Source organism: Telmatherina bonti, assembly GCF_933228915.1.
Source record: "Telmatherina bonti genome assembly, chromosome: 11".
Taxonomy (NCBI): Eukaryota; Metazoa; Chordata; class Actinopteri; order Atheriniformes; family Telmatherinidae; genus Telmatherina; species Telmatherina bonti.
This window is the reverse complement of record NC_136629.1, coordinates 26381230-26452205: the sequence shown is the minus strand read 5'-3', so window position 1 is coordinate 26452205 and position 70976 is coordinate 26381230. Positions and strand designations below refer to the sequence as shown.

The following is a 70976-nucleotide window of genomic DNA, read 5'->3' as shown; positions in this document are numbered from 1 at the left end:
CTGACCGTTTGGTTAACCCTCAGAGCTGTTGTGTTGTTTACATTTGTCATCCAACTAAAAGGCTATTATGATTAATTTTGAATAATTTAGAGTTTTAATTCATTCTAATGGGTTTCAAGAGAATCAAAATCAATGTTATATTAAAGAAATCTTTTCCCATTACAGAGAAAATGAGTACTCAAACAACACATTCTTGCATGGGAGAGGAATGTTTGTCCAATTTTAACCTGAAAGGATAAAAACACGATCAATGCATACTCAAGCTGAAACACAATATGAGGACAATAAACTGTTTACTTCTGTGTATCTGTGATGCCACAACACGGGAAGGGAAGGTAAACAGAGTGTGGATACTACAAGCAGGATGAGTACTGAGATTTAAGTGGAAGAGCAGAATTTAAAATCTGGAGAGCAAATAGAGGTAGAAAAATGCAAACACAATTTTATGCATTTCTTAGAAAGGAACTGAAATTGTTTGACAGTCACTCACTTTCAAGATATGCACCACACACACACACACACACACACACACACACACACACACACACACACACACACACACACACACACACACACACACACACACACACACACACAGAGTATGCAGCTTTTCTAATCCAGCTTTAACAGTAAAAGCTGTTAAAGCTGTAAAAGGGAAGCAGAATAGACCAAACCAGGGCTATGACTGCCTCAGATCTTTTTTTCCCCCCCTATTTGTAGGTGGAACATGTCCACATTATGGCAACATTGAATCTCAATGCTATGAATTAAATGTATGCCATCAAAGACAACTTAATGCTGAGTTCTTATTATGTGTTCAGTAACCAAGCGGTTTGCACCAATGCATACAGGTACACAAGCAACCCTGAAACGGCAGGCAGAGATTCACATTTACATTTTGGGAATTGAGCCAAAACTGATATCCAGATTGAGTTATAGAGAGCAGGTGCAGCTTCTATGTGTCAACCATATGACACTGGGATATGGAGCAAGGTTTTCATGCGGTCTTGATAAAAAAATAGTGTTAATTGTTTAAAAGCCAAGATGCCACTTAACCAAAATAAAAAAAGGGAGGGGAAAAAAAACATCAAATTATGGGGTTTAATTTCTAATACACACTCACTTCAGCATTAAGGTCTGGGTGCGCCTCTTCTCTCCCGATGTGGAGAGTTGCCTGAGTTAAGTGGACGCCTGCTGTTCATTTTAATGAGATGCTGCCAAAAGTGAAAGAGCACATGGATGTGAAAAAAGACTACAGAGCTTAAGTAGTGAAAGTCAGTGTGTGAAAATAGAAGACTACATTTATTGGAATTTAAACAGAAACAAATTTTGGGAATTTTGTGTCAAAAATGAAACCTGAACAGCTAAAGTATTATTAGATTACAGCAGTGAAAATGAAAAAGGGAGGTGTGGTCCTGCTTAAAGCTAAGGCAGGGGATCATGAAAACAAGATTTGAACAAGCTACAATTTGAGAATACACAGTTCAAAAGTTCAAACCATTTTCTTCAGGCTTCCTCCTGAAGCCGTGCCTCCAGAGTGTGAGTCGTATTTTATTGCACAATGTTAACTAATGTAGCTAGCCAAGCTCTGGCTCTCGCTTTGTTGCCTTTACAAGTGCTGCAGGTCTCAGAGCACACAATTCACGCAGAGGGGTTTAGGCACAGACTGCATAGAAAAGATGGAGGGCGTCTTCTGAAAAGCTGAATTTAAGCTCAATGGGAGGTTCCCATCATCACCATCTTGGCAGCATAACATGTCATCACTACGGGAAAATACCAAAATGAGCAAAGAGGTAGATGTAAGAGGGGGGTTTTAGTGTAGGGACTAAGGATTGACCATCTATCTAACTCTGAGCTGCGTATAGCTAAGAGCAAACCAGGCTAACCCAGATCTAACCGTAGCTAACTGGTTAACGAAGGTAGACAGTCTAAAGCTAACGCCCACCGTTAGCATGCTAAAATCCATGCTACGCTCTGTCATCCTCTTGCTGGACATTGGACACCTTCGCCAAAGCGAATAAGTTCTATTATAATATTATATAAATAAAAAATACATACATCACCCTCCTCACAGTTGTCATGGAGGTAAACTTGCCCTATTTAACCTGAAATGGTTTAATGAACTAGGCTATAAACATGTTTACTTGCACTGTAAAGTTGGACTTTTTAACATGGCAGTTTATGGGGATCGACTCCCTTTTGCAGCCAGCTTCTAGCGGCTGAGGGTGGGAACTTAAGTTTTTGTCACTTCCACATCGACTTCACATTTCTTATCTATAAAGGCCTTAATGCATAAGCTTCCTCAAAAAAACTCAACTCTGTCAAATGTCAGTCTCCAGTTATCACATGTTTGCACTGAGCACAGTCAACTGGTTTTAGACCCCACATTCACTGAAAATGTGTGCGGAAAAAACTGCATGAAGAGGAAAACATTTAACATTTTTTTTACAAAAATATCATTTACTTGCATTTGCAAGTATTTTTGCTGACTAAATGTTTATTCTTGAACATTTATCTCACAGATCACAACAAAATCCGTTTCTGTTTATGATTTTGATTGCATTGCAACAATTTCAAGAGTTGCTTATTGAATTTTAACACAGATTTTCTTCCTTGTTTTGTTTTCATAGCAGAATCCCTTCAGTCTCAGTCTAAAAGGAGATGCTCATGAATAACAGATGACATGACAACACACACAACAGCCACATATACAGAATAATAAACTAGGAAAAAGTCTAAGAGATGAGAAAACCCTTTAGTTTGATGCTTATGATTATTGGCAAACAGATAACACACAACTTCTCAGTAGACTTTGCAGTTGTTTCTTTTCCTTGCAATACAACTTTATTTAGAATGCACTTTAAAAACTAAGTCGACCAAAGTGCCACGATGTGCAGATTTAAAACTAAATAGAATGAACATCATAAGAAGGCATTAAAATATAAAATACTAGAAGAGTAAAATAATTAAATCAGATTTAAAATGTCAACTTGTCATTATGGACATAAAGCCAGCATAAACAGATGGGTCTAGATTTCAAAGCAGATACAGAGCAGGCCTGTCTAATGTATAAAGGCAGATCATTCTAGTTTTCCAAATTTTTTCCTCTTCTGACAGAAGCTAAACAGGTGGCTTAGTCATGGCAAGTTTCCACATGTTCTTGTCCAACTTCTTGTATCACATGGTGTTCATGACTAAAAGTTTTCTCTTGAGAAATGTTCAAACATTGCTGAAGAATAATGACGCACTACTTTCCAGTCATCAGCATCAATAAGCAGAGTTCCACTAAAAATTACACAATACTGGCAGCTGGGCTGGTGAGCAGAACATGAGGCAGTCATTTCTCAAAAAAGCTGAAGTTGGGTATCTATTTATTTAATCCAGTATCTATTTATTGCGTATCTAGATGTTGTAGGCATATACTGAGCTACTACTCGCTGATATTCTGCGAAGTGGCTTTCTTATGCAGCAATGTTCAGGGAGAACGAGTCCACTTCATTGTCTGAATGAGGAAATGAAAAACAAAGAATCTGCATGAGAAACTGAAAGCATTTTCATTCTAACCACTGCCTTGACATTACCAGTAAACACATGCCTCCAACCGCTGAGTGTGTGTTTCTCTATTCACAGACCACCACCCCATTGAAGCTGCTCTTCAGGCCTGGTAAAATAACCCAGCTCTGTGTGGAGGGGTTTCACACCAGCAGGCAGCTACAGCCAACCATGCTGCTCCATGAACCAGCAGATGTGCAAGTATGCATGCATCTTCGCATGCTGAGAGTAAAGAAACCAGACACTGAGAGACAGCTTGAGAGGCTGCTCGTTTGGCTGCTGGTCAAGCCAGCAAGAAGTAGCCAAATGACAGCAGAGCATTTGGAGAGCTGGCCTCCAGCAATCAGTTATAGCACAGTTAATAATAAAAAAATAAATAAATAAAAAACAAACTGTGCAATTTGACAGACTGTTCTAGAAACTAACACAGTTTACAACGAAAAATTTTTTCCACTAAATTTTTTCTTGTAAAAGGGCCTTTTCTCTGTTACAAAACAGGTTTAGGACATCTTCATCGCCTGGAGGTTCAAAAGCTGACTGTGTGTGTGATGTTTCTATAATTCTGGCTGAGAACAATCTCCTTTCATAAACTCAATGCCAAATAATCTTCCTGATTCAATAAAAGGAGTACACGGCATGCCCTCAAAGGATATCTTAAAAAAAAACAAAAAAAAAAAACATCTTTGAACCCTGTAGTATATGGATTATCCAACTTAGTTCATGTTTACATTGCAAGGGTGGCTAAAACTAAACCTTTCTTCCCCATATCTGACCCATATCTGTGGGTCACATATAAAACAAATAAAACACTTGTTTTATTTGCCCATTTTCTCATAGCTGGGTGTCATCTTAGGGGGGGGGGGGGGGGGGGGGGAGGCATCTTTACACCTCAGGGGCTTATGTTTGTGACCATAAGGTGTTTCAGCTACTGACATCATTTGCTCCTCATTTTAATTCATCTTCACAGAGCAATCAGATGAAAAACATGGAAAGAAAGGAGGTCATGCTGCTCTGACAAGGCAACCTAGCATCTTCCAACTAGCATCCAATGTCTTATAACTGGAGTTAATTCAACTATTATTCTTAAAAATAACCAACCTTTGAATTTATGCTGACAAATTCAAAGTCTGTGTCAAGCTAAAATGCTGTGCAAGTTCAACCAGCAAAAATCTACTTAAAAGGTCAGAAAGGCTCTAGCTTAGCAGCCATGATCACCACATTTGCCCGGGTAAGCCGCCACATACACCAGGCGATGTCATGTCAGCTTACAACCAGACACCTGACAGAAAAGATGTGAAAATCCCTCGCACAAAAGCACAGGTGACGCTGAAGGTTGTGGGAAAAAAAGCAGGCCTCTCATCGTACTGAATATAAGATTTAAATGTTACCACAAAGGTCACAGCAAATTAAACAGCTACAGAGAGAAATCCACCTTTTTTCAGCTTAATTCACTTTTGAAAAAATAAGCAATAATCAAACCTGCTGCATTATACCATGTTAAAGAAACCAATTTATTAAAACAATTGGGGTGTCTGTTATCTAAATCACCATTAATAACAAGTGCAACACACTCAGGATTGAATTAAACACTGATCAAAGAAATGTGGGTTCTGCTGAAAAGCAGAGCAGGGATTTAAGATTTATTTTTGTCACCCTATCTGGAGAATGTCTCATTCAGCTTAGATATTTTATAAGAAGATTTAAAACATGAATATGCTTAAATAAAAATTACAAGCAGCAAAGCTGCCTCTGGTTATGCACAACACCAGCAGCAACAGTAAACAGATGAAAAGTCATTACTAATAAAACGCATTTGCTGTTCATAATGAAATGCCATTTGGGCCTTATTCTGTCGTTACTGTTCCCCCGTTGGTCGGTGCTGCATTATATCTGTTCTGTTTACAAAACTATCAACTGAATTATACAGTCAGTGTTGGACTGATAATGTTTCAGAGGAAAAAGAAACTAAAAATTCCACAAGTTGCAGGACTTCCATTAAAATGCAGCCAGATGGAAACATCTCTTTTCTGGCCACAACTTCACTGAAACTTGCTGCTGTTGCTGAGCTCAGTTTTTTCTCCATTTTGTCCAAACAAAAAAAACTCGACATGCCAATTTGTCATCCTTACTGCTGCATAATCTTAGTAAGACTGATATTGGCAAAAAGTTCTCTTCTGGAGGTAACATATAATCAGTTTATCATATCAAACACAGTTTTCTCACAACAAGGTCGGCTTTAGTTTCCATATATTTCTGTAACCCATTAAAGTCTAATGTGTGTAATTATGGTAATTTGTATTTAATGTTTAAGACACAAACTATAAAATTGTTTTATATCATTTTATGAAATATGAAAATATACATTTTTTGTTGACAATTTTCATTTTTACCATAAAATAAAAAGCTGAAATAAGCTAATACAAATTGCTGTGGAATAGAGCTAGGATCAAAGAGGCTGGCATATATGTGGATGTTACTTTATCATGCATCAATTACTTAAATATATCCACAGGTCAGTCACATTCACATGGCAGTCGACATAACTTTTGGCAGTTGCCCCAATATACAAACATTGTTCAACTTCAGCAATGAAGCAGCGTGACAACAGAACGTTAAACATTGTGAAACAGCAACATGCTCCTCATCTTTAGACAACACGTATGACATAACATGATTTTCTAAGGTGTTTGCATATAACATGACAGAACCTGGATGGTAAAATTTATATTTTGTGAAAACTGGGAAGAATTGTAAACTTGGCGAGCCAATACCTCCACCACTACTTCCATGGAAGTGTTTATCATATGGCCAATGTCAGCATTGTGATGTAAGCAGCAGGATATTTTCCGCCAACATACAGTATGAATCTAGGAACACGAGTGTGAAAATGTCAGTATCCTCTGTTTTTTTTTTTTTTTTTAAGCATTTCCTGAACAAATGCAGTGTTTTAAGAGTAATGCAAATTGATGATTGCTTGGCTTCCCAATAATTATTTAAAAAGGACATGTTGATTACAGGGTAATCACAAGTAGGATGCATTTCATTTTGAGCATGCTGAAAACAGACATTATATATGAATTAAGATATCCAGATATTTAACAGAAACATTCCTGATTTATATAACAAGAATAGAAATATAGGTTGATATAATGATATCTGTATAATGACACTATGTCTTAGTCATCCAACCATGTGGCCACACTTCAGATAAACCATAAACAGAAGTTATAACCCTGATTCCAATTCAACTGGGACATTGTGTAAAACACAAGCAAAAACAGAACGAAATTATATGTATATCTTTTTGAAGCTATATCCAGTTGGATACACTGCAAACAAGCAGCTACAAGTGCAAATTAAAAAACTTTACCACACAAAGCAAAGGCAAAATCTCACCAACACCCAGAAACACCTGCTGGCTTCTCTGGTTCTAAGCTCATTAAAAACAAGCAGATGCAAAGTGGAAAAGTGTGCTGTAGTCTGACCAGCCCATATTTCAAACGGTTTTTGGAAATCAAAGATTTTGTGTCCTCTGGGCCAAAGAAGAAAAGGACCATATGGATTGTTATCAGTGCGGAGCCCAAAATCCAGTATCAGTGATGGCATGTTAGTGCCCATGGCATGGGTAACTTGCACATCTATCACATCTATGGAAGCTCCATTAATGCTGAAAGGTACAAACAGGTTTTAGAACAACATATGCTGCTATTCAAGCCGTGTCTTTGCCAGGGACATCCCTGATTATTTCACTAAAACAAAGCCAAGACACATTCTGCATGTGGTAAAACAACGTGGCTTTGTAGTGAATGACTGCAGGGACTACACTGACCTCCCTGCAGTCCAGACCTGCCTCCCTATGAGAATGTGGTGCACATTATGAAGCACAAAATACGACAGATCTCAAGACTGTTGAGGAACTGACGTGGTACATGAAGAATGGAAAATAATTCCACCTACAAAGCTTTGATAATTATAGTCCTCAGTTCCCAAATGCTTCTTGACTGATAAAAGGAAAGATGATGTAAGACATTGGTAAACACGCTCATCTCAGGTTTTTCCAATGCGTTGCAGACATCATATTGAAAATAAGTGAATATTTGCAAAAAATGAATAAATACAATAAAGTTTATCTATTAGAACTATAAAATGTCTTGTTTTTACAATATATTCAATTGAATACAGGTTAAAAAGAATGTGCAAATAACTGTACTCTGTTTTTATTTATGTCCCAACAGAAAACTGCATGTTCTTAATGAAGGATGTAGAACACAATATGCATTTCAACACCTATTCACTCACACACTCATTCATTCACCAACTGATCATACTGCAGAGACGGTCAGACATGCAGTGAATTATGATGAAAACTGAACTCATATTGAGGTCAGATGGAAAAAGCACACCGATGTCACACAGGAATGGAAATTTATTATTTTGTAGGACTAAAAGAAACTGCACATTTTTATATTTCACCACTACCCCAGTCAACTTCCAGCCAATTCTGACCAGACAGCAAAAGAAAAAAATCTATAGATCTACATGCGACATCTGTAAAAAAAAGAAAGAAAAAAAAAAAAAAAACTTTACATAATCAACCTCATTTCTGCTTTCTTTGCACATGCTTAAATGAAACAAGCTCTCTCTGTCTTACAGTTTTGTTTTAAAATTGGTTCCTGACCCTAAGGACAGGAACTGAATCATTTGATATCAAAAGATGAGAAACCTTAAGATCTTTATATTCTTGATAATAACATTTATTCAAACTGAAGACTGTTTGAGGCCATTTGAAAAGCGTTTGTCAAACTGTCACACTGCAAATTTAAGAGAGCGTTAGACCTTCACCACATTTTGAGGTTCTTCCAGAAACCTTCTAAACACGCATCTGTAAGTATTCGCATACAGCCGAAGCAAGGTGTGCTGTAGCCACTACTAAACTTTAACATACTGATTTACACAATAAATTGAAGAACTGATGCTGAACAAACTTACAATTATTTATTCCTAAATTTTCAGATAGAAATGATGCACACAGTTGCACAGTAGAGCAGCAGCCCATCTTGCTGTGCAAACTGTTTTAAGACCAGACAACAGTCTAGTCTGGTTGCAGGAATCAGGTCCACATTGGTACAGTGATGCTCTGTTGTGGCTACGGAAATACCCTGCTCTTAGTCAGGCCCTACTACCTGTGTACCCACTGACGAATCCGCAATATCTTACAATTAGACCAATCAAAAGCCCTGAGAGTGTAAATGCTGACTAAGCAAAAACATTGGCCACAATTTTATGCACAGTAATTTTACGACTATGACCTTGTTATAGAAGACTATATTAGGATTGTGGTTGCATCTCTCCCCATCCCCAAAAGATTCTTTCTTCTTATGCTGCAATAATCCTGTTTCTACATAGCCTGAAAAGGCCCAGATCTCGCTGTCTGTCTGTCTGTGTGTGTGTGTGTGTGTGTGTGTGTGTGTGTGTGTGTGTGTGTGTGTGTGTGTGTGTGTGTGTGTGTGTGTGTGTGTGTGTGTGTGTGTCTCGTAAAATGCTGTGAACAATAGCAATACAAATAACATCAGTACAATGCTGTCAAAACTAGGATCCACTAACTCTTTATTGGAATACTGCCGACTATGAACAAGACAATTTTCAGGTTGTTTATCTGAGAATGGTACAACATTATTTTTCAGACAATTATTTAAATCATATCAATATTGCTCTTCTTGTAGACACAAAGGAGATGCATGAAACAGCAGCAAAGGTTTAAAAAGACGTTGCTGTGGGGAAAAAGGGAAAGCTGGCTTCCTACCCTGAGCATGTCATGTGCAAGATCACAAGTTCTAGGATTTTACTAGCACTGATGATAGCTGTTGAAAACTTTATATCGCCAAATTTTATTAAATTAAAGCTCCTAATAATGTTATTTTGACTACATACACTGACTTAAAGCCAAGCAGCTCCAAGCTTCTGCAGTCCAGGTGTCAAACCAAGCAAATAAGCATGACAAACATGTTTGGCAGACCTGCATTATACAGGGAGAAAAAATCTCACAGGTTTATGCATTCAGACAAATGTTTCTGGGTCTGGTAACACAAACATTGTGTGTAACTGAAGCCTCATTTTGGTTCAGTGCCATTAAAAGACAGAAACCTTGGGAGACAATGAAAGCCCTAATGACATCATCAACCAAAGTCCTCTACCTGCAGCAGCCAGCCGACAGTTCATTCAGCTGAGCCAGCGCCTCTCCTCGGCTGATGTATGGCAGCTCAACATTCCCCTGCTTTCATCACATACGTTATCATTTTATTGCACGCACACACACAACCACACATACAAACATGCTGAAATCAAACTGAAAAAAAAGCTACTCAACCTCAGAAAAAAAAAGAAGAAAAAAAATCTATATAAAACATTGACTTTAATGGCTTTCTCCACATTTCTTAACTACTTCCACCGGCATTACTGCAAGGTTTAATTCACAACCCATATGACATCATCCATCGGAGGAAGTCATTAGGCCAAATCAATACTCTTATTCCCTACACAGCTGCAACCAAACAGTAGTAAGGCAAACCAGGATGTTCAAGAGCGATGCCACCTTTATCAGGTTATTACATTACAGCCCAACAAGGCAAACAGAGGACATGGGCTGATTATTACAGTCACGGAGCAGAAAAGCGACATGGCTTTAAAAAAGCCAGTTTCCAAAGACCTTGCAGTATGATTTAAACTGCTATATGGTAGAAATATGCCTAATTTACCATTAATTAGTTCAGCAGAGGATCAATTTAAAAAACAAAAAAAGTAACACTTGTAAAACACGGTGTCTAACAATGAGAGTTAATCACCGACACCATCGTCACTTCCTAACAATAACTGGAGTCCAGGAAAATCCCACATCCTGACAAACATGCACAAACACATTCTTCTGCAAAAGGGAAAGTCAAGAACATGGAGTTTTGTTGGCTGGATCCATTTCCTGCCTTCTAGCTGAATGTAATCGTGATTATTTTACAGACGAATCACGAGTGTGAGGAGACTGAGGGGAAGCAGGAAAACTCAGAAAGGCAGTGTGAGGCCGCAGGTGTCAGTGTTAATAACATGGGCTTAAATACAGCAAAACCAAAGGAACTTGCTGTTGACTGGTTTTACTGTATACATCCACAATATGTGGAAGGGCTACTCAGAAAATTATCATATCCTCAGTTCGAGCAAAGTCAAGATAGAGGAAATAAAGGCAAAAAGGAAGTGTCCGTCCACTGTACCAGAACTGTGTTGTTAAAGAGCTTCAAATAAAAAAGCTTTTTTCTTTAAAAAAAAATCTCCAAAAAAAGCTGCAAGATTACAACAAGTCGAACAAGCTTCCATTTCTAATGGACAAAATATGACATCTGGTAGAAAAGACAGCCATGGAGGATCCTATTGTATTCTTGAAGATTGTTGCAGAGGGGAAAAAAATGCACTTAACTGCACAATTTGATGCAGAAACTACAAAAAAAAAAAAAAAAAAAAAAAAAAAAAATATATATATATATATATATATATATATATATATATATATATATATATATATATATATATATATAATATTACATATAATATTACATTTGCTGACAAATAGCTGAAAAAAAAACTCTCGCAAATTTAAGTGTTTTTCCTCCTTTAAAAAATAATATATATACACACACATATATATATATATATATATATATATATATATATATAATATGCATTTATATATTTGAATCATGACAGAGGTGCACAATGTCACCTGTCAGATTCATTATCTGTCCCTTACTGTAAAATACAGTGGGCGCCACATTCAACACTCACAACCAGTTGTTTCGAGCAATGACAGCACAGAAGGCAACCATCAGCCTTCAGATATTTCTGATTAGGTTCTTTTTGCCCTTCAATTACTTCCTCTAAACTTGGAAGACAGAAAGTATGAGTTCATTTGCCAGCTTCATGGTGACACAGTCCATTAAGACTGTAGCTTCCTCCCTCGGAGTTTTTAAGAGCTTTACAGACACAGTCTCCCTCTTCCTCCTGCTTGGAATCATAATTACAGCTGTACATTCTCATTTCTCCCTGCAGTTGGTTGTGTCTAGATGGTCAATAACTTCAGTCTGATAACAGTTTAAGATTCTCTGAAACAGATAAGATTTCACATCACAAAAGAATATTGATTGACATGGACAAAATCTATTCCCTACACTACAGATCAGGCCAAGAAGAGACAGGAAGCAGTGAGGGGGTAGATGGTCAATATAATGTGGACAAATGAACAACATTTTATGCAGAAATGAAGCGCAGAAAGTGTTCTATCAAACTTTTGGAGAATTCAATAAGAACCAAATTGCCTTGGAGCAAGAAAAGTCTACTTCTAACAGAGAAAGAGAAAACAGCCTTAAACTATTAATATCCCGGCAGTAAATCAACTAACAACACTGAACTGCACACTTATCAAGCTCAAAGTAGCTCATGAATAAAATTTATTTTCTTTGCACAGAAAAAGCCATCACTATTGTTCAAATAATCACCCGTGTCAAAATCTTAGTGTTCTTGAGAAGAAGAAAAAGAACCAATTTACATTTTACAATTAAGTATTTTGAGGCAGGATTACAGAAGAAATTAGTCTATTGTCATCTGACGTTTAATCACAAACACTGCAAATATCAATGGAATAATGAGCCTTCTGACACTCTGTATTTCCCAAACACCGGCAAAGACATGATCAAAACTTAGTGATGTAACGCCCATACACAAAAACACCCAGACATGCGCAGTCAGTCTTTCGCATGCCCCAATGCCACAGCTTGACATGAAATCATGCATGAAGACACGCTTCGCATCTTAAAAATCTGTTTGACAAGAAGCCAAAACTTCTTGTTTATCTCAAGATAAAAGGTTTGAGATCCGAGCAACAAAGCAAAAACCATGCAGGGATCCACAAAAGGAAGTGAGAACAGTCCACTTCAGAAGCAAGTTGCTTCATCTTTAGAGGATTTTTAAAACAAACTGCAACACAAAAACATAAACTGCGCGCGGTAAGCACCAAACTGAGCACAGCTGGTCCTGCAGCCGGCAACAGGACTGAATGTAATATTTGAGCCATTTAACAAATAACTTCTTGTGGGTTCATCCTAAAAAACTTATTAAACTAAGACTTTTTTGCAGCGAGAACAATACATCTAGCATAATGTTGTTGCCATTGACGTTAAACAGCAGATAAAGCGGAATCGATATCTTATTGTTTTCGACATGGAAACAGCGCAGCTATGCAGGGCACTCCTCTGGCTTTATTGTGATTCATAATAAGGCAACACCCGGCATGCCTGTATGCCTTTCAGACCTACAATAACTAGGAAAACCCATTTGGGACAACTCACGCTTCTGACAGCAAATTTAAATTATTTTCAACACTGGCCCAAACAGCGACCCTTTCATAAACTGACATTAAATATATACATTTAAAAATAAAAAACATACAATGGCAGTAAGATTAGTGTAGAATCGTGAACATGTCATTACAGTCCCACAATAGATCGTGTCGAAACGCAACATTTCCACGACAGTGTCCCATCTCATTCCGATGCAAAGTGGCACAGCGTCATGACGGATAAACTAACAAAAGGCTTGCTTACAGTCTTTTCTCGGTCAAAATTACGCCTTCTGTTGGGTTACAAACATATCCTGAACGGACAAAGAGATGCAGTCGTTAACAGCAGGCATGTGAGGAGACTAACGCGTTTTGTTGCTGCAGAGCGCGCGCACACATTAAACTGTGTTCATTTCTACCTTGATGACAGCAGGCTGAGGGACCGAGTGTTGGGGTTCTCCTTAACGAGCTATAAAGAAAACAAATGAAATGTCACACTATCAAATCCCAGTGCAGCCCAGACACACGTCCGCCAGTCCGACCCCCAGCTGTCTCCGGTTGGGTTAATAAAGCGCAGTGGAGACAGAAGCCTCAGTGTGGACGGACACACAAACAACCTGCGACGGACGTAATGTGGCTTCGTTTGCCCGATGACAAAAGAGAAAAAGACTCACCACTGCTTCTGGTATGAAATGACGACGATTTGTTTATTTCATTGTCTTCTCCGAGCAGCTGTGTGTGTGATGCGTCACCCACTTCCGTGTACGGATGGAGTGGAAGAGAGAAAAAAAACGCAAGAAGCAGGCTGTGATGAATTTAAAGGACAGGCGGCGCACTCGGGCGCACCGGGGTATGTGCACGTTGTGAAGCTCATGGTGATGAAGAAGACGGGGAATTTAAGACGATGGGAATGATGATAAAGAGCTTAGTGTAGCCTGTTTTGCTAAATTCAGCTTTTAAGTGGTGTATTGTGGCACTGCGGGGTAAAAGAGAGAGCATTTTGTCTAGCTCAATCATTTCAAAAAATTATTTTTCTTTAAACAAACAGTGAAGAGTTACTTTCCAGAGCAGCACTTTGTTTTGTGCTGGAGATGCTTTTGGTTGGACAATCTTTTTAGTTTTCAAGGTCCAGCTATTATGAATACGGGAATTCGTTTATTGCTGCCTTTTGTGGAAGATTAATACTGAAAGTTAAGGTTGTCTCAGCTTCAAAGGACCAACTTGACACGTGAAAAAAGAAAAACCATTAGCAACTTCAGTCAAGAATGTAGCCTGGTTCCCTTTCAGGCTCACGTTCACATTGGCAACCAGCTCCATAGCAACTGTTGATGATGTTAACATTTGGTTTGTTTTAAGTTCAAAGCAGAAACAACATAATCGGTATCACTGATGGCATGTAAGGCCTCTAAGCCAAGCACATGCTGACAATGGTCAGTATGTCTCACCGTTCTGCCACTGCAGGAAACTGACAATGAAAAACATCGATGATAATTTCAGGCTTGGTCGATAAACTGGTCTTGGAAACTTTCTGCCGTTGACCTTGTGACCTTCAATCTGGGCAAATTAATACCTATGTTGCCTCTACTGGTCACTTTGACATTCTGAAATAATTACAGCATTTGAAGCTATGAGGAAAGCTTACAAAGAGCGACCTGAGATTAAAAATTAAATAGATTGAAATAGCCACTTTAGAGAAAACCCAACATAAAAAATAAATAATAATCATATATATATATATATATGATTATTATTTATTATATATATATATTTTTATGTTTATTTTATATATATATATATATATATATATATATATATATATATATATATATATATATATATATATATACTACTCACAAAAAGTTAGGGATATTCAGCTTTTGGGTGAAATTTCACAACAAGCCTGAAATGCATTCAAACCTGTACAGGTGAACTTAATGTGATCTTCTCTAAGCTTTTAAATGCACATGTCCAACTGTTAAATGTTTCAATAAATTTTGCACAAGTTGCTGTTCTCTAACAAGGAGCTTAACGGCAAAAATTACGGCAGGTGTGTGATCCTTGAATTGACCAGTAAATGTCCTGGTTCAATTAGAGCTGGTGTTTAAACAGTTGTCCTCATCATGCTGTTCACATTTTGACATCATGAGACCAAGACGACACCTAACAATGGAACAACAGTCCCTTGCCATTGCGATGCTTCAAACAGGACGTTCTCAGACAGAAGTGGCCACTGAGCTTGGAGTGTCACAGAGTGTCATCAGCAGGTTGCAACAGAGATATGGAGAGACTGGAAGAGTCACAGAAAGGCCTAGAAGTGGACGTCCTTTGGCCACATCCCGTGCTGATGACCGCTACATTGTGAACACTGCCCTGAGAAACCGGATGACGAATGCCACTCAACTCCAGGCACGTTTAAGAGAGGTGAGAGGCACCCAAGTGTCACGTCAGACCATTCAAAACCGTTTCCATCAGCGTGGTCTGCGTGCTAGACGACCTGCACGGGTACCTGACCACACCACCAGGCACAGGCATCATCGTCTTGCATGGGCCAGGGAGCATTTACGCTGGACGAGGAACCAGTGGGCCTCAGTGCTGTTCTCTGATGAAAGTCGATTCACACTGAGCAGAAATGATGGCCGGCAACGATGTTGGAGACGTCAGGGAGAACGCTATGCATCAGCCACTGTTGTCACCAGGCGAGCTTTTGGTGGTGGCGGTGTTACAGTGTGGGCAGGGGTGTCCACTTGGTACAGAACTGCCCTACACTTTGTGAATGGTACAGTGACAAGCCCATACTACCTGAATAACATCATTAATCCAGTGATTGTGCCCCTACATGAACAACACAGGCCTAATTTCATCTTCATGGACGACAATGCTCCTGCTCATTGAGGCCGCATCATCAGGGAACGGCTGTTGGAGACTGGTGTACCTCAAATGGAATGGCCTGCACTCTCTCCAGACCTGAATACCATTGAAAACCTGTGGGATCAGCTGAGCCGTCGTGTAGAGGCTCGAGACCCTGCACCCCAGAACCTCAATGACCTGAGGGCTGCCCTTCAAGAAGAGTGGGATGCCATGCCTCAGCAGGCAATAAGTTGCCTTGTGAACAGCATGAGACGTCGTTGTCAAGCTGTAATTGATGCTCAAGGGCACATGACGAGATATTGAGACGTTCAAATTTTTTGTTGTGGTGTAACTACCATTGTTGTTACCTTTTGTGTTGAATGAATTTTTTGAGATGAGGAAATCAGTAGTGCATCCTTCTACTTAAATGTCTTACTTTTATGATATTATATCACTGTAGCATGAACATGTCGCATTTTCCATAAATTTCACCTGAAAGCCAAATATCCCTAACTTTTTGTGAGTAGTGTATATATATGTGTATATATGTGTATATATGTGTGTGTGTGTGTGTGTGTGTGTAATAAATAAATAAAAAATACAAAGAAAACCCACAAAATTGACCAAAACATGGCATTTAAAGAGCCTAGCATTTCCAAAAGTAATTTTTCAGAGTACACAGAATTAAAAACACAAAAAACAGCTAAGAGGGCATGATATTTAGAAAAACGATTTTGAAAAATGACAATTTTCAGAGCGCATCAAATAATAATAAAAAAATAAAAAAAAGAACCATCTCAGAAAGTACAACTTTTTCAGAAAACTACTTGAAATGGCAACTTTTCAGAGATCTCTGTGTATTTAGAAAAACAACACTTGAAAGAATGTAATGTTAAAACTGTCATGGTCTCTGGCACACATTAACGAAAACACCACAACTTAGAGAGGTCGTCAGTGCTTCGAAAGACACAAACATTTTCAAAGAATAGGGGAAATTTTAAAAGAGAGATCAAAGGTTTAAACTCAAAAAGCAGATTGTAAGACCACTGGACAAAAGCAGTGATGACAGAAGTAAAAATGAGGTGAAGCAGACAGGAAGAGTAGCAGGATGAGCAGGTTCAGTTCAGGGAGAACAGAGTTATAGAAAAATGGCATTTCATTAGACACATTCAGAAACACTTTTAAAAGCAATCAAGAACCTTTCAGCAGACACAGAGATGACTTAATTAGAAAAACTGAACATAACATGACACGTGAAGGCTGGTGGTGGCTTTCTGAACTGTCACTGTTCACCAGCCTTTTTTTTTTATTTTTTAATAATGTCTTCTCACTAACAGAAAACGTGATTCAGTCACAGCCTCTTATATTTCACATTATCATTCCATGTATGCAATATATCATAGTAAACCCTTGCTTCTGTGTTACTCTCATGACAAATATTGCATTTAAAAAAAATCAGTTAAAATAGTTGACATGACTGCAAGTGCAGATCATGACCTGGAGTTGTTTGTCGATCAGACATTAAACATTTAAACTAACATTTTATTTGTCATGATTATTTGACATTTTTCATTGTGAAATAAGATGTAGAGTTGTTTCTGGCTTATGCTGAACGTAGATATAGAAATAAACAGACATTTCCAATGTGGCAGACTGTTTTAACGCTTAATTGTTCCAGATCATGAATGGCCTACAGTGTATTGTGTAATTATTCTAACTCCAGTGAATCAAGTCCTCAAGTCCTGTAATTCAACACCAAGAGAGCCCCTTACTCAGTGTGCTCTGCTGGGAGAGGCTCACTTATCCTCTGTTGACTCAAAGCCTCGGCTCTATCTCTGTGAAACCTGTCATTGTGTTTGGGCTTATTACTGATGCACAGTCCGCCACGCTGTCCTTGGAGGCTGGACAACAGAGCCTCTGTGCTCTGTCTGGACAAAATGGGCACCTCAGACGTGAGTCTACCAAATTGTCATGCATGTGTGTCTGTGTCAGAAAGATACAGCAGGCTGTCGCGCTGTGTGGCTTGGATGGATAAGGTTTGTGGGTTAAATTTTAAAGTGGCAAGCAAGTAAAGCACAGCAGTACCCTTGATACGAAGAGCCTTTTTCCGCATTGGCAAAGCTTTAGATTCTGCTGTATACAACAAGAGGAAAACCCACAGAAAAGACATGTACTTTCTCCATACAGATTTTTTTTTTTTTTTGCTTAACTGATACCCAACCATAACCAAACATGCCAACAGATCTCTGGAATTTTTCTTAAACAGATTACAACAGGGTGTGTGTTTAGCTGGGAGGAACAGATTGCACAAGAGCAGGAGGCTGACAAGTCCCATAATATCAACAGGCCTTACTAGAGACCACAAAGACACAGGTGGAGAGTAAATGCATAAAGAAGTAGTGAGCCAACAGGTAAGTGGAGATGAGTTTAGCCCAGGAGGTCAGGCAAGAACTGAGATCAGAAAAGATAGTGGTAACACAAAGAAATCATAGATACCTACTGAATTTCTTGTTTTGTTTTCTGCTTTCTTACTTGGTAAATTGAAGTTGTCAGACTGGCTTGGCTCGTCCCTTGTTTTGATTCTCCAAACCTTCTGCATATTTGTCATGACTCAGCAGTGCTCACCTGTTTACTTCATGCAGGTTCACAAACGTTTACAGGGTAACAAATAAAAACCTGTTTATGTGGGGAAAAATGAAACTTAGTCATATTAGATTGTCCAAAATTTCTGCTTTACATAATGCAATCGGTGTGTTTTGCTGTTTTTAACTTTAGGCAACCAGTCCTAATTCTGCAAACACACAAACTAAGCTTTCAAAACCTCGATAGTTAAACAATCCCAATTAAACCTCTGCATGTGTTTTTTTTTTTTTTTTTTTTTTGTTCTGAGTAACAACACACCCAGCCTCACTGAGAAACATCTCTTCTTTTAAAGGGCATATCAAGTAAAAGAACAAAACCACAGTTTTCATTCTGTGCAAAATATAGACTTGCAGAGCTACAAAAAGCAGGCTGCGAAATGCTGAAACAGAAAACTGACATTTGGGTGGTGCGTTTGCATGCAACACAAAAACTGAAAACCAACTGAAATACTCAGATCAAGCCTGTACATAACACTGTGATGGAAATAATAATAAAAAAAAACTTCAAAAAGAATATTTGAGATGTTTGGGCAAATGGAACGGGTATGCCAGCATGTTCACAGCGATTCTTCTTATTTGTTGATTAACAGTTAGGACAAAGTAAATATTCAGCTGAACCCACTAGAGGTGAAAACTGATCTGAGAGGAATGAAATACCTCTAGTGGCTCATCTTTTGCCTCTGGCAGATTGGATGTCACTACAGTTTTTATACACAGATACAGACTCCTGCTGCTGCACTGGACAGTTTAAAATAAATTCTGATTTGCTTAAAAAATGCATTAGCTGCTTTGAGCTCCATTTGCCATGTTGAGTTGCATTTATCTGCCAAATATAAAGTGTCTCAGGAGTATCTGATGCACAGCCAAATTACAGTGGATTGCAGCCAGCCAGCACAAAGGAAAGTGGGGACAAAAAGACAGATATGTGACTCAGGTCAAGGTCTGTTCATGAACACGCCAGCATCCAGAGTGAAAGTGGAGTGAATAATGAGTGGACTAGCAGAGATACTAAATTTAAACTCCACTCTCAAAGACTTTGACATGGACTGCATCCCGTAACAGAACTCATCCTGATTATATAACAATTGTATATTTTTAAAATGTGAGAAGTAGCAGAGAGCTTCTTCTTCTCTGGTTTTACCCACACCATTCTTGAAGTCATCGAGCAACATTTCCAGAAAATATAAACTAAAATAAAAATTATTAGCTGGAAATGTAAGTTCAGATAAACAACAATTCTAACACATATGACAGACGTACATGTCTGGAAAGAAACTTTATTAGATCAAACCCCTGTAGATACTTGACCAGCATTTAAAGTTTTTGCAAAAGCTGAACAATAAAAAAAAGACTTAAAAAAGATTTTTTTTTATGGCAAACACCTCACTGTAGAAACACCAGAAACATTATAACCTACCTACCCCACCTCCCAGTCCTAATACAGTTTAATCCATAGGCAGACCGATTACTGACATTCACACTTACGCACATTGCATACTTACTATTTAAAACCAACTTTTAATTTAAATAAGTAGTATTCATTAATAAATATTAAGTATTTCATCAATAAGTGGGTGTACTGTTCTCTCTTTTAAAAAAAATGCTGTTAGTGATGTTGTATGTGCCCAGGTAAGAAAAGACATTTAGATGTGCAGTATATAAAAGTCTGGATAACATTAACACTCCATTAGACAAACACAGACATGTATGCAGCTTCCTGACAAAAAGTAAGGTCAAACGTATAAATATAGTTCTAAAGTGCATCTGTAAAAGACTTGTCAAATTAAGTCAACAGCAGTCCTATTAATAAAAAAAAAAAGGAAAAAGAAAAGAAAAACGTGCAGCAGATATATTTAGTAAAATCTACCTAACAACATGCAGTTTTTTTTTTTCCCCCCACTAAGAAAAAAGGAAAAAGTAACATACACAAGGGATAAATATTTTCACATTGTAAAGAGACGAAAATTTGTTCTGTGCCATTTCAGTCCACGTTTGTTTGTTCTGTTCACACTTGGCTTTACAGAATAATCATTACAATTTCAAGCAGACTTGGCTGATAAAAACAAAAGCACACAGTGGTGTATGAGCTCCTAGAAGGAACCCGCCATGACCATGACCCCCCCCTCCACCTCCCACGCAGTCAGTTGAACTACTCATCCTCCGAGAGGTGAGGCTTGTAGGGTTTAGATCTTAGGCAGCTTGGGAGCGCTGATAAGAGGGTTGGTCTCCTGCAGAAATCGCCGGCCCGCACTCTTGTAGTCGAAAGTGCAGTCGTGTGTCTCAGCGTAGCGGTGGGTGGCACAGAAGTTGTGGCCACACCTGAAAAAAATGCAGATGTTTCAGCTTGTAGTCCTTGAAACCCCGCTCTTAACAAAAAGACATGTTTTTTCAGAAAACATAATCATTTTACCCAGTAAGCTACTTTTCTGAATATAACTACAGCTATCTCGGTTTTTTTATACAAAGTAAATACCTCTTTAGATTTTGGAGATTCAGCTGAAACAGGATATTAGTCAATGCAGTAACACCGCCTCAGACCTGTTCATTTTTTTTTATCATTTACCAACATTAATATTCAGGATATTTCTCTCTTATAAACCAGCTGTGAGAGCAGAAACTTCAAATGGTCAATGATGGGAAATTAAAGTTACAAACTGTTGCATCATTCAGTGTGAGCACCGGCAAACAGACGCAGAAGGATGAGATGCATGTAGATGTTGTGTGTGCATGCGCATGTGTGTTGGATTGGATTTAGCCAATAAGTTTTACAGAGCAAGCTGTGATGCTTGTTTCCCTGAAGGTATAAACAAGATAAGAAAGGAAGAGAAAACAAACAAGAACTGGACCACTTTGTACTGCAGGGTTAGGGGTTAGAAAGATTTTAAGTCAGACAGCAGTGTGTCAGTGTACCTGCACTCATAGCTGGTGGCCAGCCCAGTCTTCTTGCCACAGAGGAAGCAGTGCTTTGAGCTCTTCTTCTTGGTGCCTGTGGGAGCTTTGACTGGAGGTAGGTGGTATGTTGGAGTGCCTGAGAGCAGAAGAAAAACATTTAAGATATCCTACTACAGAAAAAAAATCAGAGATCATTTTGTAAAAAGATTTGGGATGCTGTATCTCTACAACTTTTTGTACACCCTCCGTCTTTTAATGTTGTATTTTTCTGAGTACTCCTGGTGTTTAGCTGGATGTTGGAGACATTTTGTCCAGTGTGTGACGATTCGCTTTGCTGTCATTTGTTCATCTTTTTTAATATCACTCAAGACTTGATCGTCGATGAAGGGGGAAAGGTTAGATCAAAACAAGCCTCAGAAGATGGCAAAAAGCACTTCTTTATTTATTGTGTTCAGGTATAATCTGTCAGAAAGATTTCTTTGTTTCATTTTTGTGTTTTTAAACCAGCTAACACATAAAGAACTTGTTATGATATTAAACAGAAGCGGTAACATCTGCAGCTTCATGTCAGTCATCTAATAATAATAATAGGAAAACAATCTTCCACAGAATTATTCCTCCGAATCAAAGTTTATATGGTTTTGGTATCGACTATTAAATTAGCTGATTATAACTCTTCTCAAAATAACCATCATCGGCAGGCGTTTTGCTGATTAAACTCCAATTTACAGTTACGCATTTCAGTGTCAGAATCACACAGAATGATGTTCTTGTGACTCTTGTCCCATAGATATCACTCTGACTCCATTCAGTCCTCATCGCCTCGTTCTCAGTAACCTAGCTACAGTCAGGTGACATTACAGGGTGGGCTGAGTGGAGCTTGACGACAGGTAAGCTCACAACAATGTTGTCAAATTCAAGACTCAACATGTCTCAAAGTTCAGTTCAAATATCTTTGCTGTGTATAATCATGAATGAGTGCTTTTCATTTACATTGCACTGCTAAGGTTGTGCTAACTTAGATACTCCCTGACTGTAGTGCAGCACACTGATACTCTGGTCTTTGTGTGAGACGCAGTCAGTAAGTTTAATCTGTAACTTAAAGAATGACTGTCAAAATAAATGATCAGTTCGTACCATCAAGTGGAGCTTACCTCCCTGTTGTTATACAGGGTCCTCTCAGTTAACAGCACTGAATCTAACTAATAATAATAATAATAATGTAAATATGAATTTGCAGATGTATAGACAAAACAGAGCCCACAGGACATAAAATATGCAGTCAACATAGAAACTGGGATTAGCCAAGGTTTTTAATATGCTATTATTGGCTAGGCTGTTTTAATGCAGACTTCATTAAAACATCCTAACCAGTAAGAAGTCAGCATCCAGAAAACAAAGTACCACTAATGCATTTCCAATAAAAGGAAATCTCAGCACTCTCAATTCACCACTTGATGGATTCATTTCTTCTCTAAGAAAAAAAACTGAGCTTGTCAGTGACCAAAATAAAGAAGTATGTATGGTGGGTGTTGTTTGAGCTTCTCTTGCACATGTTGAATTGGTGAATATTTAAAACCCTTGGGGGTGTTCTGTTGCAGTGCTCATACAACATGGTCAGAAGGAATTTACATAAATTTTTAAATATGTGATTGCACCTTTAAAGAGCTCCAACTCAAATGAAAACTGCTTCCTCTGTTATTGTCCAAAACCAACAGCGCAAATATGTCATAATTTGTATGTCATGTGTTTTTGTGTCTCCCTCACCTATTGTCCCAAAAGAAGTCAGGACTCCCCCAGCTGATGCAAGAGAGTTACTGGTCTGGGAACACAGAAACAGGAAATCATTTAGAGATAATAAATAAATAAAACAACTATCCTCAACTCTTAGAAAATCATAAATATCTTTCATTTTAAGAAAAGCTTATACTTATTGGGCAAAAGTCTATTTACTAAACAGCAAATAGATCATATATTTATTATGAATACCATTTCATGAATTCAGGGATGGGAGCCTCACCGATACCTGTCTGTACTTACCCTGTAAGTGGCAGCTGCTCGGTGCAATGGCGACATTTGTCTAATGAGACCATCCTGAAGGAACCTGTTAGTAGGGATGGATGGCAGCCTGGATCCAAGGTTGCCCTGTCTTGAGGCAGTGGCAGGAGGCAAAGTCAGTGCAAGTCCCAGACTTTCTCCAAGGTTGTCCCTGCTGCTGCTGGAGTCTGGAGCCCTTGTAGAGAGAGAGGCAATTAAATTTGAGTTGTTCAGAGACCCAATTGGCTCCTTACAGGCTTGGTTTGCCATCTTTGTGATGCCTCTTGCTTCTCTCTTAGAGATGAGCTCTGGCCTTTTGCCAGGTGACTCTACTTTGACGCCACAAAGACGTGGTGGATGAATCGACAGAGGGGTTGGGAGATGAGGGGATGTGCTGCCTGGTTTCACAGAAGATTGTGCTTGTAGGTTAGGCTGTAAACAAAGTGTGGAATCAAAAGGATGAGACTGCATTCTGGCTGAAGTGGATGGTGAAGTGGAGGCAATTAGTGGAGAGGGGGGGCTAATATGCAATGATGTGCCAAGCTGTGTTCCGTCAGCTCCACTGCTGGGCGCATCACTCGTGCCAAGTGTCCAAGGGCTGAGTGGGGAGGGGGAGTGCGGCAGCTGGTGCTGAGCTCCAACATCGAGAGGTTGATGGCCACCCTCTGGCTGGATTGTCACATCCAGTCTCAGAGGGTCTGCCAGTTCCTCAAAAGGGGCTCCAGGCTGTGTAGCCATGACACCAACTGCTTCTTCTAATAAACCCAACCCCACGGTCTCCCCTGAAGGTTCAATTGGGTCAAAAGGGGCTTCAGGTGGCATCCTGGTGTAGAGTGGTGGGAGCTGAGGGTAAATACAGTCTCTCATCAATCTGCTGCTGCCAATATCCATTCGGGACACTTTGGGAGGGGGGCGGATCTTTGCAAAAGGTGCACATGTCTCCCATGGTTCCTCTTCCTGAAGCATGTAACAAGAAGGTGACAAGAAAGAAGAAGGAGACCGTCTTGGGATTGTCAAATGGGCAGAAGTTGCAGCAGCAGGTGGTGGAGAAGGGTCGATGGATTCTTGGTCTATGATCGGAGGTAGTGGAGCAATTGTCGGTCGAGATTGGTTAATCTGTGGAAGGGAGCGAAAGAGGCGTTGATAGTGTCGCGTGTTTGTGGGTCCAGGAGAGCTGCTGCATGGATGTGGGCTAACAGGGGCCCGTGGTTTTATCTTTGCTGACTTCTGCAGAACATAAATAGAAAGAAAATGTCAACTTTATTCATATGGTTGGTACACTCGCAGAATTTTTCCTTCATCCAATTAAAAAAAGAGAAATTAACTGTGGCTCTTTCATCACTACATTTTACCTCCTTAGTTATGAGTAAAAATATAAAAGGACCAATTCTTACAGTGCAAGTGTCAGATACAAAATTGTATAATTTGTGGCTGCCACCCCGTATGAAAAGCATTAAAACATCACTAAACACTGTTTTTAAATACAATTATCTATTTGTTTTATATATGTATATTGTATATATAAAATCCAGATTAAAAAAAAAAAAGGTGCTAATTTTTGCCAGATAATCCAGCCTGCCTGTAGACAACCATTCTCAGTCTTTAACTTGGACAAGCACAAGGATGACAACATTACATATTAGGAGTGGGAAAATCGAATAAAAAAATAAAACATCTGGATTTTTTGCTTCACAATTCTTAAATCTATCTTTTTGTCAAACAATCTATTTCTTTTTCAAATCAATAAAAATAACACATTTTAAAAATTTTGTAATTTTTATTGATCTTTTCACATGTCCTCTTGGGCATTATAGCAGCAGAATGATGGTCTGGCTACTGTATTGTATTGTTTTTTCCTAATTGAAATGAAAAAACAAAAAACAAAATGACGAGCCAAAAACGTTTTGTACATTTATTTTTGTTTTTAAGTCTACAAAAATCAGCAATATTGAGGAATCATGAGAATCACAACGTAAATCGAATCGGCACCCAAAAGATCTGAATCCAATCAGGACTAAAGCACATCGTCACAGCCCTCTTACATATAATTTGGTTTACTTCTATAAAAGACATAAGTTCTTTAAGAAGTTCACAGGATTAGCAACACAAATCTGAAAAACCTGAGGCTTTTTAGTTGTTTTTGTTTAAAAGACCAAGAGTTTAAATGCCTGCTTAAAACTGTCAATGCCCTCTCTTTGTAGCAGTGTCTGCATTTAAATTCATATTCAGATTATGAAACTTGTTTTAAATAAACATATATTCCTTTAAGAGACATTTTTATTACTCAATTATGAATAAAAAATGTGTGAAAATGTGAATTAAATTAACATTTTGTAGAGGTCATGTGTATATCTGGATTGACTGGACAATTTTAATAGGTTTCTTTGACCCCTGTACCTTCTTGTTGAGGTTCATGTCCTCCATCTTGGCTTTGAGCAGTTTCATTTTAGTCATGGTGATAGAGTTCTCAAGGTTCTGCTGTGCAGCTGCAGAACTCTCTCCATCCTCCTCCTCTGCATACACATTGTACACTGAACCACCACTGGAGAACAAGATAGGAAAAACTACTCATTCAACAGTATTAAATAAATATGCATTACATAAAAACACAGAAGACATGAACTCAGCTAAACCCAAACAAGTTTCAGCGAAGTCCTAACTTTACACTTGATTATAATCATGTATTTTCCCTATACGACATGGCAGTCATCACATTTCTGATTCCTCTGTAATAGCATGTTTAAAAACATCCAATTCTTCAAGTTCCATCCTCATTTAGTTACAGGAATTTCAGAGAATGTAAAAGCACAGGAACAATATATAACAACATACCTCAGAGATTCTGACAGAGGAGTCAGGGTACCATCTCCTCTGTCAACAACTCGAAATAAGTTTAGTTGGTCACCTTCACGATAGACCACAAATGTGACCTGCTTATTTGCCAGGTTTTTCTCCCAGCCATCCTCCTTTGTGCTCTCCATCAGGTCGGCCACTTCTTTGACAGGATCCTCCACAGTAACTGACAAAAGAAGAGAGAGGGGGGAGTAATTAATTATATACAAATACATGTTAAAACAAACAAACACACACATAATCACTGCAGAAAGGTACTGTTGTCCAACAGCAATGCATAAGTTAAGTGTGAAATATGTTGTTTCCCAAAAAATAACTGAATAAATGCTTAGTTATCAAGGGAATGCAAAGATCTTTGGTTTCTCACCTCTCCTGGTGTTAATTGGGCCTCCCCTCATAGCTAAGACTAATTTCAAAGTGCAGCCCTCTGCAATGCTGTAAATGCAAAAAGAATATTTCATACACAACACACAAACCTTCAATTAGTCTAGTATATGTAAAGAAAATGTGAAAGCCGAAAATAAGTGTTTGCACTTTAGTGGAAAAAGCTCTACTTCTGAGGCAGAGGCTCTGATCTGAAGTGTACACAACATATCAAGGGACAGAATGAGCTCCAGATGAATTGAAGTACAGGACTGGGAATTGCACTGAAACAATTGGCACATAAGAGCAGATGCTTCATTTCCTTCTCTCCCCCTCTGCTTCTAAAACTTCAAAAGTGTGCTGCAGTGTGATAGAGGAGCTTGGCAAAATCTCACAAGAGGCTGTTCATGTGGAAAATTAAGTGACAAGCATTCATAACAATACCACCATCTGCAGCCAGCAGAGCACTGGAGGGTAAACTCATAAAATGACAACAGTCAAGGAACAGACTCTAAATATGAAGGCGTGTTGCTTGTCTCACACAGCTCTACATCTCTGGCTTATCTAAAGCATGTTGACCTGTACCAAGTGTCACTAATCTAGTGACAGCAAGTATTTTCACACGATTTTGCATATAATTGTGATATGTTTTGGAATGTATTTTTTAATCTTGGTGTCAGCACTCTGAAAAAGTCAGGAGGAACAGATTTACCCATAATCATGTAGACAATGTTCATCATCCAGCTCTACATTGTTCCAGATAAGATGCTGCTGGGCAACAGGGATACCTTTACAGACAGTTACAGAGAGAGGGTAGGAGAGAAAACAACCAAAGTTGACAAGAACCTGTTCATATTCACAGACTGAGTTCACTTATCTCATGAGCAAGGTGTCTCCACGATAAATGATTTATGTCTGCCCCCTAAAGACAAAATCATGAAATTGCTGAAGAAAGAGGTGCACCAACAACTTATACTATGCAAGTTTAAAAAACTGGGGGTGGTCTACAGTGTTAGTGCCTGAGCAGTGGTCTCTCATTGCACAGTTATAACAATTTGCAATAAACGTACTGTGATAATCACTCCAAGGTCTTTCTGACCAAAGCTGAGAACAGCTTTGAGAAATGGAGACAGCAGGTCCTTTTGACACTAAGCCAAAGAGATATAATGTTAATTTAAATAAAAACAACTGCAGCTTAATTCAACAACTCTGCCGAACAGACTGAGCTGTGTTGATGTCTGGCATGTTTACTGCCTCCCTTAGGAGATGAACAAACAGATGAGTCCACAGGAATGTTGTGTAATACAAACACATTACACAGTCTCCAACAGCTGGATCTTTTTACTTACAAGTCAAATTAAAAAAGTGTATATCCACAGTTTATTGAAATCTGTTTGGTTGCATTAGTCTAAATAAAAACATAGCTGTTTATGTACCAAATAAATGTGACAGTAAATCTGAGAATAACCTCCTAGATGCCAACCCCACATACCAGAGTATATACTAAGATCAAATGAAGAGAGACTATTCCTTAACACGCAGCGACAGCATCAAAGGCCATGTTCACATGCACATCAAGTCTAACTACTGAACAAAGTAACTATGATGGTGCCGTAAACCCGGGTTACAGATGTAAAATTCCAATAATTTTCCATTTGGTTTGATGAACAATTCAAGGCTAAATTCAGCAAGTCAGAAATAATTGGGTAAGTTTAATACTTTACTTGGCTTGTGTCTGCCAGTCCCACAGAGCAGGACAATTTCTAGTTGCCTTGACTACAGTTTACCATGGTTCAAGTTTAGCTAATCAGAAAAGACTTTTTATGTGGTGATGCCTTATCCACACTGTTAACTTATTTAGGTTAATTTAAGAATATTGGTTTGCATTTTAGTGTAGCCAAAGGCATTCATTCATGCATAACAAAGATTAGTACAAGACAAAACTTACACCAGCCTCTGCCCATCACAGATTTTAGAGCATTTTCCTTCCAACTTGCTTAATTTATGTTTTTTTCTGTTGCTATTACATTAGTCATTTTGGTATACAGTCTTTTAATCTTTGAAATAATTTAACTTAATCTTGAATATAAGATTTAATTTCGACCAATAAATGGCAGAATCAATAGAACTTCAAGTGAGACATTGGACACCCATCTAGGCTGGTAAACACTTTTAAAGGACATTACCTACAAAAATCCCAAGAAGAATTAGAAACAGGACACTGTTGTGCAAACCTGGCTTTAGTATTAGTAGTATTCTAAAGATGTAAGAAGGAAATATTCAATAAAAAGTTGTCCAGTAACTGTATTTCAATGCCATCTTTGGGTAGAAAATAATCAATATCTCTCAGATCCCCACCTAATGCAATAATTAGTTTTTTGACATGTAAATTGGCATTTTTCAGCCAACTAAAACATGCAAATTACACATTAGTAAAAATGTTACCTTCCAGCCTTTGGATCTTGGCTTTGACTGAAATAACAGCCTCAAAGGGCAACACACGTAGCTCAAAACACGTCCCTGTGAGGGTTTCTATGAACAGCTCCATAGTGTCATAGAATGGGAGCTTATACTGAAAAGCTCCCAAACTGTCGTCATTAAAGAAGGGTGGCTCTTTCCTGTCAGTCATCTTGGCAGGGTTGGTGAAAGATTTTAGGAGGATGGTGAAATGGGGGGACTGGCCCGAGATGAGCAGGAGGACAACTGTTCACTGGCCTCATTACTGTCACACATCATGAAGGATGACCGACGCTGTAAGTAAAGACAAGACACAACAAATGGCCATCACTGTGGAAAAGGTTTGATTCGTGTAAAAACTATTACAATCTGTGTAGATTTCTAACAAGTGATGTGAGCAGCAGTGACAAGCTCAGTAGTAACCAATTCAGGCGAAATACTTTGCTTTGACTTTTTTTTTTTTTTACACTTTTCAATTAAGGTAACCAACCATACAAATTATTGATGAGACAAAATTATAATAAGGCACATCTGTCAAAGCATTGTTTTGTAGCAAATGTTCAAAAGTGGACAAACTGTTGTACAACAGAGGCATGTAGTCAGTGGTAGGAGACATGTGCAGTCCTCTCATAAAACATTCAGTGCAATGTTAAATCCTCTGGCCAAAATTCAAGAAGATCAGGTGTGTTACATAAGCTCATGGCATAAAGTTTCTTGTGGCCGACCACAGCTTTTGACAGATCACTTTCTGTAAGTTAACTAAAACATCTTATAGGCTATAAATTTAGTCAAGTGGGTTACAGCTTCCACACTTCTATTTGATATGAATACAATACATCCAATTTGATATTTTAATATCAATATCTTCATTTTATAATACAATTACTGTCCCTCAAAATTAGAAACAGTAACATAAATATAGGATGCAAATTTGTCATGGAAACATTCTACATCTCCTGTGTAAAGTAAAAAGCTAATGAAATGGCATATCATGTGTTCTGGAAAACAGCTAGCCACAGGCTGCAGGAGTAGATTTATGGACCATGACCATTTAAACTTTCACCAGAAACTTCACTAGAAATGCAAGAAATGTTACTGAGGGAGCTCAAGTTATCACTCCAGGCGTCATATGCAAACAAAATTTCTTTCAGGTTGCAATAGTATCAATATTCTGTATAAATATTCATGGTTTTTAACGACAATTAGTGCATTTTTAAATTTGGGGCACTTTTTTTTTTTTTTTTTTTTTACTGAATAACCAAGTTCAAAACTTTTATTTCATAACAATAACTGTGTCACGTGTGTTTATTTGATTAAAATGACAAAGAGAGGCAACAAAAGCTACAATAAAAACAGGCCTAATCTAAAACGACAGAGTCGTCAAAGTAATTTAACCAGCCAATTTGTAACTGAACTACGCGTTTGCATAGGATATGTTATAACATATAAAAGGAGAAATAAAGAATACGTCTGTAAAGCAAGTTTCCTGTATATTAAATAGAGGATGAGGTTTATGGCACAGTTGTCTCTGAGATGTGGATGGAGGCTTGAGGTGCACCCATTCAGATTAAATGGTAGCCAGAATGGGCCTTACATTAAAAAGAAACAAACTGAAATGTATCATAAAGCGTTGAAGTAAAAGTAATCGTTAAATCCAGATTGCCCAAGCAATTTCTAATCTTGCTCTGTTTGTCCGCAGCACTATGGTAAAATCTTAGCAAGAGGACACAAGTATATTAGCTCGCTGCATAACGACGGAGATGAATGAAGTTCAAGCCGTGGCATTACAAATCCTATCTAATGCTAGAAAATACCTGCCATGCAAGTAGTTATATGCAACAATTCTTCACTATACACTTTAAGCCTTTGTTTACATCGATCTTTTTATCAAAGCTCACTTACCAGCACCATCAGCAACGATCCTGCGCCCATCTAGTCGACGCTGCTACAGTTAGCTTTCGTTGCCATGTTAGCCAACAACTCAAACAATGGCTTCCTTTCTCAGTGGTCGGCTAGTAGGCTGTTTTGCTACATTCACAGGCTTCACTTCTGCCCTTCGTACGTACCTTTCGAAGGGTAACGCTCAATACTAAGCAGCATCGCGTATAATTTTAAAAGCTATAAAGGAAACAAACGAAACAGCTGACCATAGTTGGTCGCCGTTTTCTCCTGGTTGGCGACATCTTCGTACCTGTCAAAAACGACAGAACACAACCTCCATGACTCCCATTTGATTGATAGTTAAAGGAACCAATCATGAACAGCCCGGGAGGCGGGACAAGAAGTTCACCACTTTCATACAACCAATTATGTGGCTATTTATGAGGGGAAAAGAAAGAAAGGAGGACTTGGCCTTAAAAAGTATAGTAAATAAGAGAATTACAAACAATTATTCATTCATTTTCTAAACCGCTTAATCCAATTCAGGGTCGCGGGGAAGCTGGAGCCTATCCCAGCTGGCTTTGGGCAACAGGCAGAGTACACCCTGGACAGCTTGCCAGTCCATCGCAGGGATACAAACAATTAATGTCCAGAAAATATTTGGTGAAATCTGTTATTATAGTCCAAGTCCACTATATAGATATGAACAGATATTAAACCAGTATTTAAGTTTCAGTCTCGATCTCTGAGACCGGATTCTATAGCTTACTGACTGGTAAATATTTTCTTGGGATAAATAGCTGCAATATTCTGCAGAGTATACCAGTCAACAAAAAAAGTGAAAGACAATCCAGCCACCAAATTAATATTTCCTCCTTAACCTGACATTCCCACAGTTTTTAATACAGTTGTAGGAAACTGGGGCATTTGAATAAACTCTGAACCTGCATTTTCTCTGCCAGATCAAAATAGGAACCTTGCCGTGGAAGAGAGAGCTATATAGAACCATAATGATCCTGTTTTCTGATGACATCACACAACTATTAATATACCTAAACTGACATTTGAAATTCATAAGACTAGAAATAATCACACATGTCAGATAAAATATGTTTCTTTTTAGTTATTAAAAAAGAATTTTCATTTTAATACAGCCAAAGTTAAGAAATGGATAAATTTCTTAATAAAAACATTGTCAAAAATGACTAAGACATTCAGTAAACATGTAGATGTCTCAAGAATGATATGGCACAAACCTAAAGACATGGAATCTCACAAGGCAAAAGCCAAAATAATAATAATAAAAAAACAAACAAAAAGAATTACTGTTAATTTCTGCCGGCCTCAAGGCTAAGCATATTATATGCTTATAAAGTGCTATTATGTATGATAAAGACAAAGTTTGTATCAGCTATGATGCCAGGATGATTTGGGAAAAGCAGTTGGAAGATAATTGGAATAATTTTGATTAGACTCTTAATCTGCCAAAAATAAGCCACAGTATTTATATGAATTTATAATAAATACTCTATCAACAGTGTATCTTATAACTTGCAGTGATCTCTCAATGACAAAAAGAATAAATTCATAATTTGGCCACTCCTGAAATATCAGTTTCCACCCAGAGCATTAAGTGGGTCATCAAATATGTTGCTTGCATCTGCTGCAGTACTGGCCTCCTGGGATGGTGGGTTTTTCTTTGATTTCTGGGGAACCGTTGCCACTGGTTTAACTGTTTTTGCTGAAAAGATGTCATCTGTAAAGAACAATGAAAATACAAGATATTTACTGAACTATGCCACATTAAAAAGACAGACATTATAAAACATGAATATTGTATTCCCTCCCTTGTTCCCTACCCATGTCATCATCAAATATTGACTTGTTTTCTCCCTTTGTCTTAGACTTCGGTTTTGGTTTGAAGGTGTCAGTCAGGTCAGCAAAAATGTCTATGTTATCATCAAACAAGCTGGCATCAATGCTCTTCTCTTTGTGCTTGTTGTGAACTTTAGGCACATTGGCTTCTTCGTCCTGGAACAGAAATTCAGCCAGTGAGGGAAGACACTAAACATAAAACAGCACAGATATATCATAAAGATATAAGCATAAAATATAAGCACCTGAAATATGTCCTGCTTTGAAAAACTACTGCTGTTCTTGATTTCTTTACTACTGGTGGAGGAGGGGGTGGAACTGTTGCTGACTCGAAATATGTCATCGTCATCATCTTCTTCTAAAAAAGATGAAGCCTTGGCTTTCTTAGTGGTCGTCCGCGGCTTAACATTTTGGAAAAGGTCATCTGTGTTGTCGTCGAAAATGGATGGGAGTGTGCTTTTATCTTTGTCCTTCTTCAGTGCAAGTCCACTTCTGGCCTGAGGATTATTAATCTTGGCACTTTCTCTTACGGGGGGCTTGTTATTGACTGGGTTTCCTCCAAACAGATCATCAGAACCGAAGAGATCATCAGGAGAAGGGAGCACTTTCATGCTACTGTCCTTACCAGGGTCCTTCTTTCCAGCATTTGTCGATACTGGCAGGGTTAGTTCTGAGGGCCGGGGGGTGATTTGAGAGGCTGAAGGTTGTGGGGGTGAGGGGGTGGACATGGTTGGAGACACAGCTGGGTTAGGTAATGTTGGATTGAAGTGTGACTGGCTGGACTTGTCTGGTGGAGGTAACACTAAACTTGATAGACCAGCATTTGGCCCAGGGAGATCTCCAAGGCGCTCCTCTTTATCCTCCAAAGATCTTTGGGCTGCTTGTTGCCTCGCCGTTCTGGACTGGGGTCTCCGAAGCTGAGAACCTTTGACACGACTCTACATGACAAGAGATTAATGCAAACTTTATGTGCCAATGTTAAAAACAAAGATTAAGCTACAAAAACACCTAAACATGCAACAAAAACCCACCTTGTGTGCGCTTTGCAAAGTTGTGACTTGGACCGGCGTATCAAAGCTCACCCCTCTGTCACTCTCTGCAAGAACTCCGACAGGAGTTGTGACAGGACTGGGACTCAGGCTTGAGCTGGACACCCCAGAGGAGGAACTGGGAGCTCCAGACATACTGGATACAGCACCAGGGAGCAATGCAGCAGGGTTGATCATTAGACTGGCCTGTAGATAAAATTAACAAAGCCCAAGTGAATTAATAATGTGGAAATCAAGGCTGGAAAAATACTTTGAACCCTGAGCAGTAAATATTTCAAGTTACTTTCCACATAAATATTCAGTTTGTACACTTTTGAGCCTCAAATATGCACTTTTATAGGAAAGATGAAGCAGTTGAGTGTCAATTCTAACTGTAAATACCTCTAAGGAAAAATGGAAAATAAGGTTTGGAAATAGAAATGGACCAAGAGCAGGAAGTGCGAGAACTACTGAATAAGCTGTATTGAATAAAATGAAATTTTAATATACACAGTCGTGCTGCTAAGCCAAAGCCAAGTTTTGACTATGGAAAATAAGAAACCCAGACAGAAATAGAAAACATGAGTGGAAAAAGGAGGATCTTTCATAAGAAAGAACCAATGAGAAATGCCAGGTGTTGAGATTTGAAGTGATTTTGAAGAAAAAAAAAACCAATAAAATTACTTGAAGTTTCCCAATCCTTGATGAGGAATCTTTAGCTTTTACAGGGCTTGTTGTAGGTTTCTGTGTAATCACATTACAGCAGGATCAGAATTACATCCAAAGATGGCACAATGGCACTAACATACAGGTGAGTGAGTAATTAACAGCATTATAAACAAATAAAGAAAATAAAGAAAGTAAAAGAAAAAAAAAATTAAATCAGTAACAACAATGTGGGCTAATGGTTTAGAAACAAAACAAGATACATTAGTTCAAGCCAAAAGAAAACTTACCTGGATTTCTGACACAGGTTCAGGACTTGCAAGCGGTGCTCTGTCACTAGGTTTGCTGGGTTTCTCTGTTACTTTCTGAAATTTAGATATATGAGACATTCAGTTTATTGACTATTATTCTTATTACTATTATTATTAGACAGTCAGTTTTCACTGCTTGTAGCAGAGGTAACGAGTACAAGTTCCTAAAACTTAATGCTACCGGTGGAGGTGGTTTTGGCTTGATGGTGCTGAAAAGGTCATCTTCATCATCATCTGCAAACAGACTTTGTGTTGCTGGCTTCTCTGAACTAAGCTTCGAGCTCTGGAAAAAGAACACAGTAATCTATACTTAAAATTAAGTAAGAGGATCTGCATTACACTACAGAAAAAAACAAAACAGTATATACTGACCGCAGATTTCCCTGAGGTGGCGAAAAGGTCAACATCTGGGTCATTGTCCTTCTGCTGAGTCTGACTGAAAAGCAACTCTTCATCCTGGAAGACACCTGTGCTTTTTGTCTGCGGTCGCTCTTCTGTTGGCTGTGAGAAAAAAAAAGGCTTTAATTAAAAACAGAAACAAAAGAAAGAAATAAAAGACAGAGAGTAAACAATTCTTAATACCCCATTTTGATCTACTTTCAACCAAGACAAACCTTTAGTGCCTTTCTCGCTGTGGTCTTACTGGATGTGAATATTGGATCATTCCAATCCGACTCGTCGTCGTCCTCCTCCTCGTCAAACAGACTAACTGCATTTGTCTTGCCCTTCTCCTCCTTCTTTTCCTCCCTCTTAACAACTGGTGGTGGACTTTCCTTTGACTGGAAAATGTCATCGTCGTCTGTCTCATTTAGCGGACTCTTTGGCTTCTTGTTGGCAAGAACGTCGATTCCACCGAAAAGACTGACCGCTCCGACAGGTTTCTTTTTACTTTCATTGCCTTCCTGCGATGGCAAAGTTGGGAGAATCTCAGCTTTTGTCTCTGCGGGTTTCTGCTGCTCTGGTTGCTTGTCCTTTGCTGCTGTGCTAGAAGCTGCAGCCTCAGACTGTGAGGATGACTGGGAGCCAACAGGTATCTGAAAATGACAGATTAAAGGAATTAAAAGTGAGTAAAACTAAATAGTATCATTTGATAAACCAGAATCTAATTTTCATTATAAATTTTGAACATGGTGAATATTAAAGCTACTTACTTTAGATGGGGCATCAGACATAGAGCCAAACAGGGATCCTTTATCTTCATCATCACCCTCGTCTTCAAACAGAAGAGCAACCCTCTGGGGCTTCTTCTGACTGTATGAAGAGCGCCAGAAGACAAAGATGATAAGGAATATTTTTAAAAGCATTTTGATAAAAGTTACTTCACACCTACCCAAGCATAGTGTGGTTTGTGTTTACAAAGTGTCTCATTAAAAAAAAAAACAAAAAAAAAAACAATGTTAATACCTTGACACTTTTGTGGGAGCAAATAAGTCATCTTCTTCACCATCAAACAGGCTGCTCTTTTGAGAGGATTTGCTGCTGGGGAGACTGGATGGGGCACTGGTGCTGGTTTTCATCCCCCCTGACTTGGTGTCAGACTTTGTCGCTCCACTTTTTGAACTTAACCATTGGTCCTGCCATTGCAAGAAAAACAGTGTCATCCTACACATCCAAGGACACATTAGCAGAGAGGATGACATTACATTCTGCAATCTCATACCTCTTCATCGCTGAAGAGGGAGCTGGACACAGCCTTGCTGGGCTGTGGTGTGGAGGCTGTAGATTGATTCGCTTTTGCTTTAGATTTAGCTGCAGATCCAAACAAATCCTGCAAGAAGAACAAGCAGATGAGACTGAAGGACTGTCAACAGGATCAGCTTTATTTTACTTAGCTTTGTGAATCATAATAGTTGTTACCTCTTCTTCATCGTCAAATAAAGACGGAGCGGCTTTGCTGGCTTTGCTCAGGCTTGTTGGTTCAGGCTTAGACTGGCTCCTAGGAACAGCAGAAAATACCTGCAGAAGGTAAAATAAAGTAACGTTAATTAAATCCCCATCAGCTTTAGCATTTTCTTCCACCGATGTCTGCGAGCCATACCTGTGCATCTTCATCGTCAGAAAAGAGGCCTCTGGTCTGAGGTTTCTGGGCCTGTTCAACTACCGCTTTCTGAACATCGGTAACTGGACCATTCTGAAATTAAAAGTAAATTAGCATTATAAACAATTAGATCAATACCTTTTTACAGGAATTTTTATCAATATTTCTTTCTACTGAGAGTGAGATGTTTCCTTTTAGAGAAGAACCGTGATTAAAAGAAAGAATGGGTGGAGATCCCACCACAGCCCACTGCTGCAACTTTGGAAATAAGTTGCATCACAATACACTGAAATAAACAGCTTTAAATATGATACATGTTTAAATCTTTTCACCGAAGCCCATTTGTTGTTTTAGGTTGAAAATGGTCATTTTACGTGTAAAAACACACAAAATTAGATTTTGTTTGTTGAAAATTGTTAAACAATACTCGGCTCAAACCTCCTCAGATTTCTCTGACTCCTCGCTGGTGGATTGCTGCCGTTTTTTCAGGCCCTCACCGAGCAAGCTTTTAGTCCCAGGGCCAAACATGGAGACAGCTCCTGGCAGTATCTAAACATGGCCGTGAAATGTCAACATAAGGACAAATCTAATACAATGCTGTGAGCCATCCTGTTCAGCAGTACACACATATCTGTCTTTACCTTTTTCTCAGGGGGTTTGTCCTTATCTTTCACCACCTCCTTCTTGCTTTGACTCACAGTTGGGGTATTGTACTTGTCACTGAATATATCACCATCCTCATTATCTTCATCATCAAAAAGGTCAATAGCCTTCTTGGGTTTAGGTTTCTCCTGTACAGCTAAAAACAGGAAGGTGGACAAACAAACAAATGAAAAAATGAAGATCTCACCATAACCCAAGCTGATAAATGGACTCTAAAATGCTCGTTTTCAGTTGCGTACCAGAATTAGACTTTTTCAGGCTTTTACCGAAAAAGTCATCATCCTCATCTTCATCATCAAACAGCCCGCCTCCTCCACCTGCAGCTCCAGCTCCTATGTGAATCTGTTTGGGGATGGCATTAGTTTTAACAGCTGGACTCCCATTCTCTTTGCTCTCCTCTGAATCAGAGTGGTGGCCCGATCTGAAGAGGTTGTTCTCTGATGGGAGAAAGGGATTTAGTTTGTTCCGAGATGATAAAACGGCCAGAAACTGATATCTGATATCGCTTCTATTACCTGGAAATATTGCTACAGCACCAGTTGGTATCTTCTTTTCAGGTTTGCTAGATTCTGAATGGAAAAGTAAAACTTTGTGTCAATCTGCTATTCCCCTTTTTAATGCACTTCATTTTATTTTGCTGTCTTACCTGCAGCCACAGCTGTGCTTATTATGCTTTCAGTAACCACTCGTTTCTCTTCTACAGGTTTTGGTGCCTCAGAGAAAAGATCACCCTGAATGACATATCAGAAAGTTTAAAAAAAAAAAAAATTCTAATTTTGACAGAAAAAATTGTTTGAAGGGGAATTAAAACAACTGGATGAAGCACTAAAAACCATGTAGTCTAGTGTACCTCATCATCATCATCATCAAAGAGGCCTTTCCCTCCACTGAAGAGGCCGCTTTTTCTTCCAAATGGAGACAAGTCGTCATCATCCATCCTTGGTGGCTTAAACATGTCATCACTGTCCTCTTCGGCCGCTGTTACAATGTGCATTAACAAGATTAAATATGATGGCTCAACAAGTCTGCACACTGACTGTGAAATTCAGAGTTTAAAAAAAAAAAATAAAAAGTTGGAATTTCAGTGATGATGACTGAATGTCCTACCCTGTGACTTTGCAGGCTTTGCTTCTTTTCTGCCTTTATTCTTCTTCTTAGATGTCAATGCTTTCAAGATAATGAAATGGCAGAAAGAAAACATCCATAAACATGCACATGCAGTGATGACACTCAACCATGAGATGCTTTCAATGCAAGCTTTAGCTAAAATGAAACATAGTGAGATGAAGGAATGGATAGTGATGATGAGATGCTCCAGCAGAAGCAGGAACTTACATGCTCGATCTCCCTCAGCTTTGTTAACGGTTTCTCCTTTAATCCGGGCAGCCAATTCATCAGCAAAGGAGGAGGGGCCTGCGTTCTGAAAGTGACATGAGCACAAGCAGAGCAGATGTTGTTCCTCTTTGGCGTTGGAAAAATCTCAGTTTTTTTTTAGATTAAAAAGACAAATTATCAAAACACTCATTCTGTCCTGCTCTGGTTAATTTCTTTTCCGTGAACACAGACATACTTTTCCATCATCATCCTCCTTGTCCGATTCTCCAAATATGTCAGAATCTTCATCCTCCTCCTCTTCGTCCTCCTCATAACTTATCATGGATGACTTCTAAATTAGTGCAACAGCAAGAATTCACCATTACACACTTGCTTAGAATGTGATATAGTATTTTAAGTGCCAGACAAACTTGCATGTTGGTTACCTTTTGGACATTATTGCGAACTTCATCATCTTCCTGATCAAAGTCATCATCTGAGTGCTGTTGAAGAAATGAATAAAAGAATTTCTTGATTTTCCCAAAAGAAAAAAAAAATACTTTGAAAGTATGAAAAAAAACAAAAAACAAAACCATCATACCATTGCGTCTTTGTCATCCTCACTCTCAATCACGCTGTCTCTGTCACTGTCAACTGACATTTCTAAAAAGAGAAAGCAGTCAGAGTGATTTTCTCTATACAATCCACATTGCAGTGCAGAAGAAGATATAACCAAAATATTACCATCACTTGACAGGTCACCAAGTCCAACATCGTCTTGTTCCATGAAGGCCTGAGAACCAATCAGATATGGCAGTGGTCTGTCCACATATAGATCCTGGAAGAGGGGGAACAACAACGTATAAAATCACATTAATGCAAAGACCATCCCCCCACAGACTCCTTTTTAACTAACAGCACACCTTGGGCTCCAGGATAGCATCTGTTTGGTATGCGACTTCCTCATCCTCCGAATCAGAGTTTCCTGCTTTGATGTCTAGATGCTCAAAGGCTGACTCCAACACTTTTAAACCATAATTCACAGCTTCCTGCATCTTAGGAATCAGCTCTGCTTCTTTCTGCTCTCTAGTCTTCTCCTTTGGTAAAAAAACAAAAAACAAATATAACAATTATTTAAGCGTTAAAAAATGAAGAGTCCTGTGAACTGCTTTTCTTCACGTCAATGCACCTGTTCAGACTGTTTTTCCATTGCCTCGGTCTTAGGAACAGTCTCTTCTACTTCTTCATCATAGACTCTCTGCAACAAATATAAGAACAAATTTCTGTCACTGGACAGTTTATTTCATATAAAGTTCCCTCTGCAACACCTGTGGCTCCAAGTTCAGACAAAGAAATTACATAAATGATTATGTATTACAACAAGATATATATTTTAATGGTAAACATTACGTTTTCTATAAACTGTGTGTTAGAGAGCATTAGAAAGTCGTTGAAGACAGAGTGCAGGCGGCTGTCGGTGGCCTTGGTGTCACGGATCAGACTGTCCAATTGCTTTTCAATCTCATGCGTTTTTGACAACATTCGCTGTGAGAAGTCTTGAAGAAAGAGGAAGAGCTGTGAAAAAAGAGAAACCCAGTCAAGTAAAAGGGATAAGTTTGAAGGTGACTGCAAAACACCTGTACAACATATGACCAGGCATTTTTCACACTATTTGTAAAACTGGAAATTTCTATTTCTTCTGCTTATTCCAAATTAACAGACTTACTCCAGAATCAGCTGCCAAAGACCAGTTGCCACTGTGTTGGCGTATCTCTTCGAGACTCCAAGGTCTCTCCCAAATCTGAGCATCTTTATCCAAGTGTTCACTTCTGCTTGGGCCATTTGTAATTCCTTCTGGGAACGCACTCATCTGCAATCAGATCACTTGTTATTATGAATAGAATCAATAATTCATACATGCTTTTAAATCCCTATCAAACCATGAAGGGAAAATCCAAACTAGAGGACAACTTTTCTTTGTCTGAAATAATATTACTATTTTATTCGAATCTATACATATGTTAAAAACATAAACAGCTATTATTTAATTCAAAAAGCTCTTGTATTTAGTCAAACTGTACTTAAGCAATTATTACCAAAAAAAAGAATAAAAACAAAACTACTTAATTAATAAAAACATAATATGAACAGTAATAATATTAAAATTTCTGTATTAACAATGCATTTTAATTCAGACCAAAAATAAATATTGTTCCACAGAAGCTAAAGTTATGAAAAAAAAGACAGCCAGATTATTTCTAATGGATGCTCTATATCGATTAATTAAAAAAAAAATAAAAATAAAAGTGACATATCAATTAGATATTTGCTATATCAAAGTAAAGATGATTATTGCTGGTGATTTTACAACAATGTTCTATCTAGTTCTGACATTTTAAAAACCCACCAAGTGCATTTTATCTCTAACAGCTAAGTGTCAATAAACCTTAGCTAAATATCCAGGGTTTAGGTCCCATGATTTCCTGCTTTATGTGGCTAGCTTCCACTTACATCGTATGATCACAAAATACATTGACTTGTAAATTTCCTTCCAAGGCAGTATGCAAATTTACTGCTACTTTAACAACATGAGATACCTTTGACTTGGCAATAGCCTCGCACATTTGCGAAGAGCACCTTGCTATATCCCCGCAAAGTTGCCTAAATGTTCTTTCCTCTCACAAAAATTTGGTTTCAGAAGAGAGCGGGACTGTTTGGCTAGCAGCTAGCCTAACTTAGCTCACCAAAACCAACGATGACTACTGTTGTTCTGAGCAGTAGAGTGATATATTACTGCGACATTAAGCGTTCTCACGCTTACCTTCAACTACTCTGGTCAAATGCTGTCCACGACGGTTTACTGTAGTCAGAAACGATGAAAAAAGTAAGATCGATTATGCAAAATTTGGCCTTTCCCTCATTGGTCTTCTGACAGGTCAGCCATGTTCTGTCTGCAGACAGTCACCTGACTGCCGTTGCTTAGCAACACAACGAAAGTGGGGCGGAGTGGAACAGACCAACAACGCGGCGAAGCAAATGTTCCAGTATGGCCATTTGAGAACTGTTCCTGTGAAATTATGATTCAGTTTTAATTAAACGTGTTTTTAAAATCACTTCAAAAACATAACAAAAATGAAGATGAGTAATTATTTTAAAGTGTTTTTTTTTAATGTAGGGCAAAGAAAGCCTCAATTAGGAACTACTTTGACGTAATCTTCCTCCAAGAATAACTACATTTTCTCTTATGTTTAAAGAAAAGAAAAAAACTTATCCAAAGTGCGAATGGTCTACAAAAATAAATTAGTTTTTGCACGAGTCATATAAGGCAAGACAATATTTAGTGTTCTCAGTATAATCCGTATTTTTACAAAAAACAATTTTTTTAAACCTCAAAATGTAAACTTAAGGGCAAAAGTGCATCAATTAAACAATTTTTTCAGAGTACACAACTCTGGTAAATAAAAAAAAAATAAATAAAAAAATAAAAATGAGATGTAATTCATCAAAAATGTTTTACATTAAGTTATACCCTAAACAACATATTTTTTTCTGGTGCAGAGTAGACCAAAAAGTACACATTGCTTTAGCCCTGAAAAAACATCACAATTTAAACATTTTTTTCTTTAAAAAAAACAAAACTTTAATATAATTACCTAAGCAGATATTGAAGAGGATGGATATCAGTGCAAATTAAACTTAACAGTAAGATAAATTCAATGAAAACTGGAAACTAGTCTCAATGACAAACAGGTCATGTTATCAGAAGTGTCATGAATTTAAAGAGTCTTCTCCATCTCAGTGATGTTTTCAATATCAACATCAACTGGTTCATCCAATGCTTGAGGTTGAATTTCAGGCATTTTTTGCTCCAGCTCAACAGTCACTAGATCATTTTCCTCTTCTGTTTGGCTTGTGTCACCCTTGATAAAGTCTTTCTGGGTGTCTTCTGCCTCTTCGACTTCCATGGCATCTCCTGTCTCCAATACCTCTTCTTCCATCTCTGCCTCACTTTCTTCAGAACTTAAAACAACATTCTCATCTTTGTCACATGAAGTGATTTCATCTTCAATTACAATACTCTCTTCATCATCTTGGCTGCTCTTAAAGATGTCCACAGGTTGCCAATAATCATACAGCTTATTCTATTGGAGAAAAAAGAAAAAATTCTGTCAGAGTGCTGTCTTTACTTTTTTAAGTAAAAAGTAAAAATGGGTGTAATGGAAGTATTGCCGCTACTGTACGTTAAGAGGCCTAGTCTTCTGAAGGAGCAACTGCCACTTGGTGTAGATCCTGGCCACTAGGTCCTTAACCTGCAGGAGGAAGACAGCAGAAGTTATCATTCACATATTGATGATAGAGGGTTACAACAAGTTAGAACATTTGTTTATATATTAAAAAAGAACTATAAATGGTATGTGTTTTGATTAATACCCTTTTAAGCTTGTTCAGATTGCATGAAGCCCTTCATACTGTGTTCAACCACTAGACCAAACACTCATATTCACACATTTGCACACAGTTTGTGGCCTTTTTTTCTCCACTTATGTATGCAGTGCATGATTTGGCATATTATGCACTAAAACAGTGTTTCAGGGGATAGTACAAAATCAGAAATACTAATTTCAAATACTTGATTACAATTTAAAAAAAATAGCAGATCAACAAATCATGAGTAAGTTAATAAAATTTGACCAACTGTGGTCAGTCGTGAACATAATGGCTAAAGTGAGTCTGTCTAAATACATCAAGTACAAACTTCTAGAAATCTCACCTTGTGGGCTCATTACATAAAAGTTTACTTTTTGAATGGTCTAATAGAATGAAGTTGAATCCAATGTTTAAAGTATTATCAGTGCTGTATGCATAGTATTTTCTACTTTGGGTTCAATTCACAATACACACAAAACTAACGCGGTGCAGTGATTTTTTTTGTCACTCTTAGATTTTTAGGTCTTTTAAATTTGAATAGAAAATATACCCACATTTAGCATATTATATGTTCTCCTTAATTTATGGAGGTTATGGAACACAATGTCGCTGCAGACAGTGAGCCATGTTCTCTGGGCCTTGGCCACTACTAGCAGATTTCCCTTTTGAAATTTAGCAAAGTCCACCTGTGGTCTCAAGTTACATTTTTGCTTTTGGTACATTTTCGTTTGCTCAGTGAGGTCAGCAAATAAATTCACTGGAACACTCTTTGCTGAAAGCTGAGTTGAGCTGAGACTCCATATACTCTACAATGGAATTTGCCATATTGACAAGGCAGTATTTATATTCTCCTGCTCTGCAGGAATTTTTATAAACTTGGCAAAAAAGTACTTTCTAAAAATTTATGAAGATCTTTAGAAATTAAACATGCAAAAACTTCTTCCCATGTTACTGGTTTAGCTACCCATAGTGCACAACCTTATTAAGATTCCTTCTGCAAAAACACCAAATAGGGCTTTAAAATAGCAGGACAAACACAGATATATTAACAGAGATAGCGCCTGAGAGACAAAGTTCTACTTTTGTTTTACTACAAACCAATATTGGAAAAACTGAAACGCAGTTCTTAAGAAACAAGAGCATACTATACACTGAAGAATTGGATTCTATAAAGTTACATTATCACCACAATATTATTGTATATTGAATGTTTTCTTCTTTTATTGTGCACCCCTAATAAATATCCAACAGATGCAAACAAAAGCATCAAGTTTGTTTGAAATTTCGCTCACCTTGCTGCGGTAAAGACATTTCTCATTCTCTCTTATGTCACACTTCACATGGGTTTCCAGCTCAGATGACAAAAGAAGCAGCTGCTCCTAAAACCAGAGGACAAGGAATGAACCTCAGTAGATAATAGGATACTGCAGTTTGGGCACTTGAAACCCCCTGAAGTAAGTCGCTCACACCATGGTGTGGACCAGAGATAATGGCAAAACAATGTACCTTCTGACGAGGAAGAAAGACTTGAAGATTGGACGCTTCATTTGTTAGGGTCAGAAGGCTAAAGCACAGGTAATAGGCCTGGAACATACAATGACCAAACAGAGGGGGGAAAAAAACAAAAAAAACAACCAATTCTGAAAACCATTGTAAATGATTCAGGAAAATATTTACACAATTTGAATTTTAATTAATAATGTGAACCTGTTGGTCTAGAGTGGCCATATGCTCGTCTTTATCTTTCTGCAGGTTTCGGAGAAGAGTGGAAGGTTTCATTCGGGGAACAAATGGCCTTAAGTCAACAAGCTGAAAACCATGCAGAAAACCCAGGACATTCATAATGAATGGCATGACACAGTACTTGATAATATAACTGATGTTCCAAATATATAGTTTATTTCTAAAGGAAACTAAATTTATGTTGTGCAATAAAAGAGATTACCTGGAACTCAGTCTGATAAGGTTTGTAGGTGCAAGTTCCATCCAACAGCTTTGAGATCATGGACAGGCTCAGATGTTGCCGAAGCTCTCTGTCCAAACAAATAATAAAAAGTAATTGTTTAATAGTATAATTATATTTAAACTACTGTGGCATTTAGATTAAAAGAGATAAAAACATTTACTTTCCACGTGTGTTGTCAGGCAGGAGTTGAACTAGCAGGCACATGTTGTGGTGATCATCTGTTAAAGCTGTAAGAGCCTGACAGATTTTGGGTAGCTATGAAAAAAAACAAAAAAAAAACAAACAAAAAAAAAAAAAAAAAAAAGCAGGCACGTTAACTATGTATGTAATTTCTAAGGAGCAAAAATAGTTCACATAAAACAACAACACAAACAGACACATCATCTATTTTTTATAGACTGCCCCCTAATCACACAACCATATTGCAAGGTGACACTTCCAAAAAACTGTCAGGCTCACAAGGTAAAGCAGTTGTTCAGGAAAAATGACACTATTGCCACATTTCCTGACCAAAAAGGAGGTTTCTTCTTAACCCAACTTCACCTAACTAATACTTAGGACATGCTGGAAATTTAAACAGCAGACTGACGGATTGTTTGCATCAGACGAGGAGACTGCAGCTCAGGAGGAAGAGCAGTCGTCTTTCAACTCGAAAGTTGGGGGATTCCAGGCTTCCCCTGACTATGTGCCGAAGTGTCCCTTGGTAAGACACTGAACCCCAAGTTTCCCCCCCCAATGTGCCTATTGGTATATATGTACATCGCTTTGGATAAAAGCGTCTGCTAAATGACTGTAGAATAGAATCGAATTAAATTATGGTGAAAAATTCATGAAACTTTGGTGGTTTTAAAATTTGTAACACACTTTCATTAGAAGCCTTAATCAAAGCAAAAACTAGTAGAATAAAACACAAAGGTACAATTTTTTATGTCAGACAATGTATATTAAGCCAAAGTTTTGGCCTGATTTTCCAAATAATGTTATTCCAAATATTTTTCTGCCAATGAAAGGGATCAGCAGTGTTCATTCACTGACCAGAGTATTCCAATCCCTGATGTTGTTGAGAATTTTATACTGAAGACTGGTCACTTCCAAACTGGGCTGAAGGATGCGCTGAGCCTCCAAGCTAATCGTTGCCACCATAGTCAGCAGCATCAGTAGCTCGTCGTCACTATATGCTTTGGGGCAAAGGCCCATACAGTAGGACAGGTACTAGAAAACAAGAAGGGCAAGAGTAACAGCTGATGAAATTGTTGTTGCACAGTCTCTCCAGCAGGAGAGTCTACTAGTCTAAAACATTAGTTTCCATTTCCCTCTCACCTTCAAGATGTTGCTACAGTTATATTCAGGGAAAATGATCTGTTCCTTGTCAGCAGCAGGACTGCCAGTTTTAATGTAGACATCCTCACTGGATAAACAGAAATTCAAGATCTTTAACAAAAACAAATCTAATTTTAAAAAAAAGGGCTTATTGCTTGATTCACCGTTTTATGAGCTTCAACAAATAACATGCACTTTAAAGGTACTTTAATATTCACAAACTGAAGGTCCTTACAGCAAATCGCCCTCAGTGAATGGAGGCTGTAGATCTTCAAAAGGGAAGAGTCGAACAAAATCAACACCCATGTTCATCAGTACCAGCGTCACATCAGCCAAACTTGGCACCCATACTTCAAACTGCTGGCTCTCATGTTTCACTGTGGAAATATGTTAACAGAAATAAAACCATCTGTTCACAATATCCATCCTTCAGCAGCAAAATAACAGTTTGTCTGGGAAAATGCTGACCTATCTGATAAGCAGCAGAGCAGGCAATGTCACACAGAGCTTGCAGCATCTTTTCAGACAGCATCCTCTCAGAGTGGACTGACATCATCTAACAAGAACAAACAAATAAATAATACCAAAGCTAGTAGATCTGAACAAGGAAATTAATACCAACATGTCACAGATGAGGTTTACCTTGAATAGGAAGCGGGTAACCTGAGCTGGACAGGGAAAGTTACAGTTATAAGCTTCTTGAAATAACCCAATATTCACATGCAGTCTCAGCTGAGCAGGGCTGGACCTGACATGTAGAAAAGAAGCAAAAGGAGAAGAGACAATTAAGTGTAAATTAAATTACAAAGGTTTACTAATAGCCATTACAGGCTGTAAAACAATCATTATACACCAATTAGAGTCTATATCTTTGTAATACCAGTAAATGACGAAGCTAAACAGTGGTTTGCCTTGAAGCCGTACAGAAGACCATATCTACTAAGGAAGCTTTTCATCACCAACAAACTGTTCCTTTCTTTGAAAGCTTAAAGCTGGGGTAGGTAAGGTTGGGGAGCTAGCAAGAATTGAAAGTGGCATCTTGTCTTGGCTCCTCCCCCTCTGGTTTTGCTCCTTAAGTGATCCAAGGCTTTTTTATTCGCGGCATTTTCCACCAACGACTTTCTCTTTCTCTGCTGTTTAGCAGGAGGAGGCATATGCTTGTATCATAGATTAAGCCATGCAAGTCTAAGTACACACGGTCGGTACAGCGTAACTGCAAATGGCTCATTAAATCAGTTATGGTTCAGAGCCGGGTCAGTGAAACCCTTCCTGCATTTTCTCAGCCACATTTGCCTTCAGAGTTTCTTTTTCACTACTTTGTATTTTCATCCTGACACACTATTTATGTGCAGGGTGTGGCTATCAGGTATGTGCTGCGGTAGGGGTAGGATGGGAGTCGGGAGAAAAAGCTTATGAAATATAAGAAATGAACAACTTCAATTAGGTCTGAACGTTTTGATTGGTCAGAGTTTTTACAGATCTACTGTAAACTGAGAGGTCTAACTATGTTTCTTATAGTTTATGATCACAAAATGTATAAACTATTGTCAGGACAAGGAACCACTTCACCCAGAGTATTAAAAAAAAAAAAAAAAGTCTCTGAGCAAGATTACCAACTATAAGCAAACTTGCTAAAAGTGAATGGTCATGTATACATTACAACAATTGACTTCTCATTCTGTAATCCAACATGCTGCCTAAACTTTAAAGTTTTCTGGAGAAAAAAAAGCATTAAAATCTAAATGATTTAAGTGATTTCCGTGCATTCTGATAAACTATTTCCATGACCTATTTTTAGGGGGAAAAAAAATCATGTCATGGTAGGTCATGTGTCTTGATAGGTTCTTTGGCCACAACCGCACTGATCAATATGGCACGGACTAGAGGAGAGGTCTGAGTCTTTGTGCTTCTCTTATTACATAAAAAGGGAATTTAGTCAATTTAAAGTCTACTAGATCAAGCGAGAGGTCAGCTTTAGTCTTCTTCAAGCAGGAAGGCTATAAATCAGTGCAAAGCCAAGAGCTCAGGCTCAAAGGAGTTTGAATGCACGTGCTGCTATGTAAATTTGTCCATAAGCTTTGAATAATCTTTTCAAAATATGGAAGTGAAAGTGGCGTAAAAAAAAGAAACATATGGATAAAACATGTTTTATCTACGGGTACACAAAATTACAGACTTATGTTCTACTATAAAAAGAAGCTGCATATGAATCAGATTAATTATCAACACTTGAGCCCACTGGTTAAGACTTTCGCCAGTTTCAAAACCCATTTAGAGACTAAACTGGTTTAGGATTACCAAACAGTGCTTACCATACAGATTTTAAATAAGAGCTTCAAGTGAGTGTAGAATTTGTAGCAGGAAACCTTTCCAGCGGAAAGAAACTTCTTATGGCTTCTGGCTAAACTACAAAGCTTGAGAGGGGTAGGGGCTGAGGGTGGGGAGGAGTGGGGCACCACAGATGTGTAGTCAGGAAAAAAGACTAACCTGCATACACAGATCACTTGTTGCTGTCATTTACAACTTGCCATTTATTGTGTTCATATCTATGTACATGTTACTGTTTTTTAGCTTATTCTTTTTCTTCTAACTTTATTTCAGTTTATTTCTATTATTTGTTTTTATGTTGATTTCTGTATTTATTGTTTTCTATGCTGCTGAGTCCCAAAATTTCCATCAGGATTTATAAAGTATCTATTTCAGTGTTTTCCATGTTTCCATATAACTGCAGGCTCCATTCTCAGGCTGCCTGAAGGAAGAAAACGTTTCAGCACCCACCCCTTCCTTACCCAATGCCACCTGGGAGGTGATTAGACAACAAATGTTTGTCCACCGCCAATAAAACAAAAGCAAAAGAGGAGGACAAAGACAAAGAAAAACATGTGACATTGTACAAATGCGCAGAGCTGTCACTCAAATTAAAAAAAAACTTGAAGTCATCAAAATGATCCAAAACTTTCTATGATGGATTTGTTGCTCTGATCCGTCATGTGTACACAACACAAAAATACAACTTACCAAAGAAGTGTTTTCTGAGCTGTCCCCTGTGGATTTACCAGACACTGTCTGAGCTGAAGCGTATTCTGGTTGAAGATGCGTCCAAACTTGTCCAAGTTGAAAACTACTTCTCCTGGAGGCACATCCCTGATGGCACTGATCATCAATGAATAGTGCTGCAGGAATTCCCTTATAATAAAAAGGAAAATTGCAGTTTATAAATAAACTTGCTTAAAGGACTGTCTTTGTGATGGAATATACAAATGTGATTAAGTGTGCCTTACTGCTGTTCAGCAGATCTGATTTCTTCTTGGGTTTCCTCGTCAAACTCTGTTATCTTCAGCAGCTCTTCTCTGCATGCAATTAGAAACTGTGCCTCCACTTCTTCAGCTCTGATGAATAAAAACAAAATGTACCAATTCTCTTCTCTTATGCAGACTGCTTCTAAAATGAAATATAAAAGAACATCTCTGAATAACAAATAATGAACCTTTTATTGTTGTTCATCTCTATCAGCATCTGGTCAAGGCTGTTCTTGTAGACACCTGGCTTTGTGGTGGACGGTAAAAGCTGTTGCAGAAAACAAAAGGTGACATTAAAGATAAATGAGTTGTTACTGCAAATTTATCACATTTCCTTGACTTATCTATAACAAAGACAGTTCATAATGAGCTTACGGCTTTTGGTTGAGTGCTGTGATGTACAGGTGTAGATGGCTCGGAGATGGTCCCCTTGTCTGGTGTATCTGGAGGCTTGGTAACACACTCCATCATCTCCCTGAAGGAAATTAGGTGCTCTTCCTCACTGCTAATGGAACTCTGACTTAGATTTACATTATATGCAATGCTCAGGCCCAAGTCCAGCTCCACATCTATGGGATCCTCTTCATTCACCTTATCTTTATTCCCTTCACTTTCCTGCTTCTGTGGTGGAGGAGAGCGAGTGCACTGGGAAGAGGTTTGCTCAGGTGTTGCCGTTTCAGTTTCCAAAGGACACGGACTCAAATTGCTGGAGAGGAGAGGCGTCCATTTGTCTTCAACGATAATTCTCCTGTCTTTAGCCTTCTTGCTTGACGAAAGGATGTGACTTTTTTTAAGTCCTTCATCTTTGGAACAATTTTTGAATTTTTCTACTTTTACACGGTTCAAAGACACACTTGGCAAAGAGACAGGGGACTTGGATGTTGAGGATGGCACTACCAGTGGAGATTCCATGACTGTGGAGTGTGGAGTTTTGGGTGAAGTAGATCCAATAACTGGAGTACTGCAGCTGAATGCCGGGCAAGAACCTTTCTCAGCAGTGGGTGATTTTAACATTTTCTCCTCAGTCTTAGGCTTTGAAGACTTGTGTGCAGGACTGACGATGTAGGTCATGGGATCAGGAGTGAAAAGATCGCCTATATCATCTGGGACACATCTTCGCGCACAGCTAGTTTTACTGCGACCCACTGCGCGAGAACCCAGAGAATCTGTATTTGGTTTTGATGTTGGTTTGAAAGTGTTTGTGTCCGATTTTCTACGCTCCCCCAAATGAGTATCCCTGCTTGGGGTCTTGACAGGAGTAGCACCATGACCAGAGAAGTGGCGGAGTGAACCAATATGAGGTGATTTACAAGATTCTTTTAGAGAAACTGCAAAAGTAGTTGACTTACTACTTTTATAGTTTTCCTCAATTTTTTTCACACTTTTTTCATTTGACTTGGAAAGTGCACTTGGCTCCCACGCATTCTTAACAGTGAAGTCAATGTGAGCTTGCTTTGATGGCTCTCTCTTTGTACAATGTTTAGGTGAAGATGTGCTGTGTGAATAGCCGGACTGTCCACTCACAGGCTCTGTACACACATGGCTGTCTGTTGTCTTGGGAGATTGTTCCAAAACTGAAGAATTCTTAGATAATGAGTTAGATCCTAGTGAAGTGCTTGGCGTGTTGCCAGGTATAGGTATGTTTGTCTGTGTTTTGCTTGAGTTTACACCTTGAGCACATAGTTTCTTAAAGTTCTCAGGACAGTGCTCAAATTCTCTGTGCCTCTTCTGAGATGTACAGTTCAGGACCATAGCTGGAGACAGAAAACACAAGAATAACATGCTTTCTTCTATCAACAGTCATTGCTTTAATTCAAGAAATTTGTTGAAACTGTCTGCATACTGTCATTAGATAATTTTCCATATCATGTTACCAAGAGAACGATGTTTTGTAACAGAAAACAAACTTTTTCTGTAAAATGATAATGTACTTTTAGTATTAAATGTGCCAGCTTTTCAAAGTCCAAGAGTATGTTCAATTTTAGTGAGCCAGAATGTAATAATAATTTTCTTTAAAAGTTATATAATTAGTGACACCAGATCAAATAAGAAGATAGTTAATCAGTTGATAACATTAGCTGAAACACTAACACATAAAAGCCCTTAAAGTAATATTTTCTAACATCTTAATACCATTGTATTTTTAGCCTGTGGATGTGTGGAGTCAGCTGATGGGTATAAGTAGGCTGAGTGGAGCGTGGCTTCAGGTGTAAACATTTGCTACGTGTTCTTCCATCTGTTTTTATGTGCCAATTACTTTTCTAGCTTTCGTTGCCCCTGTTTCAACTTTTTTTATTTTTTTATTTTTTAAATTTTTTTAAAGGTGTTTTCTAGGTTCAATTGTGAATTAAACATTTGCATACAAAATGTGCCAATTATTGCACTCTTATTTATATTTTGCGCTTTTCCTCACATCAAAATCAGGGTTGTTAAGGTAGAGAACAGAAGTATGAACCAGAGTGTTTAATTAAGTTTAGAAATTTGAAGATTTATAAAAAAAAAAAAAAGAAAAAGAAAAAGAAAAATAAATCTTCAAAAAGAGAAAGGTGTCACACAGAAAGAGATTGCACTTCCTGTAGTGAGACACATCTACTGACCAGGAATTTTGTTTAAATATTTGTCTTAATATACTACCAGATTTAAAATCTCTTTCACAATTTGCTTTGATATCATTACCTGGATTTGATCTTGTACTTGATGGTGTTCGGTCATGTTGCTGTTGGGAAGTCTACAAGAAAGAAAATGAAAAACAATATTTAGGTCCTTTTGAGGCATCCTAAGTTACAAGGCGTTTTAGCTGCAGTAATAGTTTTATGATGCATCTCACACAACAAAAACACACAACCCTGTAAAATAAGTATCAAAAACAATTTAAGCAGCAAACTCTTTCCAAGTGAATGGAGATTTGGTATAATCTCCAAGGTTTTGAAGCACTGCTTTCAAATTAAAAATACATTCTGTTTCATTCTTTCATGCCTGCCAACAGCAGTGAACAAAGTAGATACAGCTTCTTGTAGTTTGCTCATAGACTGTATAAAAAAATAACATAAAATATCTAATATTGACATAAAATATCCAGTATCTTTCATATAAGGTCTATGGGTTTGCTACACCTCACCAATGTGAGGTGTAGGAAACCAATGCACCCCAGTAATAATAGAGTGTGGTAGCCTTTACCTGGTCTCATAGAATCAGAAGTCAAAAAATGGAAAGAAAGGTGACCTAGCATGACTGATAGTTGTGCAGAAATTCACAAAACCATGGTTACCTACAGTACCAGTCAAAAGTTCCCAGTGGACCTAATGGGAAAGTGTGTCCAAACTTTTGACTGGTAGTGTACGTAACGCCATTGTGTATACTTACATGTTCATGTAGTATATGCCGAAAGGTTTTGCATTTCTAAAAAAGTATTTACATTCCTCTGCTTACAATTTATGCTGGTCTACACTCTGCATTCAAACAAGAGATTTAAATAACAGATTGTAGTTTTTGACAAAACTTTGCTCTTCGTAAAAGTGAATGTGATTGAATGGGTCACTGCTTTCTTACTTTCTTGGCTATGAAGAATCCCAGTACAGAAAAAACAGCTGATATTAATGCAAAGAATAATAAATAATGTGGAAGAAAAGGGTTCTGTCTCATTACAAGACAAAACAACCTGCAACATTTTTCAAAAATTATATTATCAAAGTAGCAGAAAGCAGAGCATGACTATCAACATACTTTTTTCAAGTAAACAGTTCATAAAAGGAGGGCCTCAAATATACTTCATGTGTCATTATTACCATGGGAAGCTTTATCTGCCATGAAGACACAAGAGTGTGTATGATGGATGAATTGTAACCAGGAATTCAATATGAATACTGTGTATAAAAAGGAGTCTGGCAGCCCTTTGAGGGTGAATGGCTGATGCCAGGATAGCAGTCGCGAGAGCTAGCAGAGAGAGACAGCTGCATTTCCTGGCCTGCTCTGCTACTGCTTATAAGACTCACAGGAGGCTTTTGCAGTGGGAAAGTTTGAAAGGAACCTCTGATCTTACTGGAACGAGCCAGATAGTGTATATTTTATTGGTCACAACAATTTGCATCATATGACCATGACAGGACATAAAACACTTGACTGGAATCGATTTAAGTTTCAGCAATGATCGTATTACAAAAGAAAAAAACAAAACAAAGCAATACCTTTTTTGAGTCTTGTTTTTTGGCTGTTTCATTGTTGCTTCCTGAGTGGGAGGAAGTGGCCTTGGATTCAGTCTCTTGATTGCCGTTGGTGTGATGGGAAGGAAAGTGTTCACTTAAATTTCTCACGAGTTTAGAGGATGCATGAGACACACCGGTGGGAGAGGGTCCATCAGCTGAAGTATAACTGTTGGTAGGGCAAGCTGGCCCAAATTGAGATGAGCTAAAATGTATTGTCCCCAACTGCACAGCTTGCTGAATTGAACCCTCTCTTTCTCTTGGTGTACATCCATGTCCATGTACTGAGCTTTCAGTGTAAGGAGGCCTGGTTGAAGCAAGCTCAGGAGATTGAACAAGGTGCTTTGGAGAAACCAGTCTGTCATTTAGAATAGGATTTTCTACGGGACCATTATCAGACCTATGTGGAACAAACTCTGTTGAATACATTGATCCCTCTGAATGAGGACGACGCAAATGTTGACTGTATCTGTCCCTGCTGCGTTGCTCAGGTGTCTGGAGAGGCAACATTCTCCTGGGCGGAGGATGCGAAAGCAGGTTAGGTACTTGAGAGGGTTTGACAGGAGTCTCCTGGGAAAAAGATGTAAAAGGTTGTATGGAGTACTGCTGGAGTGCAAAGTCCATCCCTACAAAACAGAATAAACATGTCTGTGTTATGGTCAGTTCTTTGAGCTACATTATATCACAACTAACAAATACTTTTATACCATCTTTAGTTTGCTTTGAAATTGCTAAAAAAAAAAAAAAAAAAAGAGGAAAATGTTGTGTAGGATGTTGGCTTACACTGTATTTCTAAATGTCTGTGTATTTCTAACAATGAAAGCTGGGACAGCCACATAGGTTCTTCTCTAACAATTTGGGCTTTGAAAGCTCTTTATTTGTTTAGGTATGAATCCTGACCATTGACATTAACCAGCTCTGGTTGATGTCAATGGTTTTGGGATTTGTTTAGCTGTTTTTAGAAGTTCTAAGCTGTGATATGTGATAAAAGTGAAAAGTATGTTTTTGCTATGACTGAACAAAAATGACCACATTGGATAAGTGTATCCAAAATGTCACTATTCATTATGATATATATTGACACAGACACACTGCACCAAACCTTCTCCTGACAGTTCAAACAAAAACTTATCACCTTCATTCAGAAACAGGTCCTGACTCACCTTTACTTCCTGGGGAGAAATAATCTGCACATGTTCTGCAACAAACCGAAAGAAGACTTTATTATGTTTTGATCACGTCTGATCACCAAGACAACAATAATGCATGGCAATAGATTGTTATTTCTTATTTGTTTTTAAAAGGAGTTGTCGACGTCCAGCAGAGCACGACCTACAATAGCTAACAAAGGAAGACACCTGTACATGTCTACAAATCATTGCTGCATTGATAGACAATACCAAACTCCAGCAAGTATTTGGAAACAAGACAGGGATCAACACCAACTTGTGGTTTTGTTGCGTGACACCATGAACTTAGTTGACTTAAAAATTATAGATAAACATACAGAAAGCTGGTTCCAAACAGCGTATAAGGTAGCAGGGGGGAAAAAAAGAAGCTAGCTAACATTAGCGGGGCAAAGCAAAAATTCGTGTTTATGTGACTCATAACAGCGTGACTTCCTATTTAGAGTTAAGTCTTTGATTGTGCTAAACTTGCTTTCGTAGGAAACATTGACGACTAGAGCAGCTATAGTGCTTAGGGCCTGTAGTAGCTAAATAACATAAAATAATAATGTATGTTAAAATAAACATAACGAAAAATAGCAAGTCGCTGTTTCAGGAAATGGTTTTAAGCTAACTGCCTGAGTCGCATGCAATGCGGTGACAACAAAGTACAAAGGTTTTCTTACCCAGAGTTTCCTTGTTTTTCAGTAGCTCTCTTCATTTCAAAGGTTGGGACAATTGTTTGCGACTACATTCTCCAGAAATAAAGACTGACCGACGAGCTCTACGATAAAGCCGATTCATCATATAAACACAAGTTCTTCTCCCGCCTGCACCATTACCAAAAACGTAACGCGAATTGCATCATGGAACTTGGAGTGTAAATGAAGCATCTCATTGTTCACTTGTGTCTCTATATACACTCTATATGGTGTTAACATAATTGATATTTGGAAAAGTTAATCTTTCTTCTCGCAGTTTTCTCCCGTTATTTGGATATTTTACGTTCTATTTTTCTTTTGAAACTAAAGATACTTACAAAGGTATATATTATAATTACTTTATATGCCAGTGTTTACTTCTCCAGTAAAGAAAAGTTGTTGTCCTGTGTCCACTTTACACATTTGAAAAATAAATCAAAATTATATCCTTATGGCAAGTATTTGATCCATGTTAAAGGTGTTTGTTTTTGCCAAAAATCTGCATAAAGTGAGACTAAAATACCAAAGCCATACTGACCAAACACATGACCCCACCAAAATGAAAGTTTTAGAACTTATTTTTGTAGTTTTTAACTTCCGCCTCAATAATATACCATTTTTTGTTTTGTTTAAAAAATAAGAGTGCTTAGCTTAAAAGAAAATTAAAAGAAACACAGAAACATGTACATGTGACTTTAATCCAACAAATGTGATCCAGACAAGATAAGAAGATGCATAACACACGTCTACCCATAACTGAACATTTATTCAGGCAGAACTTTTGGGGTATAATTACCCAACACATAAGGAATGATATTTCATGACACATCAATATTGTCATGAGATATCCACAGGAGGCACAGACAGTAAATGAAGCTGGTCAAAGATGGTCTGATACACAAAGACTGTGGTTCAGTAGATTTTTTCACACATAGTTGGTAACACTGTGAAAATGGAGGACCTTATTCAGAAGAGTGGATTGTTCACTTATACACTGCAAAACTGAAGGAAGTTGTACATGGCACCATTCAAAATGGGAAAAAATACTATTTGAGAGACAACACAGTAACAACGCACAGAAAGACAGCACAATTTCCATTCAAAGACAAAACATTATTACCAGTTCGAGCTCTCCCAGCATTCTCTCAAGAGACTGCAAAATGAATTCCCTTTATGTGTTGAAAGAGTTCCTGCATTGAAAAATCTTTCTTTATATATAAATGGCAACTGTAAATATTATTTAATTCATAAATAACAATATTCCAATATCTTAAAATGTCCACAAAAAATGGACTTTTTTGGGCTCCTCTTTATAAACATCAGTGAAAAAAACAAAGTATCTTATAAGCAAAGGCAGAGACGCATCTTCTCTCCCACTTTAATTGCACTGCAAACCTGTGTTTAGCATCAAAACAAACTGTGGCTCACTTGGGTATGGCTGACCAAAGTAAAAAAAAAAAAAAAAAAAAGACTACAGTCAGTACTTCAGCCCTTCAATTTGCTTTTAACTAAATTCAGCTCTGGACACAACAAACCAAGACTCGTCTTACTCCTTTTACATGCTGTTTGGTTCATTTCAGTTAAAACTTTGTGAAGGTTTTTAATGTGAATGCATTTTTCTCTGCCAGATCATTTCCAGTCTCTTGAGGGCTGTGACTCCCATAGTGTAATTTTATGTATGTAAGCAGGGTTGCTTTAGTCAACAACCCACAGCAAATCCTGCTTTATGACCCAAAATAAATTACGATATAGGAATGACATACATCTGAGGCCAACTGTTTGGGACAATCTATTCCATCATACACAAAGGGTGCTTCTCTGGTTTCGTATTTCCTGTCTCTTCACTTCTTCGCCTTTCCCTGAGCAGCAACAGCCTCCATGGCTTTGCGTACAGTCTCCTCGTCTCCCAGGAACTGCATTGGCTTCACTGGCTTCAGGTTCTTGTCAAGCTCGTAGAGGATTGGGATGCCTGTGGGCAGGTTCAGTTCCATGATGGCTTCATCTGACATTCCTACAAATTGCAGGACACAGAAAGAAAAATGGTCACATGATTAATGACTCCATAGGACCTGTGGGGGAAGGGCAACTTTTCAATGTCAAGGAGTTGTCTCTCTTTTAAGGTGGCTAGTTCCTCATGCCAATGGAGGCCTGAGAAAAAAGTGGCTATGGTCATAAAATAAATAACCCGGTGAAGTAAAAATAATAATATTGGACAATACACTCAATTGAATAAATAATTAAACCAAGGATCAGTTAAGGGGATTAGCTCACATGGTTCAAAACGCATGTCAACAACCAAGATGATATGAAAACGCGAAAACATCTCACAAGTTACGACTATATCACTTGCTGAATCTGTGATGAGAAGGTGAAGCTGTGTGTGTTGACTGTAAGTAAACACTGTCACCACCCACCTTCCAGGTGCTTGACAATACCCCTCAGACTGTTTCCATGAGCAGCAATGAGCACCCGCTTTCCCTGTTTGATCTGAGGCGCAATTTCCTCGTTCCAGAATGGCAGCGCCCGCGCAATAGTGTCCTTAAGGCTCTCACAGGATGGCAGCTGGTCCTCAGTTAGGTCTGCATAGCGACGGTCCTGCAAGCAAGACAGTCTCAGTGTATAAAATAAGAAGAACAGACAAAGCAAAGCAATGTGGAACCCTTCTTTTCAATTGAATGTTCCTCTTTAAAGGTGGAGTATGTAAGATTTTCAATATATTAAAAAAAAAAAAATAATTAAAAAATTACAACAATCATAATTAGATAGTTTTTTTTAAAGATGTAGGTTCTAGTCTGTCCATATTTGATGTGTTATTAAATTACAAGTTTAATTAATGACAAAGACCCTTCTTAAATGTTTGCCTACCAGTAAAAAAAATGTGCTTTTTGTCATTTGTCATTAATTAAACTTGTAATTTAATAACGCATCAAATATGAACAGACTGGAACATACACGTTTAAAAAAACTATCTAATTATGATTGTAGTTATTTTATTAGTTATTTTATTTTGAAAATATTGAAAATCTTACATACTCCATCTTTAAAGTGAAATTTATTCGGTTTCATTTAACAACTGCTCTTACAGACAACTTTGTTCTTAAGTACTACTTACAAACCTTTTTCTTTGTGCCATACATGAGAATCTTCATATCTTGGATTTGCTCCAAGCTAAACACATTAGGACACGACATTGCAAATCATAGCCTCATGTTAAGTCTTTTTTGAGTAAAAAAATGAAGTATTTTCCAATCATTCATTCAAGAACATATTGCAGTCAAGACAGGATTGCATTGCTGGTCTTCCTAACACCATCAGTGCAAGAGATTACACACATGTATGTTTGAAAGTACCTTTTCCAAGTCTGTACCCTCAACCTGTAAGAATTTCGCTCCATAAATGTCCAAGTCACCTGGGACTCCCAGAGCTATGTGCTGAATGTGGTCTCTAAGCAGTTTGTATTCACTACAATGACAGTGTTTTATTGTAATAATTATTTTGATTAGAAAATCAAGGCTATGTCCTGGTCAATTTTGTGCTTTACAACACCGAAAGTTTAAGAATATTTGTAAGGAGAGGCAGAGAAATGAGGTTAATGAGGCCCAAAGTCATTACTACATCTGAATATCGGCTTACTGCTGTCAAGACACAATCAGTTTGTTTCCACCTGAACTGAACTTTGAACTTTAACTAAAGGAACTCAGTCTTGTCAGTCATATATTAACTTTCACTGGACATGCTATTAGGCAACAACATTAAGGCCCCTGTTAGCAAATAGTAAGATAAGGTACTGCAATCCTATGGTTGTCTAGTTTCATTGTTGTGTGTGTGTAACTGTATGAAATAAAGATATTCACACTGACAAATATTACCTTAATTTCAACATTTTCTCTCTAAACATTTCTGTCACTGACGGATTTCACTCACTAATATGACACAAAAGGCTTAAAGGCTTAAATGCAGATATGTTTGAATCGTGCTTTGTTCATTCCTGTGTGCAGTTAACAAAGCTCCATGGTTGTGTGTTTGCGCTGTAGATATCATATCTCACCTTGCTGATGATAGTGTAGTAGTCATGGTCTGGGCCCATTGGTGGAGGAGGGATATCGAATGAGCGCCTCCAGATCTTCACTTGAGCCTCTCCGTGTTTGGCAGCTGTCTCGGCCTTGTTCAGTCCTGTCAGGCCTCCGTAGTGGCGCTCATTCAGCCGCCAGGTCCGATGAACAGGCACCCACATCTGGTCAATGCTGTCCAAGACGAGCCACAGCGTCCTGATGGCCCGCTTCAGCACAGAGGTGTAGCAAATGTCAAACTCAAAGCCAGAATCTGTGAGTTAAAGAGTCAGTAGAGTTTGCGTTTATTAAACACACTTTTTGTATCAGTTCCCCAAATATCATACCACTTTCTCATATTCAGACATTTTCTTTGTCATACGTAGTGTGACAGACATTTTCTGTCCATTTTATTTTATTTACCAACAGAATTTCATCCATAGTCTGGAGCTGAGGGGTGGTTGTTGTATCTTACATATAGGATCCCTGCAAAATATTTGTATTTTTGAGTTCTGCTTCCTTTTTACCACTAATATAGTACTATGAAACTGAAATAGTTGGTATCAGAGCTGTTCACTTAAGAAATTGACAAAATGCTATGGGTATTACAAGTACATTTTGGGAAGAGTTTGGAAAACTGTCTCTAGTATTAATTAGCCTGTATTTACAAATGCTACAAAAAAACTGGACTAAAACTACATTAAGAACTTCAAATAACAAGTTGTCATTACTTATCAATCTGAAGATAATTTGTTGAAAAAATAATGTAAACTTTTTTTCAGAGTCAAAGATGACTTTCCTAGCAGTGTACAGGGAATTCAATTTTATTACACCAACTGGAGTCGGGTCCATGAATAACTTACACCCATGTACACTTGATCAGTTTAAAATTGTGCAGTGTGCAAAAATTCTGCAAGAAATAAACCCTTTTATTATTATTATTATTATTAATTATTATTATTATGATTATTAATAATCATAATAATAATAATTAGTTTTCCACCGTAATGAAATGTTGGTTAATGCTGTGCAAGATGGTCTTGGCAAACTGTATCTTTTGCTGAAAAACTGTCAGATATGATGGAGACTGCATGCAATAAATTAACTGACTCTCTCGCGCTCTGTGGCCTTGCAACATTACCGTGCAAAAACAGCCCCACAACAGCACATTTTTGTACGCTTGCATTTCTTCCTGACACGTTCAGGGGCGTTTAATGACCGACGCATGCAGCAGTGATTATCCAATACAGGCTCTGACATGTCAGAAATGTTGAACCGAATAAAGGGAGGAAATAAAACGCCTTCCCGTTACCTTTCAGGGCCTGCCCTCCTCTCTTCGCCTCCTTTTCCCCTGTTACGCTCAAGTCTGCATCGAACCAGCCGCAGAAGCGATTTTCCTGGTTCCAGTTGCTCTCGCCGTGGCGAATTAACACTAATTTGTAGGCTGCCATGATTATTATTATTCTACTTTAACTAAACAGTTTTAAAAAAAATTAAATTGGATGGGTTAAACGAGCAGATGCTGGAGATGCTAGGCTGACAACTTTCTGCGGAGAGGAAGCAGACAGGTCCTCTTCAAGCTGTCAAATCTTTTTATTCGGTGGATTGGTCGTCTAATCCACTTCCTGGTTGTAACAGCCAATGAAATTCCACTAAATGGCAATTTTTTTCATTATTTAACCAATGGTAGAGATGGGCGTCAACGATTGGCTGACCTTCAGTCTGTACTTGTACTATATTGATTTTTCTTGTTTCTCGTTCACATCTATCTATCTATCTATCTATCTATCTATCTATCTATCTATCTATCTATCTATCTATCTATCTATCTATCTATCCCCCAAAAGACCCCAAAAAGATTTGGAAAGAAACTATGTGTTTAGGAGCACAGGGCAAACAGAATGAGAAAACAGAACTGATATGATTTACTGGAGGTGTGACATATTGAATGAAATGTCACAAAGCCTTAATCGTGTTTGTTGAGCAAGTCTGAGTGCTGTGAAAGTTAACTCCTGGATCCCACCACCCTCTTTGAAAACTTGTCTGTTCATAAAGGAAAGATTTTGGATGCATTGCAGTAAGGGTCTCAACAAAATCTCCAAAGAGTAAAAATACAAGAGCTGGTCATCCTCTGTAGTCCTTGAAGATTTTTTGGGGGGAACTTCTTCAGGTTCGCATCCAAGTGTTGTGTGATGTGGGTGTTAAGGTTTTATCACATGTGAGAGTAAGACATTGGGAGTGCATAAATCAGGGGGTAAATAGTTAGGAAGGGTTACCAAGCTACATTGTACAGGGCTTAAAGGGTTGTACTGCATCCCATTACCTGTATTTAATGCTGTTTTGCAGCTGTGAATGGTTTTCCACTCTAACCCTCTGTGGGCTACCTGTGGTAACATTGCTGCCTTCAGAGAACCTTTGCTTAACCTTTTTATTGAGGTTAACTGCTGAGTCTTGACCTGGGGCTGTTTCCAATGTTTTACTATTCACATGTTTATGTTTATTCATCCCTATGTAAAACTCTTTGCACTCCTCACAGAAAAAGAACTGTGGCTGTGATGACCTTTTTTTTTTTTTATCTGGTTCACCTTTTTAGAAAAAGGAAACTTTATACCTATATCTGACAGATTGCTATCATGTTGTTATTGAGTATGCAGTACAATATCAGAAATGACACTGTGACCTGCTGCTGTTGAGGTGCTGATTGAAAATATATTCAGATTTTTTACGAATCAATTTCACTATGAGCAACTGGACCCAAACATCTGCAACCATTCGAGGAGATAAACTGGGGGTAAATTAGAGTTTTGTTTTTTTTTTGTTTTTTTTTTTAAAATGTAAAAGCTTTCCTTCCAATAATGTAGAATACTTGCCCAAAACCTTATACTCTTCCTCAAGCTGCTACTTATCAGTTTTTATTGAACTAAGGGTTCAGTTATATCTCGTCTTATTAGTCAGCGCCTGCCCTCATCACTCATCATCAACAGGACAATCTCTTGTGATGTATTAAAGTCTGTTTGGGCTCACTGTCTTGCTTTAATTATTGGTGACGTGTTTGGAAAGTGTTTCCTGGATATTTCTGTCTTTTTGCTGATGCTAGAACTTGTGTTGCTAGAAATGTGTTTAATTATGAAAGATACTGAAAAAATGGTCAGTATGTTTGTGTTATTATTATTATTATTATTATTATTATTAATAATAATAATAATAATAATAATAATAATAATAATAATATTGCTACTTCTACCACTACTACTACTACTACTACTACTACTACTAATAATAATAATAATAATAATAATAATAATAATAATAATAATAATAATAATAATAATAATTTTATTTGAGGGCACCTTTCTTGACACTCAAGGTCACCTTACAAGATAAAACACAACAACAACAACAAGAACAAATCAATCAATAAACTGCACAATGAAATGCGACTTATACATCTTTGTGCAGCCTCCTTGCGCCCCCTAGTGGATTAATAGACTCATTGCTTAAACTGAAGCGTGAGGTTTAGCTGTGGATTGGACTATAGTTTTCGAAGTATGTCACAATTTTTTTGTAATAGGCCAAAATCAGATATGTCATTTGGATATGAGTCAGATAAAAGGGCTGATGATGATCTGTGATGTGATATTTACAGATGCAAACCTTTTAAGATGATTAATAAAACTATGACTCCTGATGCTCATAAGTTGCAACTCAGAAACTTTCAACTGTAGACAAGAAATGAGTGTACCCCCTGCAAAGCAAACAAAAGAGTATTTCTCCTCTCTGACCTTCTCACACTCATTCTTTCTGAGACACACTCCTTTCCTTATAACATCTTGGCAGAGAGGCAAAGAGCTGGCAGATTGGAGGAAGTGCTGGTATTTTCATGACTCTATAAATAGCTATAATCATTTCCCACCACTGACTGCCGCTGCCCTCGCACAACACATGAACAGTGTGCCTATTCAGAAGAGATCCATTGGCAAAAACTGCTGTACCAGATGTGGATTCTGTAGGGAAACTACAAACTGAACAGTATCAAAGAAAAACAAGATATCCACAGCCAAAACATATTGATCCATGGCACAGACAGGAAATATCAATCTGATACTCGCACGGACCTTAAAGATGTAGTTTTTCCTGCTCATTCACTTGTTCAGTTGGATTCCATCTGGTTTCCCAACCCATCCTTCCCCCCCTCCTCAGCAGTGGAATGTGCATCTCAGCAGTAGCGGCAGAAAATGTGGTTAACAGGGCACTGCAGTGTGTCTGTGTTTTCATGTTTCATGTGAGAGCACATTGCCTCCCAACTGAGACAAGAGTCAGAGATCAGCAACAGGAAAAAAAAAAAAAGAAGAGGACATCCTGAGGGGATAAAGGACTTCCACAGGACATTACCCACACAGAACCTGGGTGGGTGTGAATATGGGCTGACTCAGAGCTTGACAGCTGCTGATTTGCTTCTTTCCACTGGAGTCTGCACACCTGTCTCAATTTTCTGTTGAATAATGCTGAACGTGCACAAAGTCCCAAAATGTTCGAACGATTTTTTGTGAATTCACTTTGGAGTAGTTCTGCCTTAAAATAATCTAACCACATGCATAATGAAAGTGCTTTGGGTCACTGCAGCTGTTGTTGTCTGAACTCAAGTTTTCCTATGTAATGTTTCTTTGCTGAACTTTGGTGGAGAGATGGGAGCACAAAGACAAAAGTCTTCCATCTCTGGGAATTATACTCGCAGTGTTATGCCTCATTATTTGGCTTCAGCTGATTCAACCTTTGTACAAAAGGCCTTTCAGATTTACCCCTGTCACTTACTGGGAAGAAGAGGCTCCGTTCACAGGAACCACTGACAGGAGGTATAGAATGAATAAATGCTGCACAACAAGGGTGCAGTGTGATGATGATCACGAGCACTGAGCTTGAGGAAGGCCTGAAGGCCAAAATATCAATAAGGGAAAATTGAGTGCATGTGAGTGAGAAGTGTGCAACGCTTTCCTTTCTGGTTTTCAGTATAAACAAGAACGACCCAGCAACTACAACCAGTACAACACATCAGATGCTAAAACTAATAGTAAATGTCATTTACCAATTAATTGAATTTTTTGGCATTTTTGTTTAGCAAGGGGTTATTTTGTATAAAACAAAACTCAAAAGGAATGGCTGTATTATATTATGCTTTTAACAAAACCATAGAAGGACAAGTGCTGTATTTTCTGGGGCAAAATCTTGTGTTTCTTTATTATTTTTAACAAAGACTTCACCCATTCAACAGTCTTCTGTTTTGTTTCTGAATAGATGAATATTTCTTAGTAGGTGAAAGATCTGGACTGCAGGGAGGTTACTTTATCACCTGGAGACTGGATTACAGAGTTTTATAAAACATTCAGAAAATATTTTGGTATTGTTTTGCTGAATTTTAAAAAGATGCCATCTGATTGCGAGAATAGGTTTTCTCTTAAACTCCACAACTCATTCATTGTTAATGATACTTTTATAGATTTATGAGTTACCTGTGCCATGTGGCTTGATTCCAACATCGTTTTAGTTTTGCATGGCAGAGTTTTATCTTGTATTTGTGTTCATGGCCGCTGGTTTTGAGGAATGTCCTGTGTTTGATGCAGAACTGCAGGGACTGAAGAGCACTGCCATGCCACAGGGGTATTCAGCCTTTTCTCTTGTAAAATTTACTCTGATTCTTTTACAAACTATTTGGATAAAGATATTAAAATAAAGCTAATATATTACAATAATCTGTGATGGACTGACGACCTGTCCTGGGTGTACCCTGCCTGTTGCCTGCCAATTGTTGGGATAGGCTCAAGCTTCACAATGACCCTGAATTGTATCAAGTGGTATAGAACAAGAAAAAATTTTCAAGACTGGACAAGAATAAACATATTAAATGCTCTTTTTTTTTTTTTTTCTTTCTTTCTTTTTTTTTTTTTTTTTTTTTTTAGCAAATGGTTAGGGGCTTACAAAGAAGAAGTTAATAATAATGCAACAACAGTGAAATGACTGAAATTTGAATCAGTACAATTTTAACAAACAGTTTGGGTTTTACTTACCCAAACCAATTGGTAGAGATGTCTCAGGCAGGTTTATTTCAACAAGTTTTCTCAAAGAACTTCCTCAAAGTCACTGCAAATTTACCTCTAACAAATGGTTAGAGGTAGTACCTCAAAAGGTTAGTGGAGAACACACTCTTTTCAGTCTCTTTGTTCAACCTTTTACAAACTTTAAATTTAAAATGCTTTTGTAGCATCAATTTCTACCACATAATCCAAAAAAGTGGTTTTGAACGAACAAACATGTTTAAATGATTTGCAAGCCAATTGTACTTTTCTGCACTTTTTAAATAAATATATAGTAAAAATAAAATGATGATAAGAAAAAGAAAAGAAATATAAATTTGCCAATGAATTTGCCAATTAATAAAAAATGATTATGTTTCATTCTTGCTAGAAGATGTAGATCTTTAACCTCTGATATTGTCTGGATAAGAATACTGTCCTGTAATTAGTTGGTTGTGAGGATAAAAAACACATGATTTAACAACGCTGTGAGACATTTTGAGTTCATAACTTGCTTCTTAATCACATTTGTGCCTAGGAAATTCTGTTTATCATCTTTATCCATTACAGCTATAAATTACAGGATGTTGTTCTTCAAGGGAGGGGCAAGAGAAGCTGTGTTACAGCATCATGATGACTTTTGCATGGCTGGTCTGTTGCAGATGGGTGAGAGAGCCGGAAATGTACAGGAAAAGTCTCTTTGCATAGCCAAAGGAAATATCACAGCATTGGCTCTCCAGAGTAGCTCCTGGCTCTCTATGTCATTTACCAGGCTGTCTGGGTTTTCTTTACTGTCTGTGTAGCTGGAAAAAAATACAACAACGTCAACCTTGCAGTGCCCACACCCTTAGAAAAAAGATTCCAGTCTTATTACCTGAGATGTAATGTTTAATAAGTAGCTTCAAAATGGGCTCATTCATGAGACAGCCAACTATAAAAAGACATGAGATCTTTAAACTGTGGCTTGTGCAATAATAGGGAGTCTGTTATTGTGGTAAGCTCAGGGGTAAATGTAGAGAATCCCTCTCAGCCTTTAATTTTCAGCATACGCTGTTGTTGTGAGTCACCAGAGACTGGATTTGGTACGTGGTTTCTGCAGCACACAAGGCTGCTGTTTACATCTGGTGATCTACCATAGCTGTGTTTCTACATGCAGCAACAAGCAGACAGGACATTTTCTGTGGAACTCTGATGAAGAAGAGAGGGTTGGGAGTATGTGTGTGTGTGTCCTCTTTGCGTGCCTAAGTTTAAAACCAATAGAGTCAGAAACTCCTTCATCCCAAGAGCCATTGGATTTTTAAATGAATCATAGTTGTTAATTTGCTACTTTTGGCGTCGCTTCATGTGCTGTGATGTTCTCATCTTACCGTGTTTCCACTGTTATTTAACTTGCCTTTTATTATTTTATTATTTTTATTGTTTGTTGTTGTTGACTGATTGCACTTTTATGCTACTGGCTGCACACAAATTGCCCTACGGGGACCTAATAAAGTATTGAATTGAATTGAATTCTCAGAAATGTAGTTTTAAGTCCCTGTGGTCCAGCTGGTTAACATTTACACTCCACTCATCTCCCACAGCTCAGGTTGTAGACTTCATATACATCAGGCTAACTGAACTGATAACAGAAATATGACAAGCTGCATGTTTGATTGTTAATCTGGTACTATGACGGTCCAACGCTTTTGGTTTTTAATGCATGCAGCATATATGATTATAGTTAATCTCCACTTTTCTTTTCTTTTTTGCACTAAACTACCCCTTTCAGCAACAACTGTGCAAAGAGTGAATATAATATTTAACATCTATTAACTCACAACGGTGGCTCATACTCATTGGTTTTGCTCTTTACAATGAGTGTGGATGTGAGTTGAAGTGTTCAAGCGGCATGTTTTCAGGAACTGGAAGAGACGAGACACTGAATCATCATCTGCTGCTTGTCCTCAGTTTCACTGGCTGAAGTTCAGCCCACCTCCAGAACCCCATGAGACTGTTCCGGTAAGAACAAGCCTCTTCCCAGATTATTCTTTACACAACATGCACACACGCACAAGCTTTTTCCCAAGTAGCAGCACAGACTCTCTTTTATCATACTTGACTTACATACTTCATAGAAATGCCTGAGTAAGAGGCTCTCTCATTTTCTGCCAGTAACACAGACAGATCTAAGGTTCCATGTCTTTAATGTGGTTAGGTAGTGCGGCACAAAAAAAAAAAAAAAAAAAAAAGAACCCCGCTGATTTGCCAAGGCTTTTATCTCCTTCAACAGGAAGTTCCTGGAGGCTTCCGTCGTCTGCCTCTCCAAATCTGTGCTTCATTTAGAAAAAGCCACAAAAAAACACAATTAGCGCAAGAGGCCCAGCTCTTTCTCCAAACTTAACCGAGAAAATTGACAAAGCATTCACAAACATGCACGAGTGCAGGATCAAAACAACAGAGACGTTTCACTGACTCTGAACAAACTCGTCTTTATTCCCACTCTTTGGATTTACACAAGAAGTATCATTGTCCAGTATACATGTTGCAGCACCAATCAAATCCATACTGTGAAGTTATCGCCTCAGCCTTGTCGAGTACGCAGCATTCTGATATAAAAATAAAACTGCTGGGAATGTCTGACTTGTACAGACACAACAAAAAACAGCTGATAATAAGCTTATCAGTAAGAGCCAACACTGTCTAACTGATCACTACAGTTTGCTGCCATACAAAAACATATAAAAACACATAAAATATGTACTTTTAAAAAGATATTTTTTTTAAAAAGAAGTCCCTGTGAAAACAACTGCAGCAGTAAAAAAGTTTTAGTTTGACAGTTAACAAGTACAAATCGACTAAATAAGGCAGGTTTGCTGTAAACACTGAACGTATTGCCATAATAATTCCCCATGAATGTTATTGTGACTTTTTTTCTTTTATGATGGAAAGGCATGACACAGGTCAAATTAATCTTAACAAAGAGACTCATATGTGAAGTGAACACATAATAAAACCAAACTCCCACTGTGGGAATCTTTTGACCTCTGCACCAGGAGCAGGAGTGAATGATTCTCCTCCCTCCCCCTCCATCTCCACCATTTAGAAGAGTTGTCGTGGACAGACAGGAGGGATAACTGTGAAGTGACATTACAGTGAAGTGTACTATTCCTCATCTTGTAGCGAACCCACGCCCCACTTCCATCCCTCATTGCCATCACAATGACGCTTTAGTGTCTTTAAATGACCGTTCGCTCCTGCCGACACCTTCTGCGCGCCCCATACACAACCGAGAGGACATAAGTCAGGCAGCACAGGCAGGCGAACACGGTGGCCGTCAGGTAGACCTTGTAAACACAGCGGTGCTTGTACTTATCCACGATGCAGAACGAGCTGCTGTCCGTCTTGTAGATCATGATGCCTATCGCGGGCACGTAAAGCGCAGCGGCGGCCACGTCGTGCGCAAGGTTGGTGCACAACCAGCGCTCTCCTCCCAAAAGCGGCACGAGGTCCTGCTTGTCCAGGAGGGTGAGCAAGAAAAGGTCGAGAGTGAGGAGCCAGAAGAGGACAGAAACGAACAGGACGAAGTGGATGGAGCCCTCGTACTTGTTGGCAGCGATGGTGACCCACAGCCCGGCTCCGCACACAAGCTGCAGAATCCGAGTGATTCCCAAAAAACTCTTGAGAAACTTCAGGATGTTGTTCTTCACCTGTGGCTGGGGAGCTTGGGGAGGCATCTCTCTCCTCCTCTCCGGTCAGTCTCGGTCCCTTTTTTCTTCTTCTCCCCAACAGGGTGGGTGCTTAGAGCTGCAAACAGCTGGGGGGAAAAGAAGGGCAAAAAGTTGAAATAAGGGACTTAGAGGAAGGGGAAGGGGGTTGAAGTCCACCAAAACCCCCCCCCGAAAAGTAAGGCAACAATAGGGAACTTTCTGTTCTTTCCACAGCCCAGGGGTTTTAAAATGACAAAACTTCTATGTTTCCGTTTCCTCCTCTGAATGTGGCGTTTGTGTTGGGGGGCTGGGTGATGGAGAGGGCGGCCTGTAATTTAAACCTTACTCCTCCCTTGCTGGACTGATGGACTCATCCGTCTCCAGCATTTCCTCCCTGACTGGATCTCTTTATGCATTTTACACAGGCCGATACACAAATATGAAAACATGTGTTGCATGTTTCCCTCACTTCCAAAAATAATTTTTATTCTTTCTCTTCCCCCCCCCCCCCCCCCCTAAATGTCAATCATGATGCATTATTTCTCCACTCTGCTCTGGCCTGGATCTGCTCATGAAGCTGCGCTCTATGAGTCATTCCGTTTGCGTCTTTGGGCGCAGGATCCTCACATGTTTATTTCTTTCACACATAACTGACAGGCGCAGCTCGCGCCAGCCAGACTCATTGACGTCAATGGCTTTTAGCTTCACACGCCCTACGTGGACAAGAGGCGGGACCAAACCTACATCTCCCCTCCCCCCAAAACCTGATATTGGTGGAAGTACAGCTCTTCGCTCTGCACCAGATCGGATAGGCGGATCCTAAAAGCGTAAGTCCGTTCTTATTAGTCCTTCTGACGACACGGATTTATGATTGACATTCAGCACAAGGACGTTAATCTATTGCAGGCGAAAGCGCTGCAAACAGCTCTGCAAACTGTGGGGAAATCGTTTGAAGGCGATCAGCGATGTGGAAAACATCCAGATAGAGAGATTCCTGCAGTACTTTCGGGTAAGCAAGTGCTCTTTCATTCTTTCACATGACTGTCATACGATTAGTCATTCTAGCCTTATTTTTTACCCACAGATCAGCCAGCACAGACATGGATTAGGCAGTCAGGTGTTAATGATCCGAATTGAGTTTGTTCTTAAATGCTGGAACCACCACTACGTCTGAGACCAAGCTTGGTTTTTGCAAGAGATCCAGTGTCTTTGCACAAGTGAGCTGCAACTGTTTGTTTTGCAAACAGAACAGTCAGGCAAACCTTCCTAAGGGAATGAAGGAGGAGCTCTGTTTGTGGA

General features: G+C 38.4%; 7 protein-coding genes and 1 long non-coding RNA gene across 9 annotated transcripts in view; 1 reads left to right on the top strand and 7 right to left on the bottom strand.

The window, feature by feature from the left end:
* Positions 1-13673, bottom strand: part of marchf8 (membrane-associated ring finger (C3HC4) 8) — a gene marked incomplete at its 3' end in the record, with an annotated part of 79077 nt that extends 65404 nt beyond the window's left edge. Inside the window, exon 1 of the mRNA XM_079248554.1 lies at positions 13603-13673. The remainder of the gene's footprint in view (positions 1-13602) is intronic.
* Positions 13674-19680: 6007 nt separating this feature from the next.
* zfand4 (zinc finger, AN1-type domain 4) lies at positions 19681-31234 on the bottom strand. The gene is made up of 10 exons (XM_079248668.1): positions 30922-31234; positions 29008-29313; positions 27275-27350; positions 26567-26634; positions 26179-26365; positions 25744-25888; positions 23350-24573; positions 23077-23131; positions 21328-21445; positions 19681-20736 (listed from the first exon to the last, which is right to left on the bottom strand). Exons 2-10 carry the CDS (start codon positions 29189-29191, stop codon positions 20601-20603), a joined length of 2193 nt encoding a protein of 730 aa, XP_079104794.1. The 5' UTR covers positions 29192-29313; positions 30922-31234; the 3' UTR covers positions 19681-20600.
* Positions 31235-32059: 825 nt separating this feature from the next.
* washc2c (WASH complex subunit 2C) lies at positions 32060-41730 on the bottom strand. 2 transcript variants are annotated; one of them, XM_079248385.1, is made up of 31 exons: positions 41617-41730; positions 40522-40665; positions 40206-40370; positions 39985-40053; positions 39719-39892; positions 39540-39633; positions 39397-39458; positions 39242-39298; positions 39052-39147; positions 38817-38901; positions 38589-38648; positions 38332-38459; positions 38128-38212; positions 37997-38050; positions 37721-37918; positions 37460-37617; positions 37257-37367; positions 36819-36911; positions 36638-36736; positions 36441-36548; positions 36185-36354; positions 35932-36031; positions 35395-35814; positions 35153-35281; positions 34962-35063; positions 34760-34834; positions 34488-34547; positions 33807-34010; positions 33021-33713; positions 32760-32931; positions 32060-32656 (listed from the first exon to the last, which is right to left on the bottom strand). In XM_079248385.1, the coding sequence occupies exons 2-31, from the start codon at positions 40663-40665 to the stop codon at positions 32511-32513; spliced, it is 4311 nt and encodes a 1436-aa protein (XP_079104511.1). In that variant the 5' UTR covers positions 41617-41730; the 3' UTR covers positions 32060-32510. The 2 variants fall into 2 exon arrangements, with proteins under 2 accessions (XP_079104511.1, XP_079104512.1); XM_079248386.1 differs by lacking the exon at positions 34488-34547.
* Positions 41731-42548: 818 nt separating this feature from the next.
* Positions 42549-55988, bottom strand: slf2 (SMC5-SMC6 complex localization factor 2). The gene is made up of 19 exons (XM_079248790.1): positions 55860-55988; positions 55171-55205; positions 54392-54633; positions 50184-51056; positions 49997-50076; positions 49791-49898; positions 49528-49695; positions 47152-47257; positions 46978-47065; positions 46745-46886; positions 46510-46597; positions 46225-46401; positions 45350-45444; positions 45169-45256; positions 44931-45032; positions 44730-44807; positions 44516-44602; positions 43037-43105; positions 42549-42937 (listed from the first exon to the last, which is right to left on the bottom strand). The coding sequence occupies exons 1-19, from the start codon at positions 55892-55894 to the stop codon at positions 42572-42574; spliced, it is 3027 nt and encodes a 1008-aa protein (XP_079104916.1). The 5' UTR covers positions 55895-55988; the 3' UTR covers positions 42549-42571.
* LOC306762420 lies at positions 51195-54063 on the bottom strand. The gene is made up of 3 exons (XR_013771497.1): positions 53993-54063; positions 52485-52536; positions 51195-51562 (listed from the first exon to the last, which is right to left on the bottom strand). It is a non-coding gene; the product is annotated as an uncharacterized lncRNA (long non-coding RNA).
* A 743-nt stretch (positions 55989-56731) lies between the features above and the next one.
* LOC306762707 (phosphoglycerate mutase 1-like) lies at positions 56732-61374 on the bottom strand (the record flags this gene model as incomplete). The annotated part of the gene is made up of 4 exons (XM_079249301.1): positions 56732-57885; positions 58289-58469; positions 59923-60197; positions 61236-61374. 4 exons carry the CDS (start codon positions 61372-61374, stop codon positions 57716-57718), a joined length of 765 nt encoding a protein of 254 aa, XP_079105427.1. The 3' UTR covers positions 56732-57715.
* A 7085-nt stretch (positions 61375-68459) lies between these two features.
* marveld1 (MARVEL domain containing 1) lies at positions 68460-69943 on the bottom strand. Its single transcript, XM_079248563.1, has one exon. It carries the CDS (start codon positions 69702-69704, stop codon positions 69207-69209), a length of 498 nt encoding a protein of 165 aa, XP_079104689.1. The 5' UTR covers positions 69705-69943; the 3' UTR covers positions 68460-69206.
* Positions 69944-70554: 611 nt separating this feature from the next.
* avpi1 (arginine vasopressin induced 1) overlaps positions 70555-70976 on the top strand; it is a 4662-nt gene continuing 4240 nt past the window's right edge. Inside the window, exon 1 of the mRNA XM_079249330.1 lies at positions 70555-70686. The gene's annotated coding sequence lies outside the window, so the exon portion shown is untranslated. The remainder of the gene's footprint in view (positions 70687-70976) is intronic.

Coding starts and splice junctions, on each gene's coding strand:
- marveld1 (XM_079248563.1), bottom strand. CDS start 69,704: ATGCCTCCCCAAGCTCCCCAGCCACAGGTGAAGAACAACATCCTGAAG.
- zfand4 (XM_079248668.1), bottom strand. CDS start 29,191: ATGACTGACAGGAAAGAGCCACCCTTCTTTAATGACGACAGTTTGGGA. Junction 27,351..29,007: donor CAAGATCCAAAGGCTGGAAG/GTAACATTTTTA, acceptor CTGTCTGTAAAG/GTATCCCTGTTGCCCAGCAG. Junction 26,635..27,274: donor CATTGTCTACATGATTATGG/GTAAATCTGTTC, acceptor TTGCATTTACAG/CATTGCAGAGGGCTGCACTT.
- washc2c (XM_079248385.1), bottom strand. CDS start 40,665: ATGAGTGCGTTCCCAGAAGGAATTACAAATGGCCCAAGCAGAAGTGAA. Junction 40,054..40,205: donor ACACACAGTTTATAGAAAAC/GTAATGTTTACC, acceptor TATTTGTTGCAG/AGAGTCTATGATGAAGAAGT. Junction 36,355..36,440: donor CCCTCTTCAGCGATGAAGAG/GTATGAGATTGC, acceptor TTGCAATGGCAG/GACCAATGGTTAAGTTCAAA.
- slf2 (XM_079248790.1), bottom strand. CDS start 55,894: ATGAAGAGAGCTACTGAAAAACAAGGAAACTCTGG. Junction 51,057..54,391: donor ATAGGTCTGATAATGGTCCC/GTAGAAAATCCT, acceptor ACTCCTGTCAAG/ACCCCAAGCAGGGATACTCA. Junction 42,938..43,036: donor AGAAGACTAGGCCTCTTAAC/GTACAGTAGCGG, acceptor TTTCTCCAATAG/AATAAGCTGTATGATTATTG.